General features: G+C 39.6%; 3 protein-coding genes and 3 pseudogenes across 3 annotated transcripts; 1 reads left to right on the forward strand and 5 right to left on the reverse strand.

Moving 5' to 3' along the window:
- Positions 1 to 15,245: 15,245 nt before the first annotated feature.
- Positions 15,246 to 17,292, reverse strand: LOC136175854 (olfactory receptor 51I2-like; annotated as a pseudogene).
- Positions 17,293 to 28,861: 11,569 nt separating this feature from the next.
- Positions 28,862 to 29,806, reverse strand: LOC136174674 (olfactory receptor 51I2-like). Its single transcript, XM_065944847.1, has one exon. The coding sequence runs from the start codon at positions 29,804 to 29,806 to the stop codon at positions 28,862 to 28,864; it is 945 nt and encodes a 314-aa protein (XP_065800919.1).
- A 4,501-nt stretch (positions 29,807 to 34,307) lies between these two features.
- Positions 34,308 to 35,264, reverse strand: LOC136175855 (olfactory receptor 51Q1-like; annotated as a pseudogene).
- A 6,799-nt stretch (positions 35,265 to 42,063) lies between these two features.
- On the forward strand, positions 42,064 to 43,008 carry LOC136174714 (olfactory receptor 51I2-like). Its single transcript, XM_065944897.1, has one exon. It carries the CDS (start codon positions 42,064 to 42,066, stop codon positions 43,006 to 43,008), a length of 945 nt encoding a protein of 314 aa, XP_065800969.1.
- Positions 43,009 to 55,506: 12,498 nt separating this feature from the next.
- LOC136175856 (olfactory receptor 51I2-like) lies at positions 55,507 to 56,451 on the reverse strand. The gene has a single exon (XM_065946052.1). It carries the CDS (start codon positions 56,449 to 56,451, stop codon positions 55,507 to 55,509), a length of 945 nt encoding a protein of 314 aa, XP_065802124.1.
- A 12,554-nt stretch (positions 56,452 to 69,005) lies between these two features.
- On the reverse strand, positions 69,006 to 69,950 carry LOC136174502 (olfactory receptor 51I1-like; annotated as a pseudogene).
- Between the last annotated feature and the right edge of the window lie 2,139 nt (positions 69,951 to 72,089).

The following is a 72,089-nucleotide window of genomic DNA, read 5'->3' on the forward strand; positions in this document are numbered from 1 at the left end:
CTCTGTCTCTCACGGCATCAGGGTCTTATCCAATGAGTGGGTTCTTCGCATCAGTTGGCCAGACTATTGGCGCTTCAGCTTCAGAATCAGTCCTTCCAATGAATACTCAGGATTGATTTCGTTTAGGTTTGATCTCCTTGCTGTCCAAGGCACTCTCAAGAGTATTCTCTACCATTGCAGTTCAAAAGTATCAATTCTCCAGCAGGCAGCCTTCTTTATGGCCCAGCTCTCCCATCTGTACATGACCAGTGGAAAAGACATAGCTCTGACTACATGGACTTTTGGCAAAGTGATGTCTCTGCTTTTTAATAGGTTATCTAGGCTTGTCATAGCTTTTCTTCCAAGGAAGAAGTGTCTTTTAATTTCCATAAATATCACACACAAGGTTATAATTTATAATGTACTTAGATATCAGTAGCTTACTTAAATACTTATTTTAATAGCTTAAACAAATACAACTTATCTCAGAAAAAACACTTTTTTCTCCCCACAAGTCTATTAGGAAATTGGTCAATATTGGTTAGTCAGAAATAATACATATACATTGGTGAATGAAATGGCAACCCACTCCAGTATTCCAGCCTGGGAAATCCCATGGAGAGAGAAGCCTGGTGGGCTATAGTCAATGGGGTCATAAGAGTCAGACATATCTGAGTGATTAAACAACAGCAAAATTAAAACAATGCAATACATACACAAATTTACACACATACTCACATATAATGGAGTATTTTTTCCTCTACTAAGAATATAAGGGCTTATCATTTTCAACCTCCTCAGCAAATGTCTCTATAATCTCTGGTGACTATAAACAGGCTGTGTGTGTACACACCTGCACATGCTCCATAGGTCCCTAACCAAGCAAGAGCTGGAAAGTGAGTACTTTCAAACACTGAAAGAAATTCCGATCACTATTTTGTTCAGTGATTCCTTACTTATTCAGAACTCAGATCAGCGCATTTGTATTCAGCTGTTAGCACTGCTGAGGTTAAGAAACTCTGCCCTAATCAAAGATCTAAAAGAGTTATGAATTAGAGGATTTAAATAAAGGTTTCTGAAGAGACCCATTGGAAAGTGTTAAGTCTCCAATCCCCCACCCCTCATACAAGAGAAAGGAATACAGAGGTGCATCCCACTGTCCTTGAATGAAAAGAGAGTTTCCTGAAGGTTTCTACTCAGAAATCATAGGTCCCCTGAGTTATGGGGAGAAAGAGACACAGCAGACCAGTTCCTTATTACCCCTGGGAATTTAAACGGAACAATGAAAGTTACCTTGCTGTTCTGATAGCAGGATTGAGTAGGAGAATATTGCTGCTTTGGGGTAGGACATTTGTTTCACACAGGAAGGCTGCCTATTTCGGGTGGCTACATGTTAGAGAGAGCTGGCAGGGTGTGATTATACATCCTGACAAAAAGAATGTAAAGGGGATCTGGGTTGTGGATGGAGTCAAAAGCAATCATATGAAAATACATTAGTTAAGATTGATGTCGGAAATAGATGGACCTCTGGGCTGGACAACTGGTGCTTGTCAATTGGAGTACAACTGAAGCTTTGTTTTCCCTCAGAGATTCCAAGGACAAAGCTAGTGGCAAAAGCTGAGCTTTGCTGGAGTAAAGAGATAACATGCAGAATTTTCCTGAGATCAAGGAAACTTCCCTGACAGCAACAAAGGTACAGAAAGGGAGTGGGTTGCTGCCCCATGATACGTGTTGCCAAGACCCCCACAGGTCTGTGTGGTGGAATCCATCTTGGGCAAAAGTTGCACAAGCATATTGGGGAGGGTCCTATGGCAGGACAGGTGTGAAAATGAAAACAAGATTTTTGGGCAAAGGAAGCAACAATTAGAACTGGACATGGAACAGACTGGTTCCACATAGGAAAAGGAGTACATCGAGGCTGTATATTGTCACCCTGCTTATTTAACTTATATGCAGAGTACATCATGAGAAACGCTGGGATGGAGGAAGCACAAGTTGGAATCAAGTTTGCTGGGAGAAATATCAATAACCTCAGATATGCAGATGATACCACCCTTATGGCAGAAAGTGAAGAGGAACTAAAAAGCCTCTTGATGAAAGTGAAAGAGGAGAGTGAAAAAGTTGGCTTAAAGCTCAACATTTAGAAAACTAAGATCATGGCATCCAGTCTCATCAATTCATGGCAAATAGATGGGGAAACAGTGGAAACAGTGGCTGACTTTATTTTTCTGAATTCCAAAATCACTGCGGATGGTGAGTGCAGCCATGAAATTAAAAGACACTTACTCCTTGGAAGGAAAGTTATGATCCACCTAGACAGCATATTAAAAGGCAGAGACATTACTTTTCCAACAAAGGTCCATCTAGTCAAGGCTTTGGTTTTTCCAGTGGTCAGTATGGATGTGAGAGTTGGACTGTGAAGAAAGCTGAGTGCTAAAGAATTGATGCTTTTCAACTATGGTGTTGGAGAAGACTCTTGAGAGTCCCTTGGACTGCAAGGAGATCCAACCAGTCCATCCTAAAGGAGATCAGTCCTGGGTGTTCATTGGAAGGACTGATGCTGAAGCTTAAACTCCAATACTTTGGCCACCTCATGCGAAGGGTTGACTCATTGGAATAGACCCTGAGGCTGGGAAAGATTGAAGGCAGGAGGAGAAGGGGACAGCAGAGGATGAGATGGTTGGGTGGTGTCACTGAGACATGGGTTTGGCTGGACTCCTGGAGTTGATGATGGACAGGGGGGCCTGGCATGCTGCGGTTCATGGGGTTGCAAAGAGTCGGACACAACTGAGAGACTGAACTGAACTGAAATGAGGCAATGACTGGACTTCCCTGGTGGCTCAGGTGGTAAAAAAATATCTGCCTGCAGTGCAGGAGACCCAGGTTCAGTCCTGGGTCAGGAAGATTCCCTGGAGAACAGAATGGCTACCCATTCCAGTATTGTTGCCTGGAGAATTCCATGGACAGAGGAGCCTGGTGGACTACAGTTCATGGGGTCACAAAGAGTTGGACATGACTGAGCGATTAACACTTTCATTTCCAAACAAAGACTGGGGAGAACTGGCCTATATAAGTGATTTAAATCACATCTTACTGGGATCTTCCTCATTATGGAGGACCAGCTTTTACACTCTCCTCTTTCACTTTCATCAAGAGGCCCTTTAGTTTTTCTTTGCTTCCTGCCATAAGGGTGGTGTCATCTGCATATCTGAGGTTATTGATATTTCTCCCGGCTATCTCGATTCCAGCTTGTGCTTCATCCAGCCTGGCATTTCTCATACAAGTAAAATAAGCAGGGTGACAATATACGCAAATACATCAAGGAGTACGTCAAGGCTGTATATCATCACTCTGCTGTTTACCTTATATGCAGAGTACAATCTTAGAGTCTTACATATCTTTACTTGAGGTTTTATCAGCTGCTTGCATACTCTGTGAGGCAAGCTCACCTCATTGAGCCTTCAGTCAGTTAGTCAGTTCAGTCGCTCGGTCATGTCCAATTCTTTGAGACCCCATGGACTAGCACATCAGGCTTCCCTGTCCATCATCATCAGTGAGCCTTAGTTTTCACTTCTGTCAAGAATTAATGAGTAAATAGTTGTAAATTTCTTTGCAGTGTATCTGGCACATAGCATATGCTCCATAAATATTGGTTTTTCTCTCACTACATTTTTTGTCTTCAGTTGCATCTACACCACTCACAAATTCAGTGGCTGCTGGAAATAATAAAGAATGGAGTCCTGGGATGGTCAGGAAGTCTTTTTCCCATAAACACTAGACCTAGGATAGCCAGACCCAGAATGGCTTTGTCTCTGCCCTGCACAAAATAAGCCTGCTTTCTTCTCCATTCCTTTCTTTACATTAGCTCAGTTCTTGACTTTTTTTTCTGATTACCTTCTATATGTCTGCATAAAAAGCATGAGAATTAGAGTCACAGGACAGAAAAAAGATATGGAGAAGTTTAGTCCATCCCATATCACAAGGATCACAGTTCTGAAGGGGAGATGAGCATGCATGAACTGATCCCTAAAACCAGAGGGATGTAACCAATCAGACAGTGAGGTGGCCCCTAACTTCCTGGGAACCACAGGAAGGTCTAAGTTCTAGCCTGCCAGAGAAAATTCAGGAGTTTTCCCCAAGGTGTTAATACTGCATTGCAAACTATTCCAGAATCTCTGTGGCTTTCAGGTACCTAGCACTCCCTTTCTCCACCATTCCCATCAGAAGGGACACTGTCATTACTTTCTGGCCTTGCTTTGTTACAGGCTAGAGAGGAAGGTCAAGGGAAAATAGTGGCACATATTTCTGGAGCTCTTCCTCCAAAGGAGGATTCCTTGGAAGCCTGAAACATGTGCACCAGGTGAAAGATTTCTAACTTCCTTTCTTCATACGACATGAAATAATGAACCTGGAAGAATTTTGAAAACATGAGAATAAAGACAAATAAAAAAATAATTACTGTTACAGAGAAGTAGTTGTGGGTTATCCTCTAGGAATTGGGTAAGTAATATATAAATGCTGCTGCTGCTGCTAAGTCGCTTCAGTCATGTCCGACTCTGTGTGACCCCATAGACAGCAGCCCACCAGGCTTCCCCATCCCTGGATTCTCCAAGGAAGAACACTGGAGTGGTTTGCCATTTCCTTCTCCAATGCAGGAAAGGGAAAAGTGAAAGTGAAGTCACTCATCATGTCCGACTCTTAGCGACCCCATGGACTGCAGCCTACCAGGCTCCTCCGTCCATGGGATTTTCCAGGCAAGAGTACCATTGCTTTCTCTGACATAAATGCTACTGTAAGAAAACTTTTGAGTAAATGCAATGTGTGAGGGTAAAAAAAGAGTCTAGGTGGATTAGGGGATGAACACTAGTGGATAAGAAGGAGTATATGAGCAGATAGATCAAAGCATTTGTAGTATGAGTACACAAATCTACATATACACCTGAATGCTATTCAGGTATTAATACTGCATGTATGTCAACATCGACGGAAGGAATGAGCCTGAGAGGGTACATACATTAAAAATTATAAAGATCAAGAGGGAGTATCAAATATATATTAGTATAATAAGAGTAAGTTGGAGAGAAAAAGAGAGGGGTGAGTGTTTTTATAAAGAGCCTGAATGGGATCCACTATGAGACTCTTGTGAAAGTACAGAAATGTGTCTATGAGAATAAGCATATTTTGAGAGTATATATGACTAAGGGTGTGGAAAATTTCTGTTTGGAACAATGCTTTCCCAAAGACTGAATGACACTGTACCTGTAGCAGATTTAGGGAAGAATTCATTATTTTTCTAAAAACAGGAACTGCTTGGTGCCTTTGCACAAGTAAACGGTTTCTTTGTTGATCTTTTGCAGCAATTCTGCCTCCTGTCAAGAGGCAATCATTTTCATCCAGGTCCCACTGCCTCTTCCCCTCTTAGCAAACACACATTATAATTCAAACTAGCTCTGGGGAATGCTTTCATTCCTCAATGACATGTCTGAATTAAACAGCATTTTCAAGGGACAATGTAAACACTTCAAAAAGCTAATGATAACTCAAGCCCTCAATGTTCTTTTATAATAACTATCTATGAATTCTGGTTAACATAATTTCATTCAATGATTCTTTTAAAGCACATGAAAATTGTGGATAAAACTATATAGGTTTGATATAAACATAGCAAACTAATTGATATATTTAAACATCTGTCAATATCTCCCTTATCCCATAAAACAGAGAGAAACAGTAGCCCAGCCTATGAATGATTAGACAAAACTTTACAAAGGGAATTGATCTAAGCTAGAAATCATTTTCTATAATGATACATATTACTAATATAATTCTAATTAATACACTGAGTCCTAAAACATGCCAGGTTTTGTTCTAAATTATTTTTGTAGAAATTCATTTAATCTTTGTAACAATCTTATGAGATATATAGAATTAAATAAATTGTTCAGAGTAACACAGATAATATGGGATCCAGATGATCTTCAGTACTGGTTTGTCTCCAGTAATTGTACTCCACCATACAGATACTACCTTTCTAATTGGCATCTCTATTAACATTGCAACTTTCACCACCATTGTCATCCTCAAATAATCATGAGTTGTTTTAACTTCACAGAATGTGATTTGATATTTTCAGAACTTGCCATAAGACGTATGTGTATGACCCAGGAAAAATGATAAAGATTGACTTCAAAAAGAAACTCCAGATTCCTTTCTGCTTCTTTTATCTGTCTACCATTCAATCACCCCCACCCCCAACAAGGAAAGTAATGTTTAATATCTGAGCCATAAGTTTTTTTAAAGAAAATTTTACTAGGTGTAAAATTTTTATTTCTCCTATCTTCTTGGATTTTTTAATGAAATATAATTGATTTACTCTATTTTTTAAGTTTCTGTTGTACAGCATAGTGATTCACAATTTTTTAAAGGTTATACATTTTTTCCACACAATGACATATCAGAAATTATTTCTTCTGGAATTTCTAGCTCCAAAATTCCTAGCATAGGCAAAATAGAGTTTTTATGAGTTATACACTAGAAATTATTTTTGAAACTTCTCTCATACATTTTTTTTAACCTATTCCTTCCTTCATACAAAGGAGATAAGATATAATAGAAAATTTGTTAGCCTCATTTTAGTGCTTATAGACTAAGTTGGACATGCACCTATACCATATTTAAGGGGATGCTCAACATAGACTAATCTACTCATCAAGGAAACGGGGATGGAGACCGCAAAGCAGCATTGAATGCAGTTATTAGAGCTTTTTATTTTTGTCCTCTGTACAGTCTTGAGAGGTGAAGTGTATTAGGTTCCAGAGAGAGAAAAATATTTCTGATTTGAGAGAATGTAATAAAATCCAGGTCTCCAAAAATGTCCATAAGTACAACAAGAGACTCATAATATTTGTGCCCTTTTCCACTAAATAAATTATTTTAGGGATATGATTGAATAAATAGCATAGTATGATTTAAAATAGAAAATAATTTCTTGGAAAATAAAATGGTATCGAGTGGTTCAGAGTCAGATTATGGTCATCAGTCAAATTATGACCTTTCTGATTTGTAAAGGAAGTTCTTTATTTCAACATCAGATAATAATGATAATGGTAATCCACAATGCCTTGAGAGTTTAGTTTTAAATAGGTGTGCTGTGCTATGCTTAGTCATGTCCGACTCTTTGTGACCCCATGGACTATAGCCCACCAAGCTCCTCTGTCCATGGGACTCTCTAGGGAAGAATACCAGAGTGGATTGCCATGCCCTCCTCCAGGGAATCTTCCCAACCCACAGGGATCAAACCCAGGGCTCCAGCATTGCAGGCAGATTCTTTACCATCTGAGCCACCAGGGAAGCCCAAGAATACTGGAGTGGGTAGCCTATCCCTTCTTCAGAGGATCTTCCCAACTCAGGAATCGAACCAGGGTCTCCTGCATTGCAGGCAGATTCTTTACCAGCTGAACTGCCAGGGAAGCCCTTTAAGTAACTGTATATACATACAAAGACAGGGTTCAGAGAAATCACTAGATATGAAAATGCAGTAAACACTCCCTTAGTCTCACCCCAGGCAGAGATGAAGGCATCCTTTGACCACATGCCTAAATTTGAAACCTACTGGTGGACCAAGGGAAACGACAAGGAACAGGGAATGCAAATGCAAACCTCCTGAAAGAGCCTGGGGCTCTTCTCTACTTTATTTCCTCTCCTGTTCTTCATCAGCAATGAGAAATGTTCTTTTCTTCAAGGGCTCTTTAGTCACAAAATCATGTCTGATTCTTTGCTACCCCATGGACTGCAGCATGCCAGGCTTCCCTGTCCTTCACCATATACTGGAATTTGCTCAGACTCATGTCCCTTGAGTTAGCAATTCCATCCAACCATCTCATTCTCTGTTGTCTCCATCTCCTCCTGCCTTCAGTCTTTCCCAGCATCTGGATCTTTTCCAGTGAGTTCGCTCTTCTCATCAGGTGGCCACAGTATTAGAGCTTCAGCTTCAGCATCAGTCTTTTCAATGAATATTCAAGGTTGATATCCTTTAGAATTGACTGGTTTGATCTCCTTGCAGTCAAAGGGACTCTCAAGAGTCTTCTCCAACACCACAGTTTGAAAGAATCATGTGTCTCTGCTTTTTAATATGCTGTCTAGCTTTGTCATAGCTTTTCTTCCAAGAAGCAAGCATCTATCTTTTATTTTCATGGCTGCAGTCATTGGCCTCAGTGATCTTGGGATCCAAGACAATGAAGCCTGTCACTGCTTCCATTTTTCCCTTCTAGTTGCTGTGATCTTAGCTTCTTGAATGCTGAGTTTTCAGCCAGCTTTTGCACTCTCCTCTTTCACTCTCATCAAGAAGGTCTTTAGTTCCTCGTTGCTTTCTCACATTAGGGTGGTATCATCTGTATATCTGAGATTGTTGATATTTCTCCTGGAAATCTTGATTCCAGCTTGTGTTTCATCCAGCCCAGAACTTCACATGGTGTACTCTGCAAATAAGTTAAATAAGCATAGCAACAATATACAACCTTGATATACTCCTTTCCCAACTTTGAAACAGTCTATTGTTCTAACTGTTGCTTCTTGACCTGCATACAGGTTTCTCAGAAGGCATGTAAGGTGGTCTGGTATTCCCATCTCTCTAAGAATGTCCCACATTTTGTTGTGATCCACACAATCGAAGGTTTAACACAGTCAATGAAGCAGAAGCAGGTGTTTTTTTCTGGAAATCTATTGGTTTCATTATGATCCAATGGATGTTGGCAATTGATCTCTAGTTCCTCTGCCTTTTCTAACTATAGCTTGTACATCTGGAAGTTCTTGGTTGACATACTGCTGAAGCACAGCTTGAAGGATTTTGAGTGTTGCTTTGCTAGCATGTGAAATGGGCACAGTTGTAAGGCATTTTGAATATTCTTTGGCATTGCCTGTCTTTGGGACTGGAATGCAAACTGACCTTTTCCAGTCCTGAGGCCACTGCTGAGTTTTCTAAATTTACTGGCATATTAAGTGTATCACTTGACCAGCATCATCTTTTAGGATTTGAAATACCTCAGCTAGAATCTTGTTTGCATGATATATGGAAAAATGCATTTTTAGGCTTCATCTCCTCTTTTGAGGATGGTGCCACCATAAGAATATCATATGACCACAACCTCAGCTTCCATTCTGAGAAGACCTACAATAAGCCCTGCTGTTTGCCCTTATGTAGAAATTCCCTTTCATCTCTTTTTTTTTTAAACAAGATTTTCATTTAATTTTATTTTTTTTTTCCTATTGAAAATACTTGGATTCCAGCCAAATAGAAAAGAGAAAATGAATTCTTATACTGTTTTTATTTAGGGTCTGTTAGGTCTCCCTCTAAGAAAATTAAATACTGAATATGATGCAGCTAAACTGGTGAGGTTCTATTTTGAAGTTTGTGGAAAAATTTTCTGAGTAATAAAGGTCATATTTTTGTATTGCCTTGTCATGGGTACTTATCTCTTCCTCCGGGGCCAGGGCTGGGTGGTTTACATAGAGTGAAAAAGAGAGAAGAGACAAGAACAAGAGTTATGGTAGGCTAGGATCTTTGATCTCTGTGCCTCATACAGTCTCATAGAAAGTTAGCTTGACTAGAACTGCATAGAGAACTGGAAAAAAAAATCTACATTGCATGAGCTTGTATGGATTTAATTTCTTTGTGAGCCTAGGAACAGGAGAACTCTCCTTTTCTCCTAAGAAGAGGAAAACTTTCAGAAAGCAGAGTGTGGTGAAAAGAGAGCCATGGATGGGGCCCTGGGCATGACTCACCAGCAGCTTTACCTCCTGGGTACTGCAGAGAGGTCCTGCCTGACCTTATCAATGCCATCTCCACCCATGCTCTGCTAGGAAGAGATTGCTGTGTAGCGCAATTGCACTTCAGTTAGATGAGACATGCTCTCCTCTCAGAAGCTGTTTTACAAATAAACAGGATCAAGGGTTCAGAGGGTCTGTCTTCCTATTAATAGCTAGAAGTTTCTACAAGGACGCTTCCTCAACAGGAGACTATCTAATATTTCATTATAAGCTGGATATATTTTCTAATTATGCTGATGCAATGTGGGCTCAAGATTCATTATTGTTATGTTTAATTTTCAAGTAAGGAAGGATCTATTTGGAGGGGGTTGTCCACTTAAACACAGGCATTCAGATGTCTTCCAGACAACTGAGTCAACTATGTGCTACTAAAACCTTTCAGATTTCATAGAAACAGCAAACAGCTTATAGAGTCAGCCATTATTTTGTGAATTATCATCTCCCTGACCTCAAGCAGTTAATCAGAAGTCACTGCCGAGGGATTGCCCTCTGCAGGAAAAGTGGAGGAGTGCTAAACAGGTAGTAAATCTACACGAATGTCAGAAACTAAGGTTTGATTCCATGGATTTCTCATATCAGAATTGGGTATATGTAGTTTGTGTTCATATTTATAATATAAAATATTTTCCTTTTTCTGTTCTATTTCTCTTGGAAAACATGTTCATCAAATATAGGCAATAAAATAGAAGTAAATTATCCATTAAACAATTAATTTAATTAATATGCTTGTTTTGAACATAAATAACTCATAAATCAAGTGAGTTATCTAAACATTTCATATTTCACTGCATTTTAAAAGCCTCCAATATCTTCAAGTGAGAAGTATGACTGCCAGCCACAACTTTCTATAAATTTCTGGATTCATGTATCAATCACCAAAATCACTGATGTGTATCAGACTCTATTAAAAATTTAGATGACAAAAAAACTCAACTAATAGAAATACAAAAAAAGAAAAAAACCAGAAGTGTTTTTAGAAATTTTGATCTTTCAGCATTTACTGCCAGTCACATTCCTTAGAAGAATTTCTCCCTAAAGTGATTCTCAAATTCCATTCCTCCTAGCAGAGATATTTAGTCACTGTCCTTTGCTCAGTGCCAAGTCTAATAAAATTGTGGTGACTTGGGGGGAAATGAAAATAAATCTAGTGGCATGCTATTTTCTTAAAAGCTTTGTCTTTTTGCTCATACCAGACATAATAGCTCATTCATGTATTCATCTAATCTACAATAATTATTGAAATCTACAATGTGGCGAGCATGGTGTTAGTTTTGAGGGCTCAGATATTGCATGATTTACTCATAATGATTTGTGTGAGAAACCTACCCAGAGAGAGAGGGAAGGGTGATGTCAAAGTCTCCTGGGATGTTTTTACTAACTACATATCCCTTTTTAAATACTCTCTTACAAAGCTTCACCATGTGTGAATGGTTGCAGTGTGAGGAAGTGTTTCTGGTGGAAATGTAGTCAGTGTTCATGTGAACTGTGCCAAGGCTATGTATGTGACTAAGGCAAATATTCCATATTATTAACTGGGAGAGGCAAACTTCCAGGGTGACAGTCTGTGTGTTTACATGAAAGACAGATTCTAGGCAGCCATGGATTAGAGTCAAGTTTAATTATTAGTCTCTACTGTCAAACCTGTCCAATGTCTCTGAGTTAAATTCTTTTGTAAATATTAAACAGATTAGAGTTGATAGAGTGCTAAGTGACTTTTTCTGTATTTGACATGAAATTGTGTGAAGACAAAATCTATTGTATATATTAACGCAAAAATTTGAGAGGCAGCAAATTTATCAACAAAATTTGATTAATGTAGAAGAGACTAATAAATAAACCTGAAACTCAAAGACATTCCTGTTAAACAATTATATTCAAACCTTTTTATAACTTGGTTATAGACAGTAGATTGGAAATATTGCTCATGTAAAATACTCAGGTAGATATAGAGATTAATGGCTACACTTAATAAGAAATACCATTCGACATTTGGAAACTCAATAACTGCAAGAACAGTTTTACAAGTATTGTAGAAAAAAACAGATTTTGTTTATTAGTGGAAAACAGATTTATAAGACAGAACTCAGGTATAAACTGGACAATTGGTTATTATTTTAAACTCATTCTAAAAAGTTTTCATTATAATTTCTTAAAGAACCCTATTTACACTTAGTTTACACAAAAAAATTATAAACAGGTTAGGAATTTATAATTTATTTAGATAGCAAAGAGATGGGAATATCAGAATACCTGACCTGCCTCCTGAGAAATCTGTATGCAGGTCAAGAAGCAACAGTTAGAACTGGACATGGAACAACAGACTGGTTTCAAATTGGGAAAGAGTACATCAAGTTTGTATATTTTCACTCTGCTTATTAAACTTCATCCAGGCTGGATGAAGCACAAGCTGAAATCAAGATTGCTGGGAGAAATATCAATAACCTCCCTTATGGCAGGAAGCGAAGAACTACAGAATCTCATTATGAAAGTGAAAGAGGAGAGTGAAAAAATTGGCATAAAACTTAACATTCAGGAAACTAAGATCATGACATCCAGTCCCATCATTCCATGGCAAATAGATGGGGAAATGATGGAATTTTGGACTCCAAAATCACTGCAGATGGTGATTGCAGTCATGAAATTAAAAGACGCTACTCCTTGGAAGAAAAGTTATGATCAACCTAGACTACATATTAAAAAGCAGAAACATTGCTTTGCCAACAAAGGTCTATCTAATCAAAGCCATGGATTTTCCAGTAATCACGTATGGATGTGAGAGTTGGAATATGAAGAAAGCTGAGTGCCAAAGAATTGATGCTTTTTAACTATGGTGCTTGAGAAAACTCTTGAGAGTCTCTTGGACTGCAGGGAGATCCAACCAGTCCATCCTAAAGGAAAACAATCCTGAATATTCATTGGAAAGACTGATACTAAAGCTGAAACTCCAAATACGTTGGTCACCTGATCGAAAGAACTGACTGCTTGGAAGACCCTGATGCTGGGAAAGATGGAAGGCGGGAGGAGAAGGGGATGACAGAGGATGAGATGGTTGGATGGCTTCACCAAATCAACAGACACTAGTGTGAGCAAGCTCGGGGAGTTGGTAATGGACAGGGAAGCCTGGTGTGCTACAGTCCATGGGGTCACAAAGAGTCAGAAATGACTGAGTGACTGAACTGAACTGAACACTTATTTTAATAGTGTAAACAAATACAATTTATCTCAGAGAAAAAGATTTACCCACAAGTCTGCTCTTTAGGGAACTGGTCAATATTTATTATACAGCAGTAAAACATAAACACATATACATACTTACATAAATACATATACATATATATACTGGATTTTTTCTCTATTAAGAAAACAAGAGCTTTTAATTTTATGCCTCCTAAACAAATGTTTCTAAAATCTATAGTCACTATAAACAGGTTATGTATGTGTGTGTGTGTGTGCATGTATCCCAGTGGTTCTTATCCAACAAAGACTGGAAATTGAGTACTTCTGTAACAGAGAAAGAAATTTCTATCTCCATTTGATGCACTGACCCCTTATTTGTTCAGAACTTAGCCTACTAGTATGCAACTGATGAGACACAGGCAAGGACACATCTCCCAATGTCTCAAGTTTTTCTTGTTGTTGTTGCTATCAAGCACAATCCAGCTCCACATCCCTGCTGCTTAGCCCAGAGTGAGACCCAGAGAAGTCACTCCATGTGGGTGTGTTCAATGAATAAAGAAGGAGTCACCGCACAAAGGATGAGAGAAACGTTCATAGTTACAAGTACACACTCTTCCTATTCTCATGCCTTATTCTCTGATTGTTCAATTTTGTAGTTGAGATTAGGAAGCGTTTTTAAAAAAAAAACAAAAAATTCTGAAATCAATGCAGTTTCTATAGCCTGGTGAATTAATAGATACAAAGAATTAGGATGTTGTTGCTGTTCAGTCACTCAGTCGTGTCCGACTCTTTGCAACCCCATGGACTGCAGCATGCCAGGCTTCCCTATCCTTCACCATCTCCCAGAGATTGCCCAAACTTATGTCCATCAAGCTGGTGATGCCATCCAAAGATCTCATCCTCTGTCAGCCCCTTCTCCTCCTGCCTTCAACCTGTCCTAGCATCAGGGTCTTTTCTGATGAGACAATTCTTCCTGGCAGGTGTCCAAAGTACTGGAGCTTCAGCTTCAGCCTCAGTCCTTCCAATGAATATTCAGGACTGCTTTCCTTTAGGATGGGCTGGTTGGATGTCCTTGCAGTCCAAGGGACTCTCAAGAGTCTTCTCCAAAACCACAGTTAAAAAGCATCAATTCTTCAGCACTCAGTCTTCTTTATGGTTCAACTCTCATATCCATACATGGCTACTGGAAAAACCATAGCTTTAATGGTACAGACCTTTGTTGCCAAAGTAATGTTTCTGCTTTTTAATATGCTGTCTAGGTTTATCATAACTTTTCTTCCAAAGATCAAGCATCTTTTAATTTAATGGTTGCAGTCACCATCTGCAGTATTTTTGGAGTCCAAGAAATTAAAATCTGTCACTGATTTCATTGTCTCCCTGTCTATTTGCCATGAAGTGATGGGATCATTTGCCATGATCTTAGTGTTTTGACTGCTGTCAAAAAAAAAAAAAAAAATCATTCGGATACAAATATTTTTCTTTAAAGAAGGAATAGCTCCATTGTAAGCATGGGAATCTCGGGCCATGGGTTAATCTTTGCCCTGGTTTTTTTTTTTTTTTTTTTTTTTTTTTTTTTTTTCCTTTCGTTTTGCTCAGAACTGCGTATGGAGTTGCCAAAAAAGGTCTGTATAGTCAAAGCTATAGTTTTTCCAGTAGTCATGTATGGATGTCAGAGTTGGAATATAACGATAGCTGAGTGCTGAAGAATTGATGCTTTTGAACTGTGGTGTTGGAGAGGACTCTTGAGAGTCCCTTGGACTACACGGATATCCAACCAGTCCATTCTAAAGGAAATCAGTACGGAATGTTCATTGGAAGGACTGAGGCTGAAGCTGAAACTCTAGTACTTTGGCCACATAATGCGAAGAGTGGATTCATTGGAAAAGACCCTGAAGCTGTGAAAGATTGAAGTTGGGAGGAGAAGGGGATGACAGAGGATGAGATCGTTGGATGGCATCACCGAATCAATGGACAATAGTTTGAGCAAGCTCCAGGAGTTGGTAACAGACAGAGAAGCCTGACATGCTGCAGTCCATGGGGTAGGAAAGAGTCGGACACAACTGAGCAACTGAAGTGGTGTGTATAGTGTTAGCTTATATCCATACAAAGAAGGATGATTCTCCAGGATGACTGGGGAAAGAATTCTCTGGATTGAAAGGAGAGCACAGGGTAGCTTTTCCAGCTTCATGTCTCTAAGACTTCCTCTTGTTATGTGAAGAGCTCAGATTACCATCTCTCTTTGAGGCCGCTTCTGCGACTCAGAGCTAAGTCTGTTTCCAGAAGACATTTGACTCCCTCCCTCTATTCCAGCCCCAGAGTTCAATGACCTTCCTTCCTAGGGGAACTCAGCTTTGAAGGTTTGTGTAACTGTAGCAGTACTTTCTTACATATGCTTTCTTTATAGCCTTCCCACTGTTATCACAACCTTTTTTGTCCCTTACTCAATGATCTCTCTGTGGGTATGTGGTTCCCTTCACGCTAAAGTAATATCGTTTTGGAAAGACTTCTTTGCTGAACATTGCTGAGATTCTCAAATGCTGTAGACCACTGTGCTACAGGACTCCAGTAACTGTGACAGTGGGGAACAAGTTGATTGGCTCTCTAATGCTTTCTTTATAGCCTTCCCACCTGTTATCACAACCTTTTTTTTCCCTTACTCAATGATCTCTCTGTGGGTATGTGGTTCCCTTCACGCTAAGGTAATATCATTTTGGAAAGACTTCTTTGCTGAACATTGCTGAGATTCTCAAATGCTGTAGACCACTGTGCTACAGGACTCCAGTAACTGCGACAGTGGGGAACAAGTTGATTGGCTCTCTAATGGATACTACTCTCCTTTGTGAATTAAGTGCTAAAATAAATTCAGTCTCATGAATACTCTTACTTATTTCAGAAGTGTAAAATTGGTCACAGTTATTGTGTATCTTTAATTTTTAAAGCTAAAAGATGCTCAAAACTATTATTCCTATAAAAAGCATTGGATGATACTTATGATCTTGAGTAACATAACCCCCAGTTATAATGTTTCATATGAATGCCTTAGGCTTTGTGTTTTTGAGATTTACTTAAAATTTAGTCAGTCTTAGTATACTTGGATAAATAGAAGTGTCTAGTTTAAAACTCTCTTCCTTACTAAGTGTGAGAAAAGTTATTTTGGCAACCTGAAATTTGGTTAATTACAAAGTAGTTTGATGTTTTAAGTTATGAATTATAACCAGGCTATACCCTACAGCTAGTAACAGGTCTCCAACCAGAGGCCCATGTATAGCAGGAGATGACACAGTTCAACTGACCAGCCTGTAAGCCCAAACATCAGCAATAACAATAGACTCTTAGGGTACCTGGGTTTTTAGAAGGTGTCTCTCTGATCAATGCTTAGATTTCAGTTTCTTATGTAGCCTCTTACGAATCTCCTTAGTCTTAATGGAATAGATGATTGGATTGAGCATTGGAGGCACAAAGAGATATACTAGGGACATGAACTTGTGCACATACTCAGGGGCATGCTTCCCAAATCGATGGACCATGGACACACTAACCATGGGCACGTAGACAATGAGCACAGCACAGATGTGTGACACACAGGTGTTGAGTGACTTAAGTCTCTCTTCCCGGGAGGCGATGGCCAGCACAGAGTGTAATATGAGCACATAGGAAACGAGGATGAGCACTCATTCTACACCAAAGGTAGAGACGACAATGAACAAGCCATACATGCTGTTGATGGTGGTATCTCCACAGGGCAGGCGGATCAGGTCTGGGTGCAAGCAGTAGGAGTGGGTCAGTATGTTGTCTTTACATAAAAGGCAACCTCTTCAGAAGGAAAGGCAGTGGGAAGACCATGCAGAAGCTTTGGATGATGATAGATATGCCAATGTGAGCCACAGGGGTATCAGTGAGCGCTGTAGAATAATGCAACAGATTACAGATACCCACATAGCAGTCAAAACTCATGGCCAACAAGATTCCAGACTCTGTCTAGGAGAAAAAGTGGATGAAGAACATCTGAATCAGGCAGGCATCAAAGGCAATCTCTGGTACGTGAAAGCACAAGGTAGCCAGTATAGTGGGCAAGGTAGAAAAAGACACAACCAGGTCATTGACAGACAGCAGAGACAGGAAGTAGTACATTGGCTGGTGCAAGCTCTGCTCCTCCTTTATGATGAAGAGAATGAGACTGTTGCCCAAGATGGAGACAGCATGCAGCAGCAAGAGGAGGGCCGCTAACCAATGCTCCAGTCCTTCCATCTCTGGGAAGCCTGTTAGGGTGAAGCTGGTCATGCTCGAGATGTTAGTTTCAGAACTTCCCATGGGGCCCCTCAGTATCTTTTGGAGAAACACAATCAGAGTAAAATGAGTTCAGACAATGGAAAGAAAGGTCACTGTCCAGGATGGAAGGGAAAAGGCTACTTAGATTGCACACCAAAGATCATGAAAATTTAGAAGGAAGCAAGCTAGGGATCATTGGTCACATCTCAGGCCTTCTGCCACCTGATCATTTCTACAGTTGGGTCATGGGTTCCACTTCCTTCCCCACAAAAATCCTTTGAGTCTATTTTGAACACTGTATCTTATTCTTCCTGTTTCAGTATGTTTTGCAGAAATATTAAAAGCTTTCTCCAGTAACAGAAAATGATTTAGCCCTTACTCTCTACAAGATCTAGCCACTAACTTCTTCAAGAAGTGAAGTACAGGATGCCCTCCCCAAGGCCTTATCTTAGTGCTCTCCACTTACTCAGGATCCAGAGTCTTATGCTCCTCTATTCCTGATTGCTCTGAGTTTTTCTATCTTGCATATTTATGTGTTTTCCTCTGTTTAGATTAAGGATTCTCAAACTGTGCATATGCTCGATTCACTAAAGGAGCTTTAAAAAAACTCCTTTGTCTGGATCCAAATAATATTAATTCAATCCAAATCTCTAGCAGTAGAAGATTGATTCAAGAATCAATACATTATTAAAAAAAAAAAAAAAAAAAACTACCCAGGAAATTCCAATGCAAAGTCAAGTTTAGAATCAGAGGTTTAGACTATGTCCCATCCAAAACCAACTTCTTTATTATTGAGGATCAGTTTCAGGATATACAGTCAAAGAAAATAAATAACAACAACAAAAATCGCTTTATTGCCCCCACATATTCTTCCAGTAATCACTCACTTCTCTGCTCTCTTTAACACTAAGTTCAAAATTATTTTCTACTCATAATGTCCTTCTTACCTCTTCTCTGTATGTCAATCATCCCAAATCCATGTCTCTCACTCAGATGTCTCCTCTAGCTAGAGAGTCAAGCATCCAACTCCCTACTGGAGTATCAACTGTAATGGCTCATCAGCACAGCATAAATATATGCCAATCTGAACTTTTGTTAATTACTGTGCTTGGTCTTCTGCAATATTTTCCTCATGTAAATGTCCATCAGCATTTATCCATGGACTAAAGCCAGATAAACCTAGGAAGAGTTTTTCACCCACTCCCATTTCCAGATCTAATTAATCTCACTACCTTTCCAAAATATGCTTAACACTGGCACTCCTGTCTCTCTCACTTCCAGTTAATCCACTATCCAGTCTATCGCACTGATCTGTCCCTCAGCATTTTCAATCAGGATGTCCACAGGCCCTTTCTTGCTGATCACCCAGCTCCATGTCATGATCCTCTCTAATCTATTTTTTACAAAGAAGTCAGATTATCTGTCGATAATATGAACAAAATGATGTTACACTTCTATGGAAAACCTCTCAGTGGCTTGCCTTCACTCTTAAAATAAGGATTAGAGTAAGAATTCAGTCTTACCTAGGCATGAGGCAGCATATGAACTACTTGAGAACTTGTTACCTTCCTATTATCTAACCATTCATTAGTTCTCTACATATCATTGTATGTCCTTATTATGTATCCTCACACATACATGTCTTCATGACTTTTATCACACTTTAGAATTATAGTGAATTATTATATCTGTTTGGTCATTTGATTAGTATCTTTGTTCCCCCCAAAATTATAAGATCCTATAGTTGTCTCAATGCTTATCCAAGTTGCTGGGCATAGAGTCCTAGATAAGGATTCAGATTACCAGTTCTTATTCTACCCAGTAAATATTGATTACATAGATGAACTATCTTAAGAAGAACGTATTATGACCCAGTTTTGAAGTGTAACATTAACTTAGAAAAGTTAAATAACTCTCCTAACATCTAAAACAGCAAACTTATCATCTCAGCTTTAGCACACATCAGCTATGGATTTAGTTTACTTAATTACACCTTATGTTTAGAGCTGTAGTATAGAAAACATAGAGTAAAAGCATAGAGTTGATATTCAGCACCGTTGTGTAAGATATGTACCGAATAAATGGCACCCAAGAAAGAGGGAATGAAGAGGGACATCTGGGGCCAAGGTTCCCAGGCCCGCTGTCCCTACTGCCTGACTCTTCCAGTTTCCAAACAAAGGCTCTCTCCTTTTGCGTTGCCATGTGCCCACTTCCCAGTGAGATACTGGAGTGTAGTTAGTAACACCAAAGCATTCACACCAAACAAAAACTTTGGGATTTCAGGCGTCAGGGCTACTGTGGAGGATTATTGGTGTAGGGCAGAAGTGGAGTACAGAGAAAAGCTCTAAAATTAGATCACAAAAACTTTTCTTCAGATATGTGTATTATGATCGCTTTAGGATTTTGAAGCTATGAATGAGGTTCCTACAGACCTCTGTGAGGGAAGGGCTGAAGTCCCAACTTACCTCCTCAGGGCAGCTCTAGTGAGAAGAGGACAGGTGAAGTGTCTCCTAAGGAGGAACTCTGAGGACTCCTTCATACACAACCTCCCAGCAAACCTCCCTGCCCTGAGCGATGAAACTGCCTCTTCAGTGTCCCCTGGGCCTGGTGAGTCCTGGGGCTCAAAGAGATGGCTGGAGCAGCAGGGGATATGAAAAATCTTGAATGATGGCTCCTCTGTGCACTGGTGTTTCTCCCCCTTACAGACATCAAAAAACATCGGGTTATAACCCTGTTGTCCTTCATAAAATAATCTATTCAGTTTGTCAAAAACAGTTAGGCTGAATCTCAGACCCTTTGACTCTCACTGATTCCCAGGTTAGTGGTCTTTCCACCAATTGTGTCACAACCCAAGTAGATATCAAGAAACAATAAATATAACCACCAAAATCTTCAGAAACCATAGTCAGAGAACACAGTGACAATCCTGGTTTGCCTGGAACTGTACTGGTTTTAGCAATGAAGATCCTGCACTGGGGAGAACCTCTCTGTAGCTGCAAACTCAGACAGTTTGTCAGTCTGTCCAGACTTCAGTAAAAAACAACCACTTCCCTGCCTAAGTGACTATCCTTAATAAAATTATTTAGTTTCCTCAAATTTCAAATTCCTCATTTCGAAACTTGGAACACAAATGTCTATAAATCCAGTTGACTATGAAACTTTGTATCACCATGGTAAATGATCATAAAACAAGAACTATAACAGTGACTTGCTAATTTTCCGTTGTCCAGAAAAGAATTTGAGAAGATGGGATAGGCAATTAGCTCTGAGAACTCTGAGGGCTGTGAAAGCTGGTTGACTCCCAGGATGCTTAATAAAAGACTTTAAAATTATGAGAGCCTTTGGATCATCTTGTATCACACTCAAACTGTCATAATGAAGAAATGAAGACTTTAAGGGGCAAGAGGCCTGTTGCCATCCACTGTGAAATCATTTACAAAGTCAGGACTTGAAAATAATTACCCAGATTTAGTCTCCAAAGTCTATCTCCATTGCCCATGCAATCTCAAGTACCAGGACTGAGGAGAGGAGAAGAGAAATACTGATATTTCTTGAACACCTGCAGAGTTTTGGGTACAATACTAGTTTTTGTTTGCTTTAGATTAGTTCATTTAATCAACAGAGAAAAACTGAAGGATACCTTTTATTATGCCTAAAGTCAGTACTGAATTTTTCAGTAGACAGACTAAACAAACAATTAGAGCTGTGGAGGAATAGAATGCTAAAAAGCTATGTATTTTATATTTAGATAATTTTTAAGACATCATAGCATCAATATCTTCCTCACAAAAACTGGAAATGTATCAGATTTTAGTACACTTATCTTAGGGTCTCATTTAAAAAGAATTTAATGTATACAGAACACCAAAGTTCTTTAGGATTTAGTATCTCTAAATGTTGTTGTTAGTGTTTGTCTGCAAAATCTGTGTTTGTGTATCCATGTGTGACAGTGTGTGCAAATGTGTGTATCAGAATGGAGAAAGAGTGGGCAAAGAAATGTACCTTTTTTAGAAAGCAGAAAAACAGATCTTTTATAATTAATCAATAAATCAGTCACAAGAAATCAAAAAGAGACATAAAAAGATGATACCCTTAGAAACCATAGATTACCAGACATTTAAGATTTGACGGTAATCACCTAAATGAAAACATAGACTGTGAAAAATAGTTATCATTAATTGACCGTCTACCATATGCTATAAACTTACTAGAATCTTTGTATGCATTGCTTATTTATTTTTAACATATAGTTAATATTTCATATTCACAGGATCCTTATCAATTACATTTTTTGTCTTCTTTTTACAAATGAGATTAGGGATTTTACAATACTTGCCAAAGTCGTAACATTATTGGAGTAGCCAAGATGCCAATCTGGATTCCAAAACACAATTATAAAGAAACATACTCACACACAGTCATTCACACAAGCATGATCATCAATTGGAAGAACAGATGAAAACAAAGGAAAAAGGGACTTGAAGGACAGCATCAATCAAGCAGTTATAAGAAGACCATGCCAGCCTACTAAGTGCCGGGACTGAGAGGTTGAGGCTGGGGATGTTGGAGAAGGATACTTGTCCATCTGAACTTAAAACAGGAACTTTTATGATCGTGCCCCTTGAATTTTATGGTTATGCCCCTTATCCTTTGTTCACCTCAAATGTAGTCATGATGACTCTCACCAGGTAGGATATGCTAGTCAAGTTAAGAAGATAATTTCTGCCTGTGTAGTAATTCTATTTCTCATTGTTAATTGATAATATTATGAATCTATGTCATTGCCTTGGTTAGTGTGAGTTCATCCCTAAGAGAGAGAACCACACCAAGGGAGTCTGAGATATAACAATGTAGGGGATGAGTCTTCTCTCTGCTCTCACAGTGATTAGGACAATAGACTAAACAAATTATTTCATGTGTTAATCATCTTTAGCAAAATGTTTAGAGTGCTATGAAGAGGAATCACTAAAAAGGTTAGTTTAGATTGAATCCTGAAGGGTAAATAAGAGAAGTTCAGGGGAAGAGAGAAGAGAGCTCAATAAAAGTGTTGGACGTATGAACTTTACTTACAGAAATATGATGTTCTACTTCCTAAATAACTATTTAATTGACTTATTTCCATTCCCACTCTCTAGTCAGCCTATCAATGTGTCAATCCTAGATAATTACAAGTGTCTTAAATCATCCCCCTACATTATTCAGCCCTCTTCCAATTCACTTTCTAAGTTGCAGAAATATATTTAAGTAAAATTCCATCACATTACCATCAAGTCCAAACTTTATTTATTTATTTTTTTAAATTTTATTTTATTAGTTGGGGGTCAATTACTTCACAACATTTCAGTGGGTTTTGTCATACATTGACACGAATCAGCCATAGAATTACACGTATTCCCTATCCCGATCCCCCCTCCCACCTCCCTCTCCACCTGACTCCTCTGGGTCCTCCTAGTGCACCAGGCCCGAGCACTCGTCTCATGCATCCAACCTGGGCTAGTGATCTGTTTCACCATAGATAATATACATGCTGTTCTTTTGAAACATCCCACCCTCACCTTCTCCCACAGAGTTCAAAATTCTGTTCTGTACTTCTGTGTCTCTGTTTCTGTTTTGCATATAGGGTTATCATTACCATCTTTCTAAATTCCATATATATGTGTTAGTATGCTATAATGTTCTTTATCTTTCTGGCTTACTTCACTCTGTATAATGGGCTCCAGTTTCGTCCATCTCATTAGAACTGATTCAAATGAATTCTTTTTAATGGCTGAGTAACATTCCATGGTGTATATGTACCACAGCTTCCTTATCCATTCATCTGCTGATGGGCATCTAGGCTGCTTCCATGTCCTGGCTATTATAAACAGTGCTGCGATGAACATTGGGGTGCACGTGTCTCTTTCAGATCTGGTTTCCTCGGTGTGTATGCCCAGAAGTGGGATTGCTGGGTCATATGGCAGTTCTATTTCCAGTTTTTTAAGAAATCTCCACACTGTTTTCCATAGTAGCTGTACTAGTTTGCATTCCCACCAACAGTGTAAGAGGGTTCCCTTTTCTCCACACCCTCTCCAGCATTTATTGCTTGTAGACTTTTGGATAGACAAAGGATTAATCTAAAAAGTATACAAGCAACTCCTGAAGCTCAATTCCAGAAAAATAAATGACCCAAACAAAAAATGGGCCAAATGGAGACATTTCTCCAAAGAAGACATGCAGATGGCTAATAAACACATGAAAAGATGCTCAACATCACTCATTATTAGAGAAATGCAAATCAAAACCACAATGAGGTACCATTACATGCCAGTCAGGATGGCTGCTATCCAAAAGTCCAAACTTTAAATGACCCTGTGTGATATGATAAATACCTTCCTTCCAAACTTTATTTTGAGTCATTTTTCTTATGTTCCTTGTGTTACAACTAAAGTGATCTTCCAGTTTCTTGCATGTGCAAAGCTACTCCTTCCATGCGGCCTTCACAAGTGCTCTTTCCAAAAACTTCAAAGCTTTTTCCTACTCAGCTTCCATTAATTTGACTGGATCCCTACCACCATCTTGTAGCTTAAACTGTCTTGTGGAAGATCCCCTTAGCCTCCTAACTTAATAAAGGTTATATTACGTTCTCTGTTGATCTTTTCTAGGACATTGCAGGGCTGTGACTGATTGATTTAAAATAAACAGTAAATTATTTATTACATGCCTCTTTCCTACGTTAATATGTATGTTCCATGAAAGATGTCTTTGCCTTCTTATTTTTTAATATATTCAAAACATCCAGTACAATGTTTGTTGTTGTTGATTAGTTGCTAAATCATTTCCAACTCTTTTGTGACCCCATGGACTATAGACTATAGACAGGCTCCTCTGTCCATGGAATATCCCAGGCAAAAATACTGGAGTGGGTTGCCATTTCCTTCTCCAGGGGATCTTCCCAACCCAGGGGTCAAATCGGAGTCTTCTGCATTGGCAGGGACATTCTTTACTACTGTGCCATCTGGAAGCCTAATGATTAGCAAATAGTAACCTAATGTCTTTACAACAATTACACTATCAGCATAAAACCATCAGTCATTCTTCCATGTTTCTAAAAAATGGATTACCATGCTATTTAGTGAAACACCTGTTCAAGAACATATGACATACACATATCTATTTAACTCTGTTTTTTTGTCAATTTACCTAGTTACCTATCAGCCCCAAAGTGCCATCATAGAGAATGCATCAAACTTGAGTCACAACTTCATTTTTTTTAAACAAACCTGTTCCCAATCTAACCCCTTTTTTCATTCCTGGGTAGAATCTTTGTAAAGTACCTAATTTTCTTCATTGCTATTTTTCTACATTATTTTCTACATTAACTAACTTAAACCAACGTGCACTAGAGAAATCTAAAGACTGTGCTACATGCCCCTTTTCTGGGCGACCACAAACAGTAATCATGGCATCTTATCTCCCTGTGTGTGCATTAGTCACTCAGTCATGTCTGACTCTTCACGACCTCATAGACAGTAGCCCGCCAGGCTCCTCTGTCCATGGAATTCTCCAGAAAAGCATACTGGAGTGGGTTGCCTTTCCCGTTTCCAAGGGCTTTTCCCAACCCAGGGATTGATCTCTGGTCGCCTACATTCAGGCAGAGTCTTTATCATCTGAGCTCTCCTCACTCGGTGCTAACATTTATGCTTACTTACTGAGCATTTTATGTGCTGGTCAACTTTAATTCAGCTAACCCTCACCACAGCCTTATCAAACAGACATTACTATTATCTATATTTTCCACATAAGGAAACTGAGGCACAGTGAATTAAATAACTTTTTCAAAGTTACAAAAAAATATAAGTGGCAGAACTAACATTTAAATCTAGGTGCTCTGAACCATTAAGCTGTAAGGCCCTCCTGTGAGTTCACAACGTAAGTGCCGCTCTGCTTTGCTCTTCACAGATTCCCTCTATGCCTAATATGAGACTTGGCACATAATGGGTGCTCAGTAAACAGACCCTGAACGATCATATGAGGCTTCTTTGTCATTTGATATCTTGCATGTCTCCAGCCCAACCTAAGGCTATCAGTGTTGAGTATGTTTAGCCATAGAAGGCAATGCACATAAAGGACAAGAACTGCAACATTTTTCAAAGCAGCATCACTGATTCAATCATCCTAACTTGGACTCAGGAGTCAGATTACCTGTACTCACCTTCTGCCCCTCCACTGGCTAGCTTTGTGATCCTAAATGATTAGTCTGTTCTATGCAGCCTCAGTGTCTCCACCTTTAAAATCAGAATAATAATTTTATCTGTATCCTAGTCTTGCTGATAGGGCCTAATGATTGCTTTAATAATAAAATATATACTAAAATAAACTTTGAACCTTGACTGTCATGTAATAAGCTACGAAGAAATGTTATCCTTAGTATTACTTTACAGCTGGGGAAATCAGTTTTGGCCATTTTAAGTGACTCATGTAGTTAATCCAGTTGAATAAAGAGATCCTGTGCAGTTAGTCCTGACAACTAGGTCTGCAAAAAATAAATATTCTGTCATCTCGTTTTAGACGACTTATGCTATATTAGCCGTTGACTGCAGAGTGAACATTCTGGATAGCACAGACTTCTGAATTGGGATAAAGAGAGCAACAGTGTGATGTGTTTTCAATGTGCACGAAGGGAGTTAAGTCTCTTAGGGCCTAGAATCAGGCTTCCATGGATAGTATCATGGGCCTGCCACAGTCCATAGTCACTTCTAGAAGGGAATAACTCTCCCAGGGAAAGTACTCCTTATCCCTTGAGAGGGGCAGAGAAGAGCATTTGGAAAGTACCTTGGCAGAGCAGAGGCATCAACATTCAGGTTTCTCTTTTCTGAGGCTCATTGTCTCCAAATCTCATTATTGCTATCTGCCTCCCTGTCTCTCCCCTCTCTCTCAATCACTCTCATTTTACTAAAACATAATGTGTATATTTTATAGAAAAGTAGAAAACACAGATAAATAATACATCTTCTCAATTCTCACTAGCCAGAAACAACTACTGTTTGTCCTTTAATGGACCAGAACCTGGTGGTCCGGAGTCGACAATAAGAAAGTAAGAGAGGAAAAAAAAAAAAAAAAGAAGAAGAAGAAAGTAAGAGAGAGAAATAGGCTGATATCCCCTGCTTTACCCGGAAGGCCAATAGAGTCCTGTTCTTAGGGCTCGCGCTGCTGCACGTAGGCACCAGGTGCCCTCTCGAGTGGGTGAAGGCACAGTGCCCCTTCTCAAGAAGGTCTTGAAAGCCAGGGCAAGAAAGTGAGCTCAGCGGGCCTCCGTGCTCCAAGTAATTAGCCAGAAATAGAGAGATAGAGAGAGAGAGAAAGAATAGAAAGAAAGGCAGAAAGACACGGGGACCCAAACTCTGTTGGAGCAAAGATGTTTTAATCAACATGGTGTGTGCATATATACTGTCTTATAAGATAGTTATTCTCAGCAAAGATAAAGATTAAAATTCCAGACTTACAAAACATAAGAATATCCCTATCAAAGAGAGAGTTGCAAACAATCACCTTTTATGGTATGGCTCATAAAAAGGAAGAAAGTAATTATCACCTTAATGAGAAATGCCTGGATTCCTCAACCTCTGGAAAGGCATGCCTCTCCTCTTAATTCCTGAATATTCAGGAATTAATAAGGGCCAGAGGGTTCCTGACAGATCCAAAACAGCACACAGGAAGCCTCTTGTTAAAAGCTTCCTGACAACTACTAATACATTTTTGTTAAGTGAAAGTCGCTCAGTGTGTCCAGCTCTTTGTGACCCCATGGACTGTAGCCTGCTCCTCTGTCTGTGGAATTCTCCAGACCAGAATACTGGAGTGGGTAACTCTTCCCTTCTCCAGGAGATCTTCCCAACCCAGGGTTCAAATCCATGTCTCCTGCATTTCAGGCATATTCTAATCCATCTAAGCCACCAGGAAAATCCAAGAATACTGGAATGGGTACCCTATGCCTTCTCGATGGGATCTTCCTGACCCAGGAATCTAACCAGGAACTACCAGGGAAGCCCAAATTTTTATTACTTTCTCCAAACACTTATTGTGTGCAAATGTATGAATGTTGAATAGCAATATTATATATTATAGTTTTACCCAGAGTATACTTCACAGTAGCTTATAAATAGGGGACTTCTCAGATGGCTCAGTGATAAAGAATCTGCTTGCTAATGCAGGAGACATGGGAGATGCAGGCTCAATCACTAGGCTGAGAAGATTCCCTGGAGGAGGAAGTGGGAACCCACTCCAGTAGTCTTGCCTGGAGAATCCCATGAACAGAGGAGCCTGGCAGCCTATGCAGTCCATGGGGTCACAAAGACTTGGACATGACTGAACACACACCACAACCATGTTATAAATAATTTTTGTAAAAACTTTTATTTGAAATAAAATAAATTTTTATTTTATTTCAAAATAATATTGTACAGTGGTTCCTACATTCCTCTAAGCTATCTTATCCTGGAAATCTATTGTTGGAGCCATATATCTTTTGACTAGCATAGATTTGTTTGTCTTTTTCTTCGTATTTTAACGTTTGGGAGGTTTACTCTATGCCTGTTCTTTTTTCTTCTTTTTTTCTTTTTTTTAAGTAACTTTGAGGGAGAGAAATCTCAATTGTGCAAGGATTCTAAATTAATTTTTAAATCATATTGTTGCATTCCTCAAATGATTCAGAATTAAGTCAGGTGAATTGGGGTAAAAAGCAACATACTCTATATTTGTTTAATCTTTCCACCAAGGCATGTACTGTTTGTGTCCATTCATTCAAACTTACTTTTAAGTAAGTATCTGATAAGGGGTTCATCCCCAAATCATGTAAGTAACTCTTACAGTAGCTAAAATCAAAGACAAAATCATGTCTGATAATCTCATTTTACTATGTGCTAAGCAGTAAAATGGAAGTTTCTCCAGAAAGGATATACAAATGGCCAACAAGTATATGGAAAAAAAAAAAAAAAAAAAAAGATCATTGTCATCAATCATCAGGAAAATCCATATTGAAAACACAATGAGATATTACCACACATTGGTCAAGATGGATATTAAAAAATAATAAAAAAACAATAACAACAAAAGACAGCAAATGTTGGGAAGGATGTCAGTTACTTGCACACATTTTTACGGAATGTAAAATAGTACAATTGCGATGAAAAGCAGTATGGAGTTGCTACAAAATTAAAATTTCGTAGAAATTTTGCAAAATTTAAAAAAAAAGAATTATTTAACCATTGTGACAGTGTTTCCAAGGTAATAAGTAACTTTTTCTTTGATAATTCAATTTAAAAATGGATAACAGAAACATACAGAACAAAATGAGGGGTTGATTTTAAGGAGACACATTAGCAGTTTAAAAAAGAAAATTGAGCTTTTCTTTTTTTTTCTCTTGGCTGAAATATGACTCAGTGTAACTTGCCAAAACCTGTTGGCTTCGGTCTTAACTAGTGCCAGGCTGTCATCAAATATCTGGTGGAAGAAATCCTAAGAGGATATTTCTGAGCAAAAGCAAGATAAAAAGTTGTCAAAGCAGGTCTTGAAAACCCCAATTTGTGGAGTCATAGTAAATATGCAATGACTTTTTTCCTTTCCTTGTGCCTCTGGCTTAAAACTTGGTTCCACCTAGCATTCTGCCAAGCCTCCATCTAATCTGTTTGGTTTTGATTGAATAGATGACAGGGTTGAGCATGGGAGGCACAAAGAGATAAATGAGGGACATGACTGTGTGCACCAATCGGGGGGCATGCCTACCATAACGGGCAGCCATGGACACACCAATCTTGGGCACATAGAAGATGAGCACAGCACACAGATGTGACACACACGTGTTGAGGGTCTTTAACCTTTCCTCCCGAGATGCAATGGCAAGTACAGAGCGCAGGATGAGCACATATGAGAAGAGAATGAGTGCAACGTCCAGACCAAAGGTAAACATGACAATGATGAGACCAAAAATATTATTGATGGTGACGTCACCACAGGGAAGGTGGATGAGATCTGGATGAAGGCAGTAGGCATGGGACAGTAGATTCGCCTTGCAGAAAGGCAACCTCTTCAGAAGAAGAGGCAGTGGAAAAATCAAACAGAAGCTGCGGATGATGGCACACAAGCCCATGCATACAACACGGGAATCTGTGAGCATGATGGTGTACCGCAGAGGGTTACAGATGGCCACATAGCGGTCAAAACTCATAACCAGCAGGACCCCAGACTCCATGAAAGAGAAGAAGTGGATAAAGAACATTTGAGCCATGCAGGAATCAAAGCTGATCTTCCTTAAGTGGAAGCAAAATGTGGCAAGCACGGTGGGCAGTGTGGAGAAAGACACACCTAGATCATTAACTGAGAGTAGGGACAGGAAGTAGTACATAGGCTGATGCAAACTCTGCTCCTCCTTGACAATGAAAAGGATGAGGCCATTGCCCACGATAGAGACGATGTAGAGGGTACCGAGGAGCAAGAACAGCCAGTGTTGTGAGTTCTCCAGCCCTGGGAGGCCTGTCAGGGTGAAAGTTGGCAACCCAGAGCTGTTGTAGAGGACATCTCCCATGCTGGGAGGACTGGTATTGTAGGACTTGTACTGTAGGACCACCACCTGTAGAGAAGACAGACATACAGTTTATTCATGACCTATTTTAAGTCTCTCTTATGCCATCCAGACCCTTACCTTATAGCTTAATCAAGTTTGTTGACCTCACCACTCCTTGCCCCTCGTGTTCCCCATGGTTTCTGGAATTGTCTAAGTGTTTCCAGGGTATCCAGCTGGCTCAACAGGTCACATTACCTTCCTCTGTACCTGTGCCTATCTCCACCATGATCTTCCTTACATTCAAAGCTAGGAACTTGTTGTCAATATACAGGCATCACTTTGTTCAAGACCTAAGACATCATTCTCCTGATGACAACTTCCTGGACTGTTGTGAGCATTCCAATTACTCATCAAACTGTAAACCTTCCTATTTCCTTTCTCTCACTCTACTGACTCTACTGAGAAGTCACATCTGCTCAATATCATGACTTTCCAGCTTTTTTACTTCTACACAGCCTCCCAGTTCTTTCTTGCATTTACCCAGACAGAAGATAAATGGACAGGAAGATATAAGTCCTCAGAGACAATCTTGCTGACATACATCAAAATGCACTAGGACCCCCTTATATACACTCATCTATTCATTCTTCAATCCACCTTATGGCATTGACATTAATTTTCACCATGAAGAACTTAATATACTAATGTATTTTCTTAATAATTTCCTTCAGATCTAAATAGAACCTGAAAGCCACATGTGTAATAATCAGTTCTCTTATCCATGGTTATAGAGTTAATGGGTTCTTATCTGTGTTTTCCATCTCTTTGAATAATAATATTATTATGACTAAGTTGAGACACAAAATTCAAAGATTACATTGCCATGTTCTTTCTTTTTTTGTTGTTATTGTTGTTGTTCAGTCACTAAGTCGTGTCCCACTCTTTGAGAGCCAATGGAATATAGCACGCCAGACTCATCTGTTCTTCACCATCTCTTGGAGTTTGCTGAAATTCATGTCTATTGAGTTGGCAATGCCATCCAACCACCTCATCCTCTGTTGCTCTCTTCTCCTTTTGCCTTCAGTCTTTCCCAGCATCAGGTTTTCTCCAAAGAGTTGGCTCTTCACATTAAGTGGCCAAAGTATTGGTGATTCAGCTTCAGTATCAGTCCTTCCAATGAATATTCAGGGCTGATTTCCTTTAAGATGGACTGCTTGATTTCCTTGCTGTCCAAGGGACTCTGAACAGTCCTCTCCACAATCTGAAAGCTTAATTCATCAGCACTCAGCCTTCTTTATGCTCCAATTCTCACATCCATACATGACTACTGGAAAAATCATAGCTTTGACTGACAGACTTTTGTTGGCAAACTGATGTCTCTGCTTTTTAATACCTTGTCTAGGTTTCTCATAGCCTTCCTTCCAAGGAGCAAGCATCTTTTAATTGCATGGCTGCCGTCACTGTTGAATTATGAGACTTATCTCCCCTTCTGACTCACCAGTTTCAGGAGACCAACACTGACACTTAAACATTGCTTCCGTCCCTACTGTGCTCATTGCAAGCCCCAACACAGGAGACGCACTCAGAGAGTCACTGATCCCACAGGATTTTGATACTCTTTGTTTCTAAATTGGAGGGGCTAAGGAACATTGTTAATGTGGTAGTGAAGATCCAAGAGTAAACTGTTGTGAAAACCCTTAAGACCAAATACTTTGCAACTCTGAGTTCTAAACCTGCTCTAAATCTGCTCCTGCCTTTATTTTGCTTTTGTTCCTCCACCTGCATTAGGACTCCTCTATCCTTTCTTCTCAGGATGCACTCTTTTTCCTCCATTCCACACTCATAAAATCTCTGCTTTTCCTATCTGCAAGCTCTTCCTAAACATTTCTGTTTGCCTCTGCATGCAATATGCAGATACCCTTGATATGGAGGGGTTTTTGTTTTTGTTTTTGTTTTTAGCACTATTTAGGGTCTTGCCGGAGAAGGCAATTGCACCCCACTCCAGTACTCTTGCTTAGAACATCCCATGGACAGAGGAGCCTGGTAGGCTGTAGTCCATGCGGTAGTGAAGAGTCGGACACGACCGAGCGACTTCACTTTCACTTTTCACTTTCATGTATTGGAGAAGGAAATGGCATCCCACTCCAGTGATCTTGCCTGGAGAATCCCAGGGACCGGGAAGCCTGGTGGGCTGCCGTCTATGGGGTCGCACAGAGTCGAACACGACTGAAGCGACTTAGCAGCAGCAGCAGCAGGGTCTTGCCAAGTGTCTTCCAAAGCGATCAATGTCTTTTTATAACCCTCCGCCCATACTCATTTATTCTGAGAAAAAAGTGGGGAAGTGAGGGGGTGCTTATTCTTACGACCATCTACATCAAAACTACAGCCAAATAAGGGAGAATCCCTGCAGAAAAAGGAATATATGACGTGGAAATCATGGCAAGATTTCAGAGAACAAGAGTAACAAATGGAAAATAGAGAACCATAAAGTGATTCTTTAAAGTGGAAATATGCAGAAAAAAATAAAAATAAAAACCTGATTCCTCCAGGAACAGCCTTTCTGTCTTCATATTGTCATATTGTAACACTCAGAATTTCCAAGCTACTCAGAGTGCCTCAGAGCCTGAGCCTGGAGTGTCTGACACTTCACTTTACCTACCTGAAAGATCTCTGTGCACGGAGGGTGCAGAGGAAGGAAGGGCAGTTGTGGGGCCCCTGCCCATACTCCCTGCCTCCTCTGCCAACTCCCTGGCCTGAGCAGTATAAAGCTGCATACAGGACGTCCCTGGAGCATTTATTAGGTCAGCAGCCCAGGACTGCTGGAATATGTAGCATCTGCAGTGCTCCTCCCTCTCTGACTTGCTCAAAGGGATATTTAGGAAAAGAATGATCAGAACTAGAAGTGACATGCAAGAATATTGTATCTAGCCCCTCATTTTATAGAAGAGGTTATTAAAACTTAGAAAGAAAAAGTTATTGCAATTGTATACAGCTTGTTAGTGGCAGAATGTTTAAACCTTCATTTTCTAAGTCAGTTGATGGCCTTTCCACCCTATAACTATGACCATTACCCACAAGAAATGCTGTGTCCTATCTGTGTCCCAGGCAGATATTAGTATTATCTATATTTTGCACATAAGGAAACGGAGATACAGTGAATTAAGTAAATTTTTCAAAGTTACAGAATATATAAATGGCAGGACTAGCATTTGAACATAGGTGCTCTGAACCATTATGTTGTATGGCCATACTTTCATGCTAAGGACATAAGAGATGTGAGTTTGATCTCTGGGTCTTAAAGATGCCGTGGAGGAGGGCATGGCAACCCATTCCAGTATTGTTGCTTGGAGAATTACATAAACAGAAGAGTCTGGCAGGACCACCAAAGAAATCCCATGGCTGCCCTTCAAAATGATATTTATGAGAGAGGTTACCTGGTTTCCATAAAATAATTTTTTCTGATCATTAAAGCCACATCTATTTTGTTTGTTTGTATTGGCTGTGCAGGGTCTTCCCTGCATCACACAGGCTTCTCTAGTTGTGGTACAAGGGCTTAGTTGCCCTGCAGCTGGTGGTATGTTTGTTCCCTGACCAGGGATTGAATCTGTGTCCCCTGTATTAGAAGGCAGATTCTATACCAGGGACCACCATGGAAGTTCAAAATTCACATCCTTTCTATCGTAACATTTTCAAGTGTAAAGTCCAGAATGCCTAGGGAAACTGCCTTTAAGAATTTAAACCACATTAAGAACATTAAGGTTAAAAAATAGCCTATCATTGTGTGAAAAATGAATTTATATTCCCACAAATATCACCTACAGACATTCTTGAAGTTTTAATCCTAAATACTAACGCCCTCTAGCAATGCAGGAGCATTAATCCAATGGTGGGGGCTGTAACTATACCCACCTCCGTCTTTAGACTCTGCTCATTGTGTGTGTGCTTAAATCATGCTGAGTGTAGATTAGGTAATCTCAGTTGAATAGCTGAGAAATATCTTGATCAATATCCATATAGCCTGGATCAATATCCAAATAGCTTGATCAATATCCATCTTCCCTCAACTTTTTACTATTTTTTTGCAAGAGAAACTCAGAGCACACCTATCCATTATATGAACCAGGAACGTGGAGTTTACCTGGAGGAAGTGGAGCTGCCTAGGAGAATGTGTGGTGGGGGCAACACAAAGGTTTTCATTCACATTTACTTAACCAAGCCCACTGGAGAGAAAAATATTCAGAAAGGAAGAAAAAATTTAAACAGATCTTTACTCAGTCAATGACGCTTATTTCATTGGTAGATAAATGTGCTAAAATCAGATCAAATTGGATTCACAACTATTTGGATAGAATGTTTGCTGATAGCTTCTCCCAAAACAAAAATCTGATTAAACCCAAGATCATTTCATATTCCCTTAAAGGTATCATGGAATTTTTTTTACACTCTCCATTCAAAAATTTGACTATACTCTCCCTGTAGACCTATGCCTGCAATTTCTGTGTAATTAAGCGCATTCATTCCTTCACCTTAAATGCGTGCTTCTTTGAGAAATGAGGTGAAAAACTCCCTGGCGGATCCACTTAACTTAGTTATCCTTAACACTGTAAAGGATAGGGTTCATCACTGGAGGCACCAATAGATAAATATTGGCCATGATAACATGCACCAGAGGAGAGGCATGCTTTGCAAATCGATGAATCATAGATACCCCAACCATGGACACATACAGGACCAAAAGAGCCAGAATGTGGCACAGACAGTTACTGAGGGCCCACAGTCTCTCAGTCCATGAGGCTGTGCCCAAGATACTTTTCAGGATGAGTGTGTCGGAGAGCACGATGAGCAGAGGGTCCATCACAATAATGAGCAAAACCACAGCAAAAACATACCAGTTGTTGACTCAGATGTCAGCCCAGACCAGGCAAATCATATCCTGATGGAGGCAGTAGGAGTGAGAGAGAAGGTGGGAGTGGCAGAAGGGCAGGTGCTTGAGTAGGAAAAGGGAGGGAAGAGCAGCTAGAACACAGCGGCAAAGGATGGATAGTCCCATCCTGCCAAGGACACTGTTGGTGAGGATGGTGGCATAATGAATGGGGCAGCAGATGGCCACATAGCAGTCAAAGGACATGGCCAGTAGGACTGAAGATTCCATAACGGAGAATGCATGGAGGAAGAGGAACTGGGCAAAACAGCCCTCAAAGCTGATCTTCTGAATGTTAAACCAGAGCATGCCTGTGGGCAGGGTGCTGAGGGTGAGACCCAGGTCAGTGAGGGCCAGCGTGGAGAGGAACAGGTACATGGGCTGGATGAGGGATGGCTCTGTACGGATGGCAGTGTTTCCCATGATGGAGACAGTGTAAAGACAGCAAAAGGGGATGGAGATCCAGATGTGGTAGACCTCCTCAAATACAGGGATGCCTGTGACAGTGAAGTAGAAGGGGTCTTGGATGGTGTTCATCACCTCGGGCATGATAGACCAATGTAGTTTCATGTTGAAGCTCTTCACTCAGAGAGAACCAGAAACATTAAAAATAATCTTTGTCTTTACCTCATTTGATCTAAACTCTATCGGAATAAAGATACAGAGCTGTTGAGTGTTCCTGACGAAGTTTAGGAAGACAGTGGTTGCTCTTCCTGGCCTGTCTCTGCAGGGAATGTTTCCACACAATTCGTATTCTCCTGATAAGTCTATACACATTAACTCATGAACAAACCTTTAAGTTTTTTTTTTTTTTTTCCTGCCTGTAGTTTTCAATTTCCATTTTCTTCTTAGTGCCCTGGAATCTTCCTTTTATCCAAACCACATCACTAATATTATTCTCATAAAGACTTAAAATGAACCCTTAACTGGGAAGACCTAGCCCTCAGCTTTTTTACCCAGGATCTCCTTTTGAAATTTTCTTTGAGTGTTATAAGACATCTCATTTGTTTCACTTATTTGAAAGTCATCACCAACTCTTCCTCTATTTCTTCTTCATTTCATCAGGCAGTAAGGTCATTTTTCATCTTGATCAGGTCTTATTTCTAATCTGTCTTCTTATTCTCATTATTTCATATCATCTGACAATACTGACTCCATGTGTGCAATATTAGAAGAGAACTGGAAGCCAAGGTTGCTTTGAAGAGAGCTTTGGGCTTCTTCGCTGCTTCTGCTTAATCACTCAGTCACGTCCGACTCTGTGACCTCATGGACTGTAGCCCAGCCGACTCCTCCTTCCATGGGATTCTCCAGGCAAGAATACTGGAGTGGGTGGCCATTTCCTTCTCCAGGGGATCTTCCCGACTCAGTGATCAAACCCAAGTCTCCCACATTGCTGGCAGATTCTTTATCGTTTGAGCTACCAGAGGAAGCCCCTGGGCTTCTTTAGCCTCTACCTATTATTTAACTTCCACTGTTCTTGGAGTTTGATTGGTTCAATATTCCATTCTTTTAAAGCTATAAGATGAATTATACCTAGTCTCTAACCAAGCTTATGGTCACCATCTTTTATGAGCTGAAATTGGTCCAGGGTCCATGTCGTCTATGTGTCTGCTTGAGACACTGGAAGCAAATGCCAGAATATTTACTTTATGGAGCAGAAAGAGAAGATATTTTCTCTTTTGGTGCTAGTTCTTGGAGAGCCTTCTGGACCCACATATTGGATGAGTATAGGACATAGGAGGTATCACTGTATTGGATCTGGGTCCTGTGGAGGGTTATTTGACCTTTGGCCTTTTTGAATATATAGCTACACAATTCTACACCCACTCTTCTCCAGTGTTTCCTTTTAAGGTCTCATACCTGTGTTCATGCTTTTACACCTGGCATGTTTTGACATCCTTTGACATTACTCCTACTGCATTTACTTAAAATTATTTGCCCATTCTTTGAAAATCAGGAGAGCTATTACATGCACCTAGAAATCTCTTCTGATTGCCCTAGAATATTGCAGATCCCCTTCCTTTGTTCTTCCCTAAAATCTCCTTGTATCTATCATTATTGCTTTGACTGAGATATTTTAAATGTTTCCTTAGGAGTCTCCTAGACTTGACTATGAATTATCAAATTAATAATTCATAATTATCAAATTAATAATTCATCTGTACATTTCCAGGAGTAAATTTGTGTCTAATGCTAAATGAATGACTTGTTTTATAGTTACTTTTGTTAACATGCACCTACTGTAGACCTGTAGGGTAGGGATTGTGACATTGTCATAAATAAAATGAAGTATCTTTTTTTTCTCATTTCAGAAAATTAAAAAAAAACACACATACATTGAAAAATGAATAGAGAATTAATGTAAATCCCTGCCTGTTGATTAGGGCATGGTTGGTTCCTGACATTTTTCCATGACTATCAGTGTGACTATGGGAAAATCTAGGGATAGATTAGGTGATGTGCTAAATCCCTTGATCTGGCTTATGTATGAGTGGGATTGTTGAGAAGCTATTGAATTTTTCCATGGGTTTAGTTTCAGATCAGTATTAAGTATACGAGAGGTTCTTTCTAATCCCAAGCACTTACACCCTCCCTGATCTGGTTCAAGTATGCATTTCTTGCTGCTAATCACTATCCCTTCTAGGTATATGTGTCAGTGTCTTAGCAGAACTGAGCTATTTAAGGTATTCAATAACTTATTGTTTGGTAAACTTAGGTTAATACCCACTCCCAGTGATTTTACTTTCAGGACATAATTTTGAGTTTCTTTTTATATTGTATTTTATTTTTAAGCTTTTTTATTTTGTGTTGGGCTATAGCCAATTAACAAACAATGTTGTGATAGTTTCAGTGGACAGCAAAGGGACTCAGCCATACATATACATGTATCCATTCTCCCCCAAACTGCCCTCCCATCCAGCCAGCCACATAACATTGACCAGAGTTCCCTGTACTATGCAATGGGCCCTTGGTTGGTTATCCATTTTAAATATAGCAGTGTATACATGCCCATCCCAATTCTCTAATTATCCCTTTCCCCCTGGCAGCCATAAGTTTGTTCCCTAAGTCTGTCTCTTTCTATTTTCTAAGTTCATGTGTATCATTTCTTTGTAGATTCCACATACAAGGAATGTCATATGATATTTCTACTTCTCTATCTGACGTACTTCACTCGGTATGACACACTCTAGGTCAATCCATGTTGCTGCAAAGGGCATAGGTTGTTATTTTTTATGGCTGAGTAATATTCCATGGTATATATGTACCATATTTTCTTTAAAATGTTTAGGATGTAAATAACCACATGTTGTTCAGTCACCTAGCCATGTCCGACTCTTTGACCCCATGGATTGTAGCACACCAGGCGTCTTTGCCCCTCACCATCTCCCGAATTTGCCAAAGTTCATGTCTACTGTATTGGTGATACCATCCAGACATCTCATCCTCTGATATCTGCTTCTTCTGTCCTCTGTCTCTCCCAGCATCAGGGACTTTTCCAGTGAGTCAGCTGTTTGCATCTATTAAGTGTTATATGGCAGCCAATAGGTTAAATGCCTTTGCCTGTTTTCTATGGCTTAGTCATCCTAATCAGTCTGTGACTGAAGTATAATTATAATCTATTTTACAGGTGAAGAAATGAAACTGCATATATGTTGGAAACTTTCTCAAGGTAAGTGGACTGAAGTTCAGGTACAGTGAGGTCAAACCCTTAACAGTTACTGCTCATTACCTATGTTGTCACGCTAGTAGGTGTCCAATAAATATCTGTGAAGAAGGCAGCTGTATACATTAACACTTTCTTGATCAAGCCAAATATTTTTTATAATTTGACCTGGAATTATGCGATGTGTGTAGTCAGCCACAGTGAACTAGTGCTTCTTATCATGCTTGGGGTCAATTTCATGGGTAATCCCAGAGAGAATTTCACAAGATCTAATAAATCCAACTGCCTAACTTACATGGATTTTAAGCACTTTTTATAGAATACAGCATTTCTTGTAGGTATTGATCATAGTTGTAAAGTGGAAAGGCCATAAACTAACCTAGAAGACCTAGTTTTTACATGTCCTGCCACTAACAAGCTGTATAAATTGAGATGACTCTTTTCCTTTCTGGGCACTAATGATCTCTTTTATAAAACGAGCAACTAGATACAATATCCTCGAATGTCATTTCCAGTTCTGATCATTCTTATTCCTACATACCCATGTAAGCAACAAACTATTAAGTCAGAGAGGAAAGAACACTGCAGATGCTCCATATTCCCAGCAGTCCATGAGCTCCTGAGCTGATAAATACTCAAGGGACTTCCTGGATGCAGCCTTATATTGCTCAGGCAGGGAGTTGGCAGAGGAGGCATGGGGTATGAGCAGGGCCCCACAATTGCTCTTGCTTCCTCTGTGCCCTCCATGGACTCTCTCAGGTAGTAAGGTGGAGTGTCAGACACTCCAGACTCAGGCACTAGGGCACTCTGACTCAGCTTAGAAATCCTGAATGTTATGACAATCTGAAGACAGAAAGGCTGTTCCTATAGGAGTCAGGTATTATTTTTGCTTTTTCTTTAAATTTTTCTGCATATTTTCACTTTCCTGGTTCTATATTTTCTATTTAGTCCTCTTGTTCTCTGAAATCTTCCAATGCTGTCAGATTCAGACATTCATTTCTCTGCAGGGATACTCCAATGGGCTGTAGTTTGGAGGTAGATGTTCTGCAATAAATAAGCACTCTTACCCATTTCTCAGAACAAACTGGTATGGGAGGGGACGAAGTCTATAAAACGACAATGACTGCTTTGGAAGCCACTTGGCAAGATTCTATTTAGTGCTTAAAGAAATCTCCAAGTCAGAGATATTGCATATTGCGTACAGAGGCAAACTTAGAAATGTTTAAGAAGAGCTTTCATATAGGAAAAACAAAAGAGATTTTTAGAATGCAGAATGGAGGGAAAAATGCACCCTGAGAAAAAAGGATAAAGGAGTCCTAATACAGGTGGAGGAACAAAGGCAGATGAAAGCCTGGAGATGTGTATTTAGAGCAGGTTTAGAACTCAGAGTTGCAAGTATTTAGTCCTAATGTTTTTCACTGTAGGTTACTTTTGGATCTTCATTACCCCATTAGCAAAATCCTTAGCCCCTCCAATTTACAAACAAAGAGAATCAAAATCCTGTGGGATCAGTGACTTCCTGAGTGATTCTCCTGGTCTCCTGTGTTTGACCTTGCACTGAGCACAGCAGGGACTGAAGCAATGAATGAGTGTTAAGTGTGGATCTCTTGGAGCTGGTGAGTCAGAAGGGGAGATAAGTTTCATAATTCAACAGGAACTATCATAACTCCACAATAAGAGGCTCTACTGTAGAACAGGCAGAAAAGTAGGCACAAAAGGAGATGCAAATCCACAGCTTCTGAGAGTGGTAAAGAGAGGAGAGCAGTTATCTCCACTGCAGTGACCAGTCAGGTTTTCATGGAAGTGGAGGGCATCGGTGATCCGCGGCCCCAGAAGATGGGTTAAATAGATAAGTTCAGATATTCTGGGAAACTCTGGGAGGTGGGGAGCTGTAGTTAATGTTTGAATAATAGGAAAGAATATTGCTATTGAAGAAGAAATTCATAGGGCCTGGACTCCATCTCAGGCCTGTCTGTGCTGATCGTGCTAGGCCGCCTCTCCAATGGACTCTGAACTCTGTGCTTAGCGCCTGGGGGAATGACAATGGAAGGATAAGACCCCATCTGGGCAGAGGAATCTTGAAGACCACATCAGGTCACTCATTGCCTAAGAGAAAACAGACACTAATCACCCCTGCCTCCGGACAGTATCTATCAGAATGTAACTACAGGCTTATTGATTATTAACTATTTGAACACATAACAGGTGAATGATGGGGTTATTGTGATTGTATTTACCCTTCCTTTGTAAGTCGGAAGGGATTTGGGCTGGTGGGTTTGGACACGTACACATGGGGTATAAAAGATTTTCACTGGTCGGGGTCCTTGGCTAAGAGGAGATTCTGCCTTGGGCCCGCCGTTGTAATAAATTGCACTCCACTATCTGCATTGTCCTTCTGAGTGAGTTTGTTTCCCGGAAAGCATGGCTATAACACTATTATTAATATAGATAACCAGTCTGGGTGTTTGAGGTACAAGTATGAAATTCTGAGAATTGAGACCAAAAATATTGATTTAGAACTGGCCTACAGAAGGTCTTTAACTCGAGACTTGTGAGTTTGCTTTTGACTCTTTGGTGGTGAAGGGGCATTCAAACTTTCTAATCAGAATAGTCCCATTTGCAGATCTTCCTTTTGAAAATATTAGACTTATATTCCAGATTAGAGATTGATATAGAGGCAAAAGATTCATTAAGAGGGCATTACTGTGGGCATACAAATGTTATGTCTTTGATACAAAGTACAAGAATATAAGTGGAAGGAATTGCAGAAAAGTGCTGGCAGATGCACTTAGGGTTCAGTATAACATTGACTGTTGTGGTCTAATTTAATGTAGTAGGTAAAGGAAAGACAGAAACAAGATAATGTTTGGATTTCTGAGTCTTAGTCTCAGGCACAATTACAGTATTATTCAAAGAAATGGAGAACACAGATAAGAACTAGTTTCATGATACAGAGAACTGATTACTAATCCTGTGGTTTTCAGGAGCTAGATACAATTCAGTTTGAAGGACATTATTAAGAAAAGACTTCCAGTATACTAGGTTATTCTTGCAGAAAACTTAATGCCATAGGATAAATGGATAGAAGGATGAAAAGATATAGTGGAGGCATCTAATGCACCTTGATGAAAGTCTGGAAGGATATTGCTGTGGACAGGTATCTTTCTATTCATCTACATTCTAACTGAAGGGATAGAAGGAAGAACTGGGAGGCTAAATATGAGTAAGAGACCTGGAGAGTTCTGATAAGCAGCAGATATTCAGTAGAGTGTGAGGGTGGAAAGAGAAAAAGCATACAGCTTGATAAGTAACTGGAATGTTCAGAACAGTCCAGGAAGTAGTCATCAAGAGCATAATGTCTTAGGTCTTGAACAAAGTGATGCCTGTAGATTGACAGCAAGTTCCTAGCTTTGAATGTAAGGAAGATCATGGTGGAGATAGGCACAGGTACAGAGGAAGGTAATGTGACCTGTTGAGCCAGCTGGATACCCTGGAAACACTTAGACAATTCCAGAAACCATGGGGAACACGAGGGGCAAGGAGTGGTGAGGTCAACAAACTTATTTAAGCTGTAATGTAAGGGTCTGGATGGCATAAGAGAGACTTAAAATAGGTCATGAATAAACTGTATGTCTGTCTTCTCTACAGGTGGTGGTCCTACAGTACAAGTCCTACAATACCAGTCCTCCCAGCATGGGAGATGTCCTCTACAACAGCTCTGGGTTGCCAACTTTCACCCTGACAGGCCTCCCAGAGCTGGAGAACTCCCAACACTGGATGTTCTTGCTCCTTGGTACCCTCTACATTGTCTCCATTGTGGGCAATGCCCTTATCCTTTTCATTGTCAAGGAGGAGCAGAGTTTGCATCAGCCTATGTACTACTTCCTGTCCCTACTCTCAGTTAATGATCTAGGTGTGTCTTTCTCCACACTGCCCACCGTGCTTGCCACATTTTGCTTCCACTTAAGGAAGATCAGCTTTGATTCCTGCATGGCTCAAATGTTCTTTATCCACTTCTTCTCTTTCATGGAGTCTGGGGTCCTGTTGGTTATGAGTTTTGACCGCTATGTGGCCATCTGTAACCCTCTGCGGTACACCACCATGCTCAGAGATTCCCGTGTTGTATGCATGAGCTTGGGGGTAATGGCCCGCAGTTTCTGCGTGGTTTTCCCACTGCCTCTCCTTCTGAAGAGGTTACCCTTCTGCAAGGTGAATGTACTGTCTCATGCCTACTGCCTTCATCCAGATCTCATCCACCTTCCCTGTGGTAACATCACCATCAACAATATTTTTGGTCTCTTCATTGTCATGTCTACCTTTGGCCTGGACTCTGCACTCATTCTCTTCTCATATGTGCTCATCCTGCGCTCTGTACTTGCCATTGCATCTCGGGAGGAACGGTTAAAGACCCTCAACACGTGTGTGTCACATCTGTGTGCTGTGATCATCTTCTATATTCCCATGGTTGGTGTCTCCATGACTGCCCGCTATGGGAGACATGTCCCCCGATTTGTGCACACAGTCTTGTCTCTCATTTATCTCTTTGTGCCTCCCATGCTCAACCCTGTCATCTATTCCATCAAAACCAAAGAGATTAGAAGGAGGCTTGGTCGAATGCTAGTGGGAACCAAGTTTTAAGACAGAAACATGGACAGTCCAAAACTCAAAGAATATTTACTATTACTCTATAATTTGGAGTTTCCATAACCTGTTTTGACAACTTTTTAAACTTCCTTTTCGTATTTCTACCACGAGGTGTATAATGTGCTTGTATTAGTTAAGACGAGCTGAAAGGTTTGGTGAGGTATACTGGGTTTTAAGCTAGAAAAAAAAATTTTTCAGTTTTCTTTTTTAATCCCGAAATGCACATCCTGAAAATTAGTCCTTCATTTTATCACAATGTGTTTCTGTTATCCATGGTTAAAGTGAATCATCACAGAAAAAATTACTAATTACAATGGGATCACTGTTATAACGGTTAGTGAGTCTTTTCCCCCATGTTTATGTCAAAGGTAGTTCTATTTTTAATTCTTTGTAGAATCTTCATACTGCTTTCTGTAGCAGTTGCATTATTTTGTGGTTACAACAACACTGTGCAAGGGTCTGACAGCCTCATCAACACCTCTTATCTCTGTTGTCTTTAATAGTCATTGTGCTTTCACAGGGGCTTCCCTGGTGGCTCTGCAGTAAGAATCTGCCCATAATGCAGGAACAGCAAGAGATGTTGCTTCAGCTCCTGGGTGGGGAAAATCCCCTGGAGGGGGAAATGGCAACCCTCTCCAGTATTCTTGCCTGGAGAATCTCAAGGACAAAAGAGCCTGGTGGGCTATAGTTCATAGGGCCGCAAAGAGTCAGACACGACTGAAGTGACTGAGCACAGATGCAGACAGGCAGGCACATGCTTTAAATATGCATTTTCCTGGTGGTTAGTGACACTGAGCATTTTCTTTCCTATACTTTCCTATATGTTGCCCTTTGTATATTTTCTTTGGAGAAATTTCCATTCAATTCCTCAGTGCATAGTAAAGTGTGACTACCAGCTGTTTTTCTGCTTTTGTTTTTGCTACTGTAGGAGCTCATGTTTGGGAGGTGAACCCCTTATCAGATGCTTACTTAGCAGTAAAATTGAGTGAGTGGACACAAAAGCATGGGCCTTGGTGGAAAAATGTTGAAAGTGCAATTCCTCCCCCCCCACCCCAGTAAATTTCGCTTAATTCTGAATAATCTGGATACTATAACATGACTTAAACATTAATTTGGAACTCTTGTAAAATAGAGATCATACATCCCCAATATTTAAAAATAATAGTAATAATAATAATAAGAGGAAGAAATAAGACAGAATTAGTGTAGTTTCCCCAAAACCGCTTTCCTTGTGGGTCAGCTGATAAAGAATCTGCCTGCATGCAGGAGACCTGGGTTCAATCCCTGGGTTGGGAGGATCCCCTGGAGAAGGGAAAGGCTACCCACTCCAGTATTCTATCCTGGAGAATTCCATGGACTGTATAGTCCATAGGGTCACAAAGAGTCAGACACAGCTGAAGTGGCTTTCATTTTCACCTCCCAAATGTTAAAACATGAAGAAAAAAAATTACTAATCAAAAAGGGAGATCTGGCTACAACAATAGTTTCTAGGATAGGATAGCATAGAGAAATGTATAAACAACTGTAAAGTGATATTTTAAATAAAACATTTTATGAAAAGTTTTTAGACCATACTGTCAAGATATTGTGTTGGTAAAATTCTAAGATATAATGCTATTGTTAAACATTCATATATTTCCATCCAAAAAAGGATTTGGAACATGTAAAAAGATATTAATAGTTGTCTCTGGTTAGTGAGTATTGAGAAGATTATTTATTTATCTGTGTTTTCTACTTTGCCATAGAGTGTACACAGGTTTTGGTAAAATCAGAGCGAGTGAGGGACTAAGGATAGAGAGAGAGAGAGGGAGGGAGGCAAATAAAAATACCCTGAGAGTTTTAGAAGGTGAGCCTTATGAAGGAGAAGTCTGAGTGTTGGTTCCCCTGCAGACATCCTACCAAGGTGCTTGCCACATGCTCCTGTCAAGTGATTAATGGTTCTATCCTGAGAGAGCTATTGCCTTTCAGATGTGACTATGGGCTGTGTCGGGCCCATGTTTCTATCTATGGGGCCTGATTCTGGGCCTCAAGAGGCTCATCTTCCCTGGTGCATACTGGAAACACCTCAAACTTTGGCTCCATTTATCCAAATTCACCAGAAACCTACTCTACAGTCAAAGGATAATATAAGGTAATTAGCTTAAAAAAAAAAAAAATGACAGTATATCTATCTGTTGCAGGTCTCATTGTCAGGCCTCATGGCACAGGGTCTCTTTATTCAACTGCACTAACTCCACCAGTCATTCAGAGTAGCCTAAGCACAGCACAGACCATGCTCATTTTACCAGCTGCAATGTATACTATGGATAACCTTTCTTGATAGCTTATTATGTGACAGTCAAGGTTCAAAGGTTATTTTATTACATATCTTATTATTAACACTCATTATGTCTTATCCTCAAGCCTATGAAGTAGTTAAATTATTCTTCTTACTTTCGAGGTGAAGGCTCTGAGATGCACACTATAGATTAATCGACCAGGATCACATAGCTAGTCAGTGAAGGACAGGAGGTGAACTCAAGCAGTGTGATTTCCAAATCCAAGTTGGTGTGATTTCAATCAGTGGGGCTGCTTTGAAAAATGCTGCAATTCTTGTCCTTTATGTGTATTGCCTTCTCTGGCTAAACATGTGTAATGTCGGTGGTCTTAGTTTGACTGGAGATCTGGGAGATACCAAGTGACAAAGAAGTCAGGTCTGCTCATTCAGTGTCTGTTCACAGAGCACCCCTGGTGTGCCAGTCCCATGTTAAGCTCAGAAGGAATCCATGGAGATGGAAACAGAGGCACGTCCTGTCTGTCCTTATGTCCTTAGCCGGCTGGCCCGGCATAGAATCACTCTGTAATGCTGTGATGGTACACACATGACATTAGGCATTTGCTAAAACTCATAGAAATTTACAGAACCACAGAGTGATCTTTAATATATATAATTTATATATATTTATTCTATATAATAATAAAAAATTACTCAAGATGAAAGACAAAATATGACAAAATGTTGTTCTATTACAAATATATGAAGCACTGGAGAAGAGAGAGGGAAATGGTGCTGATCTTTGGAACTGGGTGGGATCTGTACTAAAGGCAAAATGAAATATAATAAATGCTGCACCCAGGGATCGAACCCACATGTTTTATGTCTCCTGCAGTTGGATTCTTTATCAGTAGTGCCACCTGGGAACCAAGTTTCTCCCTACTTGGCTGCGATGTTATGGAAAAGCAAGGGGAGCAACGTGAATGATCCATGGACTGGAGTTGGAGACATCACTATGAAGTCATGTTTCGCTTAATGTAGATACAGATGATTAAATAAAACATATTTATAGATATTTGTATACAAACAGGGCAGTATACAGACATATATTTTCTTGCTCTCTTAACTGGGAGGACCAAGAAGAAATGACAAGCTAGTAGCAACAATTGTATATATCACATAAAGTTCAACATTTTGGAAATAGTTTTAATTTATCTGGCAAAATCTGTACAGGAAATATTGAAGCTAAAATTTGTTAGATTTCCAGTGAGAGACTTAACTGAAAACTTGTATAAATTAAAGTTATTCTAGCACTATTTTCCATGCTGAAATAGTATCAGAAAAACAAGAGATTTAAACTTTTTTGTAAAAATGCCAAACTATTCTAATTTGTCTTACAAGCAATACTAAGCAAATTTGAATACTTGTATAATCCTTCTGAATATATTTATAAAATATTCAATCATTTTAAATAATGTTTATGCCAATATGAGCATATTCTGTCATTGTGTTATTATGATTATGGATTTTTGTAACTTATTCTGTATTTGTATTTCTTTTGCCTCTCATCTTAGAAGCAAGGTTTTTGTCATGGCTTGACTATTTTCAGTAAATATATAAATCAGTCAGTTCAGTCGCTCAGTCATGTCCGACTCTTGGTGACCCCATGAATCCCAGCACGCGAGGCCTCCCTGTCCAACACCAACTCCCGGAGTTTGCTCAAACTCATGTCCATCGAGTCAGTGATGCCATTCAGCCATCTCATCCTCGGTCGTCCCCTTCTCCTTCTGCTCCCAATCCCTCCCAGCATCAGGGGCTTTTCCAATGAGTCAACTCTTCGCAATGAGGTGGAAAAAGTATTGGAGTTTCAGCTTCAGCATCAGTCCTTCCAATGAACACCCAGGACTGATCTCCTTTAGGAGGGGCTGGTTGGATCTCCTTGCAGTCCAAGGGACTCTCAAGAGTCTTCTCCAACACCACATTCAAAAGCATCAATTTTTCAGTGCTCAGCTTTCTTCACAGTCCAACTTTCACATCCATACATGACTACTGGAAAAACCATAGCCTTGACTAGATGAACCTTTGTTGTCAACATAATGTCTCTGCTTTTTAATATGCTATCTAGGTTGGTCATAAGTTTCCTTCCAAGGAGTAAGCGTCTTTTAATTTCATGGCTGCAATCAACATCTGCAGTGATTTTGGAGCCCCCAAAAAATAAAATCTGATACTCCTTCCACTGTTTCCCCATCTATTTCCCATGAAGTGATGGGACCGGATGCCATGATCTTAGTTTTCTGAATGTTGAGCTTTGAGCCAACATTTTCACTCTCCTCTTTCACTTTCATCAAGAGGCTCTTCAGTTCCTCTTCACTTTCTGCCACAAGGGTGGTGTCATCTGCATATCTGAGGTTATTGATATTTCTCCTGGCAATCTTGATTCCACTTGTGCTTCCTCCAGCCCAGCGTTTCTCATTATGTACTCTGCATATAAGTTAAATAAGCAGGGTGACAATACACAGCATTGACGTACTCCTTTTCCTATTTGGAACCAGTCTCTTGTTCCATGTCCAGTTCTAACTGTTGCTTCCTGACCTGCATATAGGTTTCTCAAGATGTGGGTCAGGTGGTCTGGTATTTCCTTCTCTTTCAGTATTTTCCACAGTTTATTGTGATCCACAAAGTCAAAGGCTTTAGCATAGTCAATAAAGCAGAAATAGACATTTTTCTGGAACTCTCTTGTTCTTTCAACAATCCAGTGGATGTTGGCAATTTGATCTCTGGTTCCTCTGCTTTTCTAAAACCAGCTTGAACATCTGGAAGTTCACGGTTCACGTATTGCTGAAGCCCGGCTTGAAGAATTTTGAGCATTACTTTATAGCACGTGAGATGCGTGCAACTACGCGGCAGTTTGAGCATTCTTTGAGATTGCCTTTCTTGGATTGGAATTAAAACTGACCTTTTCCAGTGTTGTGGCCAGTACTGAGTTCTCCAAATTTGCTGGCATATTGAGTGCAACACTTTCACAGCATCATCTTCCAGGATTTGAAAGCTCAACTGGAATTCCATCACCTCCACTAGATTTGTTCGTAGTGATGTTTCTAAGGCCCACCTGATTTCACATTCCAGGATGTCTGACTCTAGGTGAGTGACCACACCATCATGGTTATCTGGGTCATGAAGATATTTTTTGTACAGTCCTTCTGTGTATTCTTGCCACCTCTCCTTAATATCTTCTGCTACTGTTAGGTCCATACCATTTCTGTGCTCTATCAAACCCATCTGTGTATGAAATGTTCCCTTGGTATCTCTAATTTTCTTGAGGAGATCTCTAGTCTTTCCCATTCTGTTGTTTGCTTCTATTTCTTTGCACTGATCACTGAGGAAAGCTTTCTTATCTCTCCTTGCTATTCTTTGGAACTCTGCATTCAAATGGAAATACCTTTCCTTTTCTCCTTTGCTTTTCACTTCTCTTTTTTTCACAACTATTTGTAAGGCTTCCTCAGACAATCATTTTCCCTTTTTGCATTTCTTTTCCATGGAGATGGTCTTGATCCCTGTCTCCTGTACAATGTCACGAACTTCCGTCCATAGTTCATCAGGTACTCTGTCTATCAGATCTAGTCCCTTAAATATATTTTTCAGTTCCACTGTATAGTCATAAAGGATTTGATTTAGGTCATACCTGAATGGTCTAGTGTTTTCCCCTACTTTCTTCAATTCAAGTCTGAATTTGGCAATAAGGAGTTCATGATCTGAGCCACAGTCAGCTCCCGGCCTTGTTTTTGCTGACTGTATAGAGCTTCTCCATCTTTGGCTACAAAGAATATAATCAATCTGATTTAGGTGTTGACCATCAGGTGATGTCCATGTGTAAAGTCTTCTCTTGTGTTGTTAGAAGAGGATGTTTGCTAGGACCAGTGCGTTCTCTTGGCAGAACTCTATTGGTTTTGCCCTGCTTCATTCTGTACTCCAAGGCCAAATTTGCCTGTTACTCCAGGTGTTTCTTGACTTCCTACTTTTGCATTCCAGTCCCCTATAATGAAAAGGACGTCTTTTTTGGGTGTTACTTCTAAAAGGTCTTGTAGGTCTTCATAGAACTGTTCAACTTCAGGATCTTCAGCATTACAGGTTGGGGCATAGGCTTGGATTACAGTGATATTGAATGGTTTGCCTTGGAAATGAACAGAGATCATTCTGTCATTTTTGAGATTGCATCCAAGTACTGCATTTCAGACTCTTCTGTTGACCATGATGGCTACTCCATATCCTCTAAGGGATTCCTGCCCACAGTGGTAGATATAATGGTCATCTGAGTTAAATTCACCTATTCCAGTCCATTTTATTTTGCTGATTCCTAGAATGTCGCCATTCACTCTTGCCATCTCGTTTGACCACTTCCAATTTGCCTTGATTCATGGACCTAACATTCCAGGTTCCTGTGCAATATTGCTCTTTCCAGCATCGGACCTTTCTTCCATCACCAGTCCCATTCACAACTGGGTGTTGTTTTTGCTTTGGCTCCATCCCTTCATTCTTTCTGGAGTTATTTCTCCACTGATCTTCAGTAGCATATTGGGCACCTACCGACCTGGAGAGTTCATCTTTCAGTATCTTATCATTTTGCCTTTTCATGCTATTCATGGGGTTCTCAAGGCAAGAATAGTGAAGCGATTTGCCATTCCCTTTTCCAGTGGACCACGTTCTGTCAGACCTCTTCACCATGACCTGTCCATCTTGGGTGGCCCCACACGGCAGGGCTTAGTTTCATTGAGGTAGACAGACTGTGGTCCATGTGATCAGATTGGCTAGTTTTCTGTGATTATGGTTTTCAGTGTGCCTGCCCTCTGATGCCCTCCTGCAACACCTATCGCTGGTTGCGACAGACCACGCAGAAACGTGGCCGTGAGGAGCTACCCTTTGCCCAAGGTCAGGAGGGGCAGTTGTGAGGAGATACCCCTCCTCCAAGGTAAGGAGCAGCGACTGCGCTTTGCTGGATCGGCCGTGAAGAGACACCCCACTTCTAAGGTAAGAGAAACCCAAATATATAAGTATATGTATATAAACATTTTAAGTGAGTATGGTATCCACATGGTGTATTAAATACCAGGTAATATTTGTAAAACTAAAAGCTCCAGTAACAACTTTTAACCTGTAAATTGGCAGAAAAAGTAGCATCATCATGTATATTAAAAACCGGCTAAGCTATTGCCGGGGCTTCCCTGGAAGCTCAGTACTAAAGAGTCCACCTGCCAGCGCAGGAGATGTGGGTTCTACCCCTGGTTTGAGAAGATTCCCCTAGAGATGGAAATGGCAAGCTATTTCAGTATCTTGACTGGAAAATCCCATGGGTAGAGGAACCAGGAAGCCTACAGTCCATGGGGTCATAAAAGAGTCTGTCCAACACGATTTAGCAACTAAACAACAACACAGTTATTGCAGGCACCACATTCATTAAGTTACAGTACTGTACACATTCTTTCTTAGAAATTAGCTATTTGTGCATAACAGTATTTGTAACTTCCACATGTTGTTATGTGAGAAATGCTATTGAGGAAATAGGACAGCAACTTTGAATATGCTATCATGTATCTTGAAATGAATGGCCTAAAATTATTTTAACCATTGCTACTGAAAGATCAAAATTAGAAGGTTTTATTTACTCTTGAATTTTCCCTTTCTAGTATGCTCTTCTTTTATACATGCTTAAATTGTTTTAAATATGGAGGAATACCTATCTCCATAATAAAGCTGATCATGTTTTACAACAATTTGTAGGTGAAAGAAATAAATATTAGAGAAAAATATATAATATATTATATACATATAAATGTATATAAAGTTATCTAAACATAAGATATTTTCTCTACCATTCATGTTGGAAATTTCATGACCTTGAACCTATGGGATTCATTAAACAAAGAAATGCTGATTGCTAATTGAAATATATTGCTCTACTTAATTTATGAGTTTACACAATTTACCTTCAAACCTAGTAGCAATATTTAAAAAGTAAACAGAAATAAATTAAAGTATTTTCAAAGTATATTTTGTTAAACCCAGTATATCTAAAATGTAATCATTTAAACATGTAACCTACATTTAAAAAATAAGAAAATAGTTTACATTCTTTTTTTTTTTTTTTTTAATGTTAAGTCTCCAAAGTCCAGCCACATGTCATTGCAACAAATATCAATTCAAATCAGCCATTTTTCAAGAGCTCAATAACCCTGTGTGGCAAGTAGCCATCATATTACATGGTATATCTTTATCCTTAACCTTACAAGACTGCAAAGCATCTCTGCTTTTGCCATTTGGTGGTTGTTATTTAAAGTTACAATCATTGAGAGAGTTGGACACAAAAAGATATACTAGATAATGTTATAAAATAATGCTTTAAATAAATTGTACAACTATCACTTTGAATTTTTCTAAGGTTTGGATTATTGAACAACTGTGAAAAAAATAAAAAATTATAAAATAATAAAGAAGAATAATCTGCATATATATGGAATCTAGAAAGATGGTACCGATGATCCTATGTGCAGGGCAGCAAAGGAGACACAGACATAAAGAACAGAGTTTTGGACTCAGTGGGAGAAGGAGAAGGTGAGATGATTTGATAGAACAGCACTGAAACATATAGATTATCGTAAGTAAATAGATAACCAGTGTGAGTTTGATGAATGATGTAGGGCACCCAAAGAAGCCGGTGCTCTGTGAATACCTGGAGGGATGGGTTGGGGAGGTAATTTTGGAGGGGGGGATGTTCAGGACAGAGGGAACACATGTATGCCTCTGACTGATTTGCACTGATGTGTAGCAAAAACCATTGTAATATTGTAAAGTAATTGTCCTCCAATTAAAAATAATTAATTAATTAAAAAGAATAATCTGAACATCATTCTGAGTGTTTCTGCTAGTCAATCATGCCCTCTGAAGTGATGATATCTAACAAAAGAAGTGACTCTGAAAGTAATGTGACTAAAAATGAGATTTGATCACATATCTAAAGTGTGTTGAAGCACATTCATCCTTTAGACTTGCAGCTTATTGGTAGATTCACCCGCTGATGACATCTAAAACCTAGAAGGAAATATCTGAATTGCCCCAAGAATTACTCCAATATCTTTGCTAAATTTTTAGATTTTATTTTCTATGCTGCATCCAAAAATAAGATAGTATTACATATCTAACCTTTATACATTGCAGGTACTCAAAACTATTACTTGAATAAATGGAGAAAATGGTTTGCCACTTATTAATGAAAGATATAAATACTATTTATAATTCCAAGTCTTTGGGTACCTCTCCAGAAGCAGTAATTATCTGTGATATTTGACTGTGAAATTTGATCAATATCTGTCTAAGAAATTCACCTTGAATTTCTCCTTCTTAGACAGTTTATAGACACTGTCATTGGTGTATATCTAACCTAGTGGCCTTCAAATCAATTACCTGTTCCTCTAAGGAAATAAGAAGATATTTTGTGGAGTACCTGAGCACAAATATTTTTGTAAGAATAAATTTTTAGATGTTCAACATCCATATAGTTTCTTTACTGAAATGGCTTTGTCTGGGAATGTAAAAGGTTTGACTGTGGTCTGTGATACTAATTTTTTTCCTTTCTACTATCTTATTTTCTCACTTTACAAAAATGAAATAATAATAAAAATAAATTTTAATTTTAAAAAAGGAAAAAATGTGAATAGACATAGCTATTAAAGCCATTTAATATTTCCATTGTATAGCCCAAATAGTAAACATTGCTGAGATACCAATCAAAAGAACTAATGGAAATATTGACATAGATTTTGAGGAGGTGAATGACATCAATGATGGCGTAGCATCTTCTAGAGTAAGACAAATGGTATCAATTAATAAATAATAAATATTTTCCAGAACCAAGAAAAATAAAATCATGCAGCTCATTAAGAGATGGATTGAAGTCAAATTTTACTTTTAATATATAAAAATTTGTATTATGCTCATGTTGTTTTGATCATTATGCATTAATGTCAGAAAAATAATTCAATAAAGAATACATCTTTAGAACAATGCTCTATGTGTGACCAAATTTTAAACATAAAATTTAAATATATATATACATATTTCTTGGAAAGTATTGTGAAGCAGCAACCACTATAATTTTTTCAAACAGAAAAATATATGTATTACAAACTCTTTGTTGGAGGTAAAATAAAAATTTGAGTTTGAAGAGAAAAGGGACTAGCATAAAAACATGTGAATGGAATGTTAAAGAATATGTTCATGCCTATTTAAATTCATAATGTTTGGTATCAAGATATGCATTTAGTTTATATTAGTTATTTTAAACTGTGATATAACAATTTATTTTAAACTTGGTATATTTATGAAAGTGAAGCATTAGTCTCTCAGTCATGCCCAACTTTTTGTGAACCCATGGACTGCAGCAGTCTGCCAGGCTCCTCTGTTCATGGAATTCTTCAGTCAAGAATCCAGGAGTAGGTTGCCATTTCCTTCTCCAGGGGATGTTCCCAACCAAAGGATCAAACCTGGGTCTCTGGGACTCAGGCAGATTCTTTATCATCTGAGTCACCAGGGAAGCCTCAGTATATTTACAATATAGCCAAAATGTGTGCTCAACAACTATGTAAATCTATGATAAAATTTTAGGTTTTAATCTGAAAATGCCTAGAAGGATACCTAGCTTTTTCTATTAATTATTTTACATAAAGAATGTAAAAATTCAGTAACCACTATTTTAAACAGATCAAGCATTTCAGAAAGTTCACTGTTTAAAGATGACCCTGATGACGTGGATGAACTCAGGAAGAATAGCATACGATGAGAAAAACATTTCCCTTGCATTTGTAAGATATGAAGTGTGAGAGGCTGAGATCTGAGGCCAGTTACTGATCAAGCAGCACAGGCCTATCAATCCACCATACACAGACCTCTATTATTTAGGAGGTGTGAAGACGTACTCTCTCATTTGACCAAAGGTTGCCAGGAAACCACAGATACCCACAGGCAGAAGCAAGAAGTGCCAACTAGAACTCTGCTGACAGTTTAAGAGAAGGGGTGGAGCAGAGGGAAATATACAAGCCCACCGGCCTCAGGGCATGGTGCAGATAGGAGCAGAGGGGAGTGCACAATCCAGACTGCAGAGAAACAGAACCCAAAGCTCTACCAAAACAGAATTCTGTTGGTGTTTCTGTTGGGATTTTTCATATCTGAAACCTTGTGTGTAAGGTTGTCCATATTTTACTTGATACCAAAGTTGAGGTCATTTACACAGCTGTTCTTCATCCTCAGAATTTCCTGGCATATAAAATTTTGGTAGCCACTATTCTAAACAGTGAATAGGCTGAGAGTAGAAATCACTGGATAGTAAGCTTGGGGGAAGAGTCTGATTCTGTATATAACAAGAAGGAAGTTGTTTTATACATAGCTTTACCATAAATTTACTGTTTAATGAAGGATACTTTTGATAGGAAAAGGGATTGCTATTAATAACAATGCTGAGAAAAAATAAGTGTAAATCACGACTATCTGGGACAATCCAGAAAGTACACTTATCTTGCTCCAAGTCATGTTACTAGGATGGTCTCTTATTGGGATGAGATTTTTAATATCTGTCTGAATCATCCAAACAAGACCTTGTTATATTTCAATTTAAATATCTTTAACTCTCAAGCCTCTACTGGTAACTTCCTATTTGTCAGACTTTTTGGTTTGAGGCTTCAGAAAAACAGGCAAAAGGCATTCAAGATCTCAACTTGATCATAACTGTCAGAGATGGCATGTGCATGGGCACATACAGAGACACACCTATGTTGATAACATGTGAGATGGAAAGCCTCAAGGTAACTCCTGTGATCCAGATTCAAGCCCGAAACAATGTTTTGAATTTCTCACTCCTATTCTTCCTATGGGCTTCTCTGGTGGCTCAGAGGGTAAAGCATCTGCTTGTGATGCAGGAGACCCAGGTTCCATCCTTCGGTCAGGAAGATCCCCTGGAGAAGGAAATGGCAACGCACTCCAGTATTCTTGCCTGAAGACTCCCATGGACAGAAGAGCCTGGTGGGTTACAGTCCACAGTGTCGCAAAGAGTCGGACATGACTGAGTGACTACACACTTACACACACACTTACATTCTTCCCCAGAAATCCTGCTGTGGAGCTTTGCCCACAGAAGAAACGCCATCAGAATTTATGGATTCATTCAAAGTCCCTCCACTCTTGGAATGACTCAGTCATTCTCTCTTGCAGGAAAACAAGGTGACAACTCCCTGTTGGATTGGTTTGGTCCTGACACTGTAGATGATGGGATTGAGCACAGGAGGGACAAAGAGGTAGATGCTGGACATGAGTGTGTGGGCCAGAGGTGAGGCATGCTTGGCAGTACGATGCATCACAGACACGCCAATCAAAGGCACATAGTATACAAGTACCGCACAGATGTGTGACACACACGTGTTGAGGGCCTTCCACCTTCCCTCCCCAGAAGCAATGCCCAGCACTCTGTAAAGAATCAACGCATAGGAGACCACAATCAGCAGTGAGTCCAGTCCATAAGTTGTCAAGACAATGGCCAAGCCTAGGATGCTATTGAGCCTAGTGTCAGCACAAGGCAGCTGGATCAGGTCTGAGTGGAGGCAGTAAGAGTGGGAGAGGATGTTAGTGTGGCAATAGGGCAGTGACCTCAAGAGGACTGGAAGGGGAGCCCTGAGTATCACACTCTTCAATGTAATGACCAGACCAATGCAGACAATACGGGGCAGGGTGAGGATGGCTGTGTAGCGCAGTGGATTGTAGATGGCTACAAAGCGATCATAGCTCATAGCCAGCAGGACCCCTGACTCCATGCAGGAGAAGGTGTGGATGAAGAACATCTGGGCAAGGCAGCCATCAAAGCCAACCCGGCGGGCATCAAACCAAAGAATGCCCATGACAGTAGGCAGTGTGGACACAGAGACACCCACCTCAGTGCCAGCCAGCATGGAGAGAAACAGGTACATGGGCTCGTGTAACGCAGGATCCGCTTGCACCGCTGCCATGATTAGGCTGTTGCCCACAATAGCTACAACGTACATGGTGAAGAAGGGGATGGACAGCCAGCCATGTTGGGCCTCCAATCCTGGAATGCCAGTCAGGAAGACAGATAGGAGGTCAAGACTTGCATTGTTCTCAGCTTTCATGTCATCAACAGCAGTGACCAGTCTTTACCTGCCACTTGAGAAGAAAAAAAAGAAAAGAATCAGTTAACTCCCACCCATGAAGCTTTCTGCCATAGCAGCCTACCTCAAAGTCTGAAGAAGAAAGAGGTGGAAAGACATGGAGGAAATTGGAGTCATCTACTTTATTCCTTGTAAAAATATTCTCACCTGCGATTCCCCTGACAGCCAGAGCCCTAAAATCTTATGCATAAAAGAGACATTTGAGACTATCCAATCTTATGAGAGATAGGATCATTTAAAAATTGAGAAGCATTGGAATAAATCAGAAGTGGGTTATAATCAATACTCTACCAGCTAATACATGACATAACTTGTAGATATATTAATATTCTCTTACCTGTATATAAGAAATAAATGAAAAAAAATAGCTTCATATGTTCTGTGTTTTAGACTTCTGCAGATGGATTCTCATAGACCTCAGTTCTGAGCCCATTTTACAGTTTATGCGCAGTGTGACCTTGAACAGGTTACTTAACCTATCGAAGTCTCTGTGCTTCTATATCTAAAATAGATAAAATGCATTTATTACATATGGACATAGTAAAGGTAAACGTGATATCGTATGGTGCGTATGGACAAACCTCATTTGTCAACAGAATAAAAATGAAAGATTGTAAACACTAGCCCTGACCCATGGCATGGAGGAGGAAGATGAATGATGGCAAAGAGTAAGAACATCACCCAGGAGCACACAGCTTCAGGGAAATAATTCAGTCTTTGTGTGCTAGAAAGGATAACCAGATGTGCAACTGTTTCTCTACCAAGATGCCTGATTTCAGTCCCATAAAAACCATGTGAAGTAACTGTCCTTAAGGCATTAAGTGGCTAAATTGGGACTAGAATCTAATTCTTTCAACTGTAAATCCTGTGGTCCTTGCTATGAAACCCAGCTGCCAGCCTTCTGAAATTGCAGCCACCTAAGTAAGAAGAATGTAGAGATTTTGGGAAGTTGCTCATCTTCACCTTCACAGGCAGAGCAAAGTAGAGAATGGCAGACAGATTTAATTTTCCTGCCTCCTAAACAGACTAAGAGATTTACTTGCTTTATCTTCCTCTTCCTTGTTGTTGAACTCCCACTGCCATTCATAGTCAACATCTTTATTTTATCTGCATCTTTTCCTACTACTACTCTAGTGGAAATAATAGCCTTATCTATGACTTTAAAATATTTTATACATAATTCTTATTTTATGATAAGTGCCGTTATATGTCTTTTCTCCCTTGGAATCTTAAGTAAACTTGTGTCTTGTTCATTCTTGCCACTCACTGCTTCATGTTTCTAGCACAAAGATACCCTCAAAAATTCATGAATTAATAAAAGCATGAGCACATTGTTCAGGGTCATAACTGAAGTACACTCAGTTCTGGGTTCCATTCTCTAAATTAAACTTAAACCAATGCACCACACACAGAGACAGAGGGGACCAAGTCATATAAAGAGCATTGAAGGAGCCAGTGATGCTGCGTTCTGAGAAGAGACTGCAGCAGGATGGATGGAGATGGACACAAGAGGTAATGAGTGACAGATGAAGATCACACGATGACAAGTTAGGATCCAGATAAGCAAAATTTTTCTGAGTCGAACTGCAAGATGAGATAATAAGTCGTTGTCAGTGAACATGTTCAAACAAAAATCACAATTGTGTTACCCTTGACGGAAATGCTGGGAGGAGAATTCCAGCAGCTACTAACTGGATTAGAGGTGCTTTCAAGTCTCCTTCTGCCCTTGGGCCTAATGTTCCAGGAGGTGAAAATCTCTCCTGGTCTGTGATGCTGACAGTATCATGACTTTGGTTCTGTGTGGAATAGAACAGAGGCAAGCTCTCAGCCCCTGTCATGGGATTGCCATGTATGTTTCACTGATAGAGCCGTCTCTACAGTCTTATCTGAAAGTGCTGTCCCGGAGGACACTTGGTGCTGAAAGGTATATTACTCTTATTCTTTTTATAAGAAAATATACATGAAGCTAAGATTTTGGAAATTTATTTTTAAAAGTTTGTTTTTATTCCATTAAAATGTTTATACATTATTACCAACCAAGTGGGATCCACTCCTGGAATTTGAGAATGGGTCAACAGACAAAACTCAGTCAACGTGATATGCCATCTTAATAGAAAGAAGGAAAGCAACCAAGATCATCTTAACTGATCCAACAAAAGAATCTGACACAAGGAAATTTCACTTTCATTTGTTTAAACCCTTCCATCATAAGCCACATGAATCACAGCAAATGCACAAGCACACACTTGCATAGACAGAGATTCCCTCAGAGACACAGAGGCTTGAGAGACTGAGGGGCCCACACAGGGACACAGAGAAAGTCACAGGTTGAAATGTACTTCTTGTGAGCTTAAAACAGATATCAGACTCACCTGAAAGAGCGCAATGAAGTGAGAGCCGGCATGAAAGAGAAAGAGCCTGAGCTCACAGTGGTTCCAGAAGGAAACTCAAGCAGGTATTAGCCAGAGACAGGCAGACTTTATATCTCTGACTATGAGTTCCTAGGCACCAAAGTCTCTGGGGTCCTGGCTTGCCTGAGTGTGATGCTGTGCTGGTAATGGGGGAAGAAAAGGAGGATTAGATGTCACTTGGCAACAGAAGGAGGAAAAAAAAGAACTATCCCTGGAGACACTGCCCTCTCCCCAAAGAGAGAATAAAATTCCAACTGCTTCCTTATGATGAAGAGGAAAATTTTCCTCCAATCTCCATAGCAACATCCTTCCTATCCCAACTATCCAGTCTCAAAATCAGAACCCTTAGCAGAGAACTCAGATCTGAAATCCCCAAATTTTGGGCTTAAAATCCACACTTTGGGCAGAGCCTAAATCTTTACCCTCTGAGCCACCATGAAAGCCCTAAATAGTATACAATTTGTGTGTGTGTGTGTGTGTGTGTGTGTGTGTGTGTGTGTGTGTGTGTTCAGTCATGTCTGACTCATTGCGGCCCTTTGGACTAGCACACCCAGACTCGTCTGTTCATGGGATTTTTCAGACAAGAGTACTGGAGTGGATCACCATTTCCTTCTCCAGTGAATCTTTCCAACCAAGGGGTCAAAGTGATGTCTCCTGCATTGCAGGTAATTTTTTACCATTGAGCCTTCAGGGAAACTCCATGGTGTCTGAGAGAGTAAAGAATCTGCCTACAGTTTTCTTTCTTTTTTTTTTGTGGCATCTTTGTCTGGTTTTGGAATTAGGGTGATGGTAGCCTCATAGAATGAGCTTGGAACTTTACCTTCTTCTGCAATTTTCTGGAAGCGTTTGAGTAAGATAGGTGTTAGCTCTTCTCTAAATTTTTGGTAGAATTCCGCTGTGAAGCCATCTGGTCCTGGCCTTTTGTTTGCTTGAAGATTTTTTATTACAGTTTCAATTTCCTTGCTTGTGGTGGATTTGTTAAGATCTTCTATTTCTTCCTGGTTCAGTTTTGGAAAGTTATACTTTTCTAAGAATTTGTCCATTTCTTCCAAGTTGTCCATTTTATTGGCATAGAGCTGCTGGTAGTAGTCTCTTATGATCCTTTGTATTTCAGTGTTGTCTGTGGTGATCTCTCCATTTTCATTTCTTATTTTGTTAATTTGGTCTTCTCCCTTTGTTTCTTAATGAGTCTTGCTAACGGTTTGTCAATTTTGTTTATTTTTTCAGAAAACCAGCTTTTAGCTTTGTTGATTTTTGCTCTGGTCTCTTTAGTTTCTTTTGGATTTATTTCTGCCCTAATTTTAAAGATTTCTTTCCTTCTACTAACCCTGGGGTTCTTCATTTCTTCCTTCTCTAGTTGTTTTAGGTGTAGAGTTAGGTTATTTATTTGACTTTTTTCTTGTTTCTTGAGGTAAGCTTGTAATGCTATGAACCTTCCCCTTAACACTGCTTTCACAGTGTCCCATAAGTTTTGGGTTGTTTTGTTTTCATTTTCATTCATTTCTATGCATATTCTGATTTCTTTTATGATTTGTTGGTTATTCAGAAGCGTGTTATTTAACCTCCATATGTTTGAATTTTTGACAATTTTTTTTCCTGTAGTTGAGATCTAATCTTACTGCACTATAGTCAGAAAAGATGACCAGAATGACTTCAATTTTTTTGAACTTACCAAGACTAGATTTATGGCCAAAGATGTGATCTATTCTGGAGAAGGTTCCGTGTGCACTTGAGAAAAAGGTGAAGTTCATTGTTTTGCGGTGAAATGTCCTATAGATATCTATTAGGTCTAGCTGGTCCATTGTCTCATTTAAAGTTCGTGTTTCCTTGTTAATTTTCTGTTTAGTTGATCTATCCATAATTGTGAGTGGGGAATTAAAGTCTCCCACTATTATTGTGTTGCTATTAATTTCCTCTTTCATACTTGTTAGCATTTGCCTTACATATTGCAGTGCTCCTATGTTGGGTGCATATATATTTATAATTGTTATATCTTCTTCTTGGATTGATCATTTGATCATTATGTAGTGTCCTTCTTTGTCTCTTTTTACAGAGCATAGATGCAAAAATCCTTAGCAAAATTCTACGAAAAAGATTCCAACAACATATTAAAAAAAAAATCACACACCATTACCAAGTGGGCTTTATCCCAGGAATGCAAGGATTCTTTAATATCTGCAAATCAATCAATGTAATACACCACATTAAAAAATTGAAAAATAAATACCATATGATATGTTCTTTATCTTTCTGGCTTACTTCACTCTGTATAATAGGCTCCAGTTTCATCCATCTCATTAGAACTGATTCAAATGAATTCTTTTTCATTACAGCATACTGACACATATATATGGAATTTAGAAAGATGGTAATGATAATCCTATATGCAAAACAGAGAAAGAGACACAGATGTACAGAACAGACTTTTCGACTCTGTGGGAGAGGGCGAGGGTGGGATGTTTTGAGAGAACAGCATTGAAACATGCATATTATCTATAGTGAAACAGATCATCAGCCCAGGTTGGATGCATGAGACCAGTGCTCGGGCCTGGTGAACTGGGAAGACCCAGAGGGATTGGGTAGAGAGGGAGGTGGGAGGGGGGATTGGGATGGGGAATACATGTAAATCCATGGCTGATTCATGTCAATGTATGACAAAACCCACTACAATATTGTAAAGTAATTAGCCTCCAACTAATAAAAATAAATGAAAAAAAAAAAAAAAAAACATATGATTATCTCAATAGATTCAGAGAAAGCCTTTGACAAAATCCAACACCCATTTATGTTTACAACTCTCCAGAAAGCAGGGATAGAAGAAACATATTTCAATATAATAAAAGCTATATATGACAAACCCGCAGCAAGCATTACCCTCAAAGGTGAAAAATTGAAAGCATTTCCCCTAAAATCAGGAATAAGACAAGGATGCCCTCTCTCACCACTACTATTCAACACAGTTTTGGAAGTTTTGGCCACAGCAATCAGAGCAGAAAAAGAAGTAAAATGAATCCAGATAGGAAAAGAAGAAGTGAAACTCTCACTGTTAGCAGATGACATGATCCTCTATATAGAAAACCCAAAAGACTCTACCAGAAAATTACTAGAACTAATCAATGAATATAGTAAAATTGCAGGATATAAAATTAACACACAGAAATCCCTTGCATTCTTATACACTAGCAATGAGTAAACAGAAAGATAAATTAGGAAACAATACCATTCACCATTGCAACAGAAAGAATAAAATACTTAGGAGTACATCTACCTAAAGAAACAAAAGACCTATACATAGAAAACTATAAAACCCTGATGAAAGAAATCAAAGAGGACACAAACAGATGGAGAAACATACCGTGTTCGTGGATTGAAAGAATCAATATTGTCAAAGTGGCTATTCTACCCAAAGCAATCTTTAGATTCAATGCAATCCCTATTAAGCTACCAACGGTATTTCTCACAGAACCAGAACAAATAATTTCTCAATTTGTATGGAAATACAAAGAAACGTCGAATAGCCACAGTAATCTTGAGAAAGAAGAATGGAACTGGAGGAATCAACCTGCCTGACTTCAGGCTATCCTACAAAGCCAGAGTCATCAAGACAGTATGATACTGGCACAAAGACAGAAATATAGATCAATGAAACAGAATAGAAAGCCCAGAGATAAATCCATGAACCTATGGACAACTTATCTTCAACAAAGGAGGCAAGGATATACAATGGGAAAAGACAACCTCTTTAACAAGTGGAACAAGTGGTGCTGGGAAAATTGGTCAACCACTTGTAAAAGAATGAAACTAGAACACTTCCTAACACCATACACAAAAATAAACTCAAAATGGGTTAAAGATTTATATGTAAGACCAGAAACTATAAAACTCCTAGAGGAGAATATAGGCAAAACACTCTCCGACATAAATCACAGCAGGATCCTCTATGATCCATCTCCCAGATATTGGAAATAAAAGCAAAAATAAACAAATGGGACCTAATGAAATTTAAAAGCTTTTGCACAACAAAGGAAACTATAAGCAAGGTGAAAAGACAGCACTCAGATTGGGAGAAAATAATAGCAAATGAAGCAACAGACAAAGGACTAATCTCGAAAATATATAAGCAACTCCTATAGCTCAATTCTAGAAAAATAAATGACCCAATCAAAAAATGGGCCAAAGAACTAAACAGTCATTTCTCCAAAGAAGACATACAGATGGCTAAAAAACACATGAAAAAATGCTCTACATCACTCATCATCAGAGAAATGCAAATCAAAACCACAATGAGGTACCATTACACGCCAGTCAGGATGGCTGCTATCCAAAAGTCTACAAGCAATAAATGCTGGAGAGGGTGTGGAGAAAAGGGAACCCTCTTACACTGTTGGTGGGAATGCAAACTAGTACAGTCGCTATGGAGAACAGTGTGGAGATTTCTTAAAAAACAGGAAATAGAACTGCCATATGACCCAGCAATCCCACTTCTGGGCATACACACTGAGGAAACCAGATCTGAAAGAGACACATGAACCACAATGTTCATTACAGCACTGTTTATAATAGCCAGGCCATGGAAGCAACCTAGATGCCCATCGGCAGACGAATGGATAAGGAAGCTGTGGTACATACACACCATGGAATATTACTCAGCCATTAAAAAGAATTCATTTGAATCAGTTCTAATGAGTTGGGTGAAACTGGAGCCCATCATACAGAGTGAAGTAAGCCAGAAAGATAAAGACCATTACAGTATACTAACACATATATATGGAATTTAGAAAGATGGTAATGATAACCCTATACGCAAAACAGAAAAAGAGACACAGATGTACAGAACAGAATTTTGAACTCTGTGGGAGAAGGTGAGGGTGGGATGTTTCGTGAGAACAGCATCAAAACATGTCTATTATCTATAGTGAAACAGATCACTAGCCCAAATTGGATGCATGAGACAAGTGCTCAGGCCTGGTACACTGGGAAGACTCAGAGGTATTGGGTAGAGAGGGAGATGGGAGGGGGAATTGGGATGGGGAATACATGTAAATCCATGGCTGATTCATGTCAATGTATGACAAAATCCCCTACAATATTGTAAAGTAAATAGCCTGCAACTAAAAAAATAAATAAATAAATGAAAAAAAAAAAAAGAAAAGAAAAGAATCTGCCTGCAATGTGGGAGACTTCGGTTCGATCCCTGGGTTGGAAAGATTCCCTGGAGAAAGGAATGGCAGTCTCCTTCAATGTGCTTGCCTTGGAGAATTACATGACAGAGGAGCCTGGTGAGCTACAGTCCATGGGGTCTCAAAGAGTTAGACACAACTGAGCAAGTAACACTTTCACTTTGGGGGCTTTCCAGGTGGTACTAGTGGTAAAGAACCTGCCTACCAATGCAGGAGACGTAAGAGACATGGGTTCAATCCCTGAGTTAGGAAGATCCCCTGGAGAAGGAAGCGGAAAACTGCTACACTATTCTTCCCTGGAAAATTCCATGGACAGAGGAACTTAGTGGCCTACAGTTCATGAGATCACAAAGAACTGGACAGGACTGAGAACACCTATTTAAAGCATAGACCCAATGGGCAAACTCTGGAACTCAGAGCCAAGAAAACATTCCTTGAAATATAGAGTTAGTCCCTAGATTTAACCAACAGATCATATGAACATGGCTACCTCCATTCACTTATAACTGGTGTTTCCTCCTCAGTTCCCTCTCCCATCACCTCCAATCCAACCCTCTACCAAGTTTTACAAGACTGAGATCTCCTCCAGGAAAGACATCCCACTGAAAGATCACTGAGTTCAAAGTCACATAGACGTGGGTTTGGGCCCTAACCTTGCTGTCTACTAGCTCCATAATTTCATGAAACTAGTATTCCTTCAAACCTGATCTGTATAAATACAGATCAGTATACCTGAACTGTAAAAAAGTAGATCCTGTCTATACGGGATTCAAATAAAAAGAAGAAAGTGATCTTTTAAAATGTGATTATACCACATATGGTAATTATACTCATTAGAAGTTCTGCTAAAGGTTTGAATTTCAGATACTCCAAATAGTTTATTTCCCCAAATAACTAATCTTCCCATTAAGTATTTCTTTTTACCTCCTCCTTGTTTCAGTTTCAGACAGAGTAAAGGTGTACTGAGCGAAGGAATAGTGGGAGATCTCTCTATTGTTTTCTATCCAGTCGTGGGATGGTTAGGGGATAGAAACAGAATATAGACATAGAAGAAAATTTTCCTTCTCCATGTGGAACTTTGATGTATCTTAGAGAGGCAGTTTGAAAACTCTCTACTTTTCATCACTGTAGAATCTACTAGGTAAAAATTAATGGGTTAGGAATGAGAAGATAAAATTAAAAAGAATGCAGAAAACAGTCTTGTGAATAAGGTCATAGAATTATGGAGAATAGAGAGACCGACATGGTGCCTCAGATTGAGCATAAGTTCCTGGTGAGGAGAATGTAGGCTTTGAGAAGACCAGAGGGAAGTGTCTCTAACTATGTCGCTAGAGGCAGCATAATGGGGAGTAAGTATCATCCTTGATACAGTCTTTCATTTATTTAACTAGTCATTTGGTTGTTGATTTAACTCACATGAATTGGGCATAGCAAACACTGTGTAGGTGTAAGATTTTAGGTTTGACTATCATTTCATTATCTCTTTTTTAACTTTTGAAAAGTCTTCTTTCAAGATTTAGTGTCTACCACTATTTTATGAGAAGAGAAGTCAGGGGAAATAGTATTTGTTCATTCCAAGAGTGATAATGCCAAACATAATACTTGTGCAAATCCCAATAAAAGGGATCTATTACAAGTTAGGGCTTCCCTGGTGGCTCAGTGGTAAAGAGTTTGCCTGAAATGCAGGAAATACAGGTTTGACCCCTGAATTGGGAAGATCCCCTGGAGGAGGGCATGGCAATCTACTCCATTCTTGCCTTTAGAATCCTATGGACAGAGAAGCTTGGTGGGCTACAGTCCATGGGGTCTCATAGAGTTGGACTTGACTGAGTGACTATCACTTTCACTTCCTTTATGGAAAAATTATGAAGCACTTTGCCCCCATGGGGTTTAAATTGAGAAATAAATTTGTCTTCTGTTGTTTAAATCAAAAAAAATTTTTTTCAATGGAGCAAAGAAAAGATGTGCACAATGCAGTTACATGTTTGGTGCAGAAAAATACAATCACATTAAGAATTTCTCATTTTAGAAAAGGAATATACACTTTAGAAGGAAGTTAATGGAGTTTGTAGAAAACAACAAAGTATCAGAAGAGGTCTTGATCAAGAGACTTGTATGCATTGAACTTTCACCGCAAGAACACTTGCAAGATTCTGTATCTCGGTGTAACACCCAACTGATTATATTCCCCTCTATATTGTGTTTACTTAGAGGGTAGCCTTCTAGTTGGATTTTACCTGAATTTGGGATTTCAGGTTAGTTGAGATCTTAGCAGGTGGACATTGGGAGAAAAGAAGGAATCTAGTGGTTAGGCAGGAGCATGAGTGCTAGTGAAGAGGCTGGAGACTGTTCATCCCATTTCAGTTATTTCTGTGTTCCATGTGCACCCCCTTGTGGAGATAAGAGGCTATAAGTCTGTATATCCCTTTACCACCAACACTTTCACCTGGGTCAGGCACTCAATTTCTTCCAGCTTTAAAAATCACCTGCTTTCCTCAGTGTGTATGCCCAGAAGTGGGATTGCTGGGTCATATGGCAGTTCTAATTCCAGTTTTTTAAGAAATCTCCACACTGTTCTCCATAGCGGCTGTACTAGTTTGCATTCCCACCAACAGTGTAAGAGGGTTCCCTTTTTTCCACACCCTCTCCAGCATTTATTGCTTCTATACTTTTGGATAGCAGCCATCCTGACTGGCGTGTAATGGTAACTCATTGTGGTTTTGATGTGAAAGAGACATGTGCACCCCAATGTTCATCGCAGCACTGTTATAATAGCCAGGCCATGGAAGCAACCTAGATTCCCATCAGCAGACAAATGGATAAGGAAGCTGTGGTACATATACACCATGGAATATTACTCAGCCATTAAAAAGAATTCATTTGAATCAGTTCTAATGAGATGGATGAAACTGGAGCCCATTATACAGAGTGAAGTAAGCCAGAAAGATAAAGACCAATACAGTATACTAACATATATATGGAATTTAGAAAGAAGGTAACAGTAACCCTACATGCAAAACAGAAAAAGAGGCACAAATGTACAGAACAGAATTTTGAACTCTGTGGGAGAAGGCAAGGGTGGGATGTTTTGAGAGAACAGCATCGAAACATGTATATTATCTAGGTTGAAACAGATCACCAGCCCAGGCTGGATGCATGAGACAAGTGCTCGGGCCTGGTGCACTGGGACGACCCAGAGGAATCGGGTGGAGAGGGAGGTGGGAGGGGGGATCAGGATGGGAAATACATGTAAATCCATGGCTGATTCATGTCAATGTATGACAAAACCCACTACAGTATTGTAAAGTAATTAGCCTCCAACTAATAAAAATAAATGGAAAAAAATAAAAAAATAAAAATCACCTGCAAACGTAGGCTTCCCAGGTGGCTCACTGATAAAGAATCCACCTACTGATGCAGGAGATGCAAGAGACTCGATCAGGTTCCATCCCTGGGTCTGGAAGATCCCTGGAGCAGGAAATCGTCACCCACTTCATTACTCTTGCCTGGAGAGGCTACAACCCATGGGATCACAAAGAGTCTGGTTTGACTGAGCACACACACACAATCTTAGGCACTCTCTCAGGATCGATCTTGTTTCCAGAGCTTCTTAATGTGAAACCTCCGCTTTGGCTAAACAAAGCTATTTGCAATTTTCCCAAATAGTCTAGACCAATATTCTAGTTTAAAGGTTTCCAACCTGTAATATATATCAGATTTGCTTGGAGGGCCTATTAAAAATACATATTGCTGGACCTCACCACCTAAGTCTTTCTGATCAGGATATCTGAGGAAAGTCCTGAGAATTTGTATGCCTAACAATTTCCCAACCAAGGTTGATGACACTAGTCTGGGAATCACACTTTGAGAACTAGTTTTTCAGACTCTTATTATTCATGATCTTTGTTATTTTTGTTGCACATTAGATACCCCAAAACTTAGAAAGGTTAAAAAAGAGAAACACTATGCCTCTCAACCTTTAAACACCCCCAAGGTCTTATTAAAAGCAATTTGAATTCAGTAGGTCTTGTTCAGGGGCTAAGATTCTGTTTCATTAAAAAACCACCAGATATAACAATGCTGTTGTTCACTGAACCACACTGGGAGTAGTAAAGGTCTAAATACACTTGCCTAAATATTTTTTTCTCAAGCAATTTGTTATGGCAAGATCATTACTTTCTGTCTTTCTGACACTCTGACAAAAGACCATAACCCTTCTCTTCCTTCATAGTCTACCTCACAAATACAGAAAAAATTGTTTTGATTTCCACAAACCAGTGGCCCCTTTTTCCTCCATGCATGCTAACTTGTTTCAGTCATGTTTAAATATGTGTGACCCTATGGACTGTAGCCCACCAGGCTTCTCTGCCCACAGGGTTCTCCAGACAAGAATACTGGAGTGGATAATCATGCCCTCCTCCAGGAGAACTTCCTAACCTAGAGATCGAACCCACATCTCCTTCATTGATGGGCAGGTTCTTTATTATTAGTGCCACATGCCAAGTGCCCTTTTCCACCCCACGAAGCACCAAACTTCCACTGAATTTCGTCTTCAGTGAATCATTTCCTCACTCTTGGTAGTAGTAGAATTGTGTTCCAGGATAATTGACTGTAGAGCTTCCAATATTTTCACATATGTCAAATATATTTCAGGGCATCTTTAATTTTTTATGTTTATCCCTTGATACATCTATCTTTTAAGAATGTCTTCTTCATCATTATAACATTGCTAGCAACTAGCACAAATATTTTCATAGAGTAAGTGTTCAAGACATATGTCATTTTTTTGAGTGCAATATTGTTTTATTAGCTTCATGTTCACAGCTATCAAGGTCCTGGTTCTTTTCCTTGTTTAACATTACTAAAGTCAGAAAAAGTCCTAGTCCTTCCTCCAAAATGGTTATCTCAGGGTCTGCAGCATTCCTCAGCCCCAGGACTTACAGAAGACTTGACGGATCCCTCTGCGTATCTCCTTTGTCTTCACACTGTAGATGATGGGGTTGAGCATGGGGGGTATAAACAGGTAGACATTGGACATCAGGACATGAACAACAAGTGGGGCACTTTTCCAGAAGCGGTGGATCATGGAGACAGCGATAATGGGCACATAAAAAACTAGTACTGCACAGATGTGGGACATGCAGGTGTTGAGAGCCTTGAACCGCTGCTCCCGGGATGCAATTGCCAGCATGGCTCTCAGGATCAATGTATAAGAAAGCAGAATAAATGTTGAGTCTATGCCGTAGGTGAAAAGAACCACAAAGAGCCCATAGATGTTATTAACATGGATATCTCCACATGCCACTTTCATGAGATCTGGATGGAGGCAGTATGAGTGATGTAAAACATTATATTTGCAGAAGGGGAGTCGCTTCACCAGAAAGGGGAAAGGGAAGAGAGTGGTGAAACTTTTGGCAAGGATGCCCAGGCCCATAGCCAAGATGCGGTTGTTGGTGAGCACAGTTGCATAGCGTAGTGGGTCACAAATAACCACAAAACGATCATAGCTCATGGTCAGCAGAATGCCTGATTCCATGAAAGAGAAAGTATGAATGAAGAACATCTGAGCCAAGCAGGCATCAAAGTCAACCTGACGATAGTTGAAGCAGAAGGTAGCAAGCACGGTGGGAAGTGTAGAGAAGGACACTCCCAGATCATTGAGAGAGAGCATAGAGAGAAAGTAGTACATGGGCTGGTGTAGAGAAGGCTCTCAAATCACCAAAGCAAGGATGGTGAGGTTGCCAATGATGGAAATCAGGTAGAGGATGCAGAAAACCAGAGCAACCCAGGCTTGACCTGTCTGCATCCCAGGGATGACTGTTAGCTGGAGTGTGGCTGGCTGGCAGAGGGTGCCATTGAGGCCCAACATGGCAGGCAAATATAAGAACACAGATGGGGGATATGCCCAAGAGCATGTGTGGGAATGTTCATCACTCTTTCTCAGACATCCTGTCTCCAACACAAAAGGTCAGAGATGGAAAGTGTTGGCTTCTAGTCATACTTCTTCCATTAGACCATGAGCTCTTTGAGGATAACAACTGAGTTCTACTCATCTCTGACTCACCAGAACCCAGCTCCCTCTCACGACCATGTTTTAAACTCCATGAAGGTTTGATGAAGAAGTGAGCAAGAACAAGGTGACAGGACACGAGATTATATGAGAAAGTTTCCAAATTCTCACTTAAAACTCCAGTGTTCCATCATTTCACTATCTCACCCTAGAAACGATATTCTAGAAATTTTGAGAAAAAATTAGAAATTAGGATGTACACGGAAAAAGAAACACGGTCCTTGTCTCTGGGAGCCCCTTCGTAGGTGACAAAGATGAAACCTCTCAGCTAGAAAGTTACAGCATCAGTAACTTTACTCAGACTTCACATCAACCTCCTTATCACTTTGAAGCCTTACATTCTACTTATTTATTTTTTACCTTCTGACCATGGCCTTTCACCTACCAATAATCTTACCTTCTCACCCCATGATCTTGCTTTCAAAGTTTTAGCCATTCTTTCATCTTCTTCTTTTTATTTGTTAGCTCTTCCTTCCTCACTGCTTTCCTGACCTACCCTTCCTCTAAGATTGGTATGTTTATCTTCTCTTTGCCTCTCTTTCACATTCACACAGTATACCATGACCACTGATAAATTCTATAACCAAATTGGGTATGCAGCTGGATAAAGCCAAAGAAGCAAATGCTTTATTGGGGAAGAAAGAGGAGACAGAGTGAGATTATTTACCACCACCAAACACTTTAACTTGCTCTCAGCTAGCCCTTGGTTTCTGAGAAAAAGATGGCTCTTCCCCAAGGCCAGGCCCTCCACCTTTAGGATTGTGTTTCCTGCCATGTCACTCAGAGACCTCTTCCTTTGTCTGTTGTACTGTGTCTTCAACCTCTCACTTTCCATCTCTTTTCCATCAGACAGTAAGCACATACAAGGTTGTCCCATTATAGATACATGACTTTCTTTCTCTAGCTTCCATGCTGTTATCCTTTCTCAATTCATATTCAAAATTCTTGAAACCCTGTCTCTCTAGATGTCAAGGAAGGGGAGTTTGTTTGTTTGTCTGTTTTTCCAATCTGTTCTGAGATCACCAGATTCAGGGATTTGATCTTAACGACCTTGCCTTATCAGTGCTTGATTTACTGTATAGTGGCTTCCACTTTACACCCTCCCAATTGAAACTAATTTCTGTGTGGTCATGAGTGACCTCTTTGTCACTGAGTCTCATAAAACTTTCTCCTGCTTCATCTATTTGATTTTCCTATGAGAGCTAACACTGTTGGTAACTCATCCTTTTACAACTGCCTTCTTACTTCAGAGGCATCTCCCTAATTTTCCTCCTTCCTTGGCATTTTCATCTCTACCTTCTTTACTGATTCCTCTTTCTCTGTCTTTCTCCTTTTCCAACCTAGCTCCTGGATGAGAAATCAATAGTCAGAATAGTAAAAATTAAGAAACCATGTCATAAAGGACTTCTTTCCAGTTTTTATCCAAACATCTCTGTAACTATATTTCTCTGGGACAGATAGCTCAAAATTAAAGCTTCACTCTGTAGAGAGTAGAACAGTGGTTTCCAGGGGTCTGCGGCAGGGTTGGCGGAAAGATGGGGAGATGCTGATAAAAAGGTGCAGACTTCCAGCTATAAAATGCAAGTTGACTATAGTTAATAATTCTGTAATATGCATACTTAGGATTCCCTGGTAGCTCAGGCATAAAAGGATACTTCTGCAATGTAAGAGACAGGAGTTTGATCCCTGGGTCTGGAAGATCCCCCACTTCAGTATTCTTGACTGGGAAATCCCATGGACAGAGGAAATTGGTGGACTACAGTCCATGGGGTCACAAGAGTCAGACATGCCTTAGTGACAAACCCACTACTACCAATATGCATAGTAAAGCCTTTAAGAAAGTAGACCTTAAATATTATCACCACATTAAAAAAAAAACCTGATAATTACATAAGGAAATAGAGGTGCTAACTAACTTCATTATGGTGATCATTTTGC

This window comes from Muntiacus reevesi, chromosome 9 (assembly GCF_963930625.1).
Source record: "Muntiacus reevesi chromosome 9, mMunRee1.1, whole genome shotgun sequence".
Lineage (NCBI taxonomy): Eukaryota > Metazoa > Chordata > Mammalia > Artiodactyla > Cervidae > Muntiacus > Muntiacus reevesi.

Coding starts and splice junctions, on each gene's coding strand:
- LOC136174674 (XM_065944847.1), bottom strand. CDS start 29,806: ATGGGAGATGTCCTCTACAACAGCTCTGGGTTGCCAACTTTCACCCTG.
- LOC136174714 (XM_065944897.1), top strand. CDS start 42,064: ATGGGAGATGTCCTCTACAACAGCTCTGGGTTGCCAACTTTCACCCTG.
- LOC136175856 (XM_065946052.1), bottom strand. CDS start 56,451: ATGAAAGCTGAGAACAATGCAAGTCTTGACCTCCTATCTGTCTTCCTG.